The sequence below is a fragment of the Grampus griseus genome, assembly GCF_964374135.1.
Source record: "Grampus griseus genome assembly, chromosome: 13".
Classification (NCBI taxonomy): Eukaryota; Metazoa; Chordata; class Mammalia; order Artiodactyla; family Delphinidae; genus Grampus; species Grampus griseus.
This window is the reverse complement of record NC_139007.1, coordinates 31,315,570-31,387,658: the sequence shown is the minus strand read 5'-3', so window position 1 is coordinate 31,387,658 and position 72,089 is coordinate 31,315,570. Positions and strand designations below refer to the sequence as shown.

At 40.0% G+C, this 72,089-nt stretch overlaps 1 protein-coding gene across 1 annotated transcript; it reads left to right on the top strand.

Moving 5' to 3' along the window:
• Nucleotides 1–24,602: 24,602 nt before the first annotated feature.
• On the top strand, nucleotides 24,603–38,813 carry MCHR2 (melanin concentrating hormone receptor 2; the record flags this gene model as incomplete). Its single annotated transcript, XM_082668697.1, is given in 6 exon segments — nucleotides 24,603–24,780; nucleotides 28,766–28,976; nucleotides 33,421–33,575; nucleotides 33,578–33,603; nucleotides 35,828–35,946; nucleotides 38,510–38,813. Coding segments are annotated over 6 exon segments (993 nt in total).
• Between the last annotated feature and the right edge of the window lie 33,276 nt (nucleotides 38,814–72,089).

Here is a 72,089-nt window from a genome sequence, read left to right as displayed (position 1 = left end):
ACAGTGGATTATGACTCTCAAAGAAGGAGTGAGGGAGTTATATAGTATACAGTGTGTCCCAAACTCTTTTGACCATTATACTAGTTATCTATGTCCACAATAATTCTGGATGATAAGCCATTCCAAACTCAGTGGCTTAAAATAACCATCACTTGTTCTCACAGATCAGCAGTTTGACTGAAGCTCTGCTTCAAGCTGCAGGTCTGTGGATCAGGGTCTTCCACACTCCTCTTGCTCTTCTCAGCCTGGCAGGCTAGCCAAAAACATGTTCTTCTCAGACAATGGCAGAAGTACAAAAGGGGCAGTGAAAATACATGCTACCTCTTAAATCCAAGTCTTAGAATTGTCACACTGTCTCTCTAACCCACATTCAACTGGACAAAGCAAGTCACATGACCAAAGTAAAGGAGTGATAAAATATGCTCTGTCCATAATGATGTCATTTCAAGGAAGTAGATCCAAGGAGGAGTAAAAGAACTGAAACCAATAATCCAACCTCTCATAACCATAGAACCCTTTGTTTATAGATCATCTCATGGCACTAGGGTTCTATGGAACACACTTTCAGAAACATTGCTATACCTCACTGGTGTTTGTGCAATGTTCATATTAGTGGGAACAAAATAACATTAAACAGCAACATCCTGAGATGCAGCAGTCTGAGAGATGTTTTTAAAACTCACAATCTAAATGGGCATCCGCTAGATTCCTAACAGAAAAAAATCTTCCACCTAACGGGACTTTAAATCCCTCCTATTGTCACAGCTCACTAGGAACTCAACCCCTAGAGTGAATATGAACACAATGCACTACCAAACGTAAAATAGATAGCTAGTGGGAAGCAGCCGCATAGCACAGGGAGATCAGCTCGGTACTTTGTGACCACCTAGAGGGGTGGGATAGGGAGGGTGGGAGGGAGACGCAAGAGGGAAGAGATATGGGAACATATGTATATGTATAACTGATTCACTTTGTTATAAAGCAGAAACTAACATACCATTGTAAAGTAATTATACTCCAATAAAGATGTAAAAAAAAAAATGCATTCAGTTTGGAAAGAAAGCACTTCTCGACAGCCCCAGCCAGAACATTATAAAGCCTTTCGGAGGGAGGCAGATCCTTCTATAGGAGTGGGTGATTACGACTCAGTTCTCAGAAGCTGTGCTTGAGCAAGTATAGAGCCAAAGACCAAGTTGACAGCAGGTGGATCTGGGAGAGGAGTGACATACCAACCCAGGCTAGGGTCCTGAGAAGAAAGCCACACAAGGTCAGCATGGAGATGTTCCCGAATAGTCCTTTAATATAGAGGAATAGACACCAGGATCCCTTGTGTGCCCTTGCAATCCATGTATGCACATGTGTAGAACAAATTGAACCTCATTCGAATCAGCATGTGTGGTCCATCATCTCATTCATTCTTTTTGTTATTTTTACAAGACCAGAATCAATGAATCCCTTCAAAAATTCTTGAACCAGATGAAAGTTTATCTGATAAGCATAGTCAGAAGTCTGTGTCCAGAGTGGGATAAGCCAGGTCAGCAGCAGCTCCCACAGACACCACCAGCCCAGTTTCCAGCTTAGAAGAAAAGGCACTAATGTTTCGGGGCGAGGTTTTAACTCTGAATTCCAGCTCCCCTGGTGCTCTCTAAAGCAGGTGACGTCATCAAAAGAACTCACAGTTTAGGGTGAGAAATGAATGGGATTCTATTCTACTTCACTGCCTATTGTCTACTTTAACTTTTACCTCACTTTCTTTATTAGTAAAAATGAGATAACACCCATTCTGTGTACCTTCCAGAGTTGTTACAAAAATAAATATGTAATGACACTTCAAAATATATATATATATATAAATGCCACCATAATGTAAGATGAGGCCACACATCCATCATCAACATCTACGGATACTGTCAAACATAAGCAAGGGTGCAATTAAGCGGTCTCACGCGCAAGCGTTCTAGCTACCAACACCTAGTAAAACACAATGCAACATACTGAGCTATTAACAAAAAATGGTTCCTTCGCTTTTACAATACGGCAACAACAAAAAGGATTTCTTCATCCCTCATTTAGAGTATGCAATTAGAATTTGATTGTCATCATCATTATCAGTCCCTGGAACAAAGAATTGGAGCGGCAAATATTATTATTGCAGAGACCTCTTCTTTTTTAAGATAGATGCCTCCACGTAAGAACTACAAGACAAGCTACCCTTATGTGGGAAAGACTCAAAATCTTGTCAGGGACAGAAAACTTGAACAGAGAAATAAACTTCAAGAATTTAACTTGGAGAAAAGGTAAGGTTTATGAACTCATAGCGGACTACATTTCTATATTATCAGAGAAACAGAAAATGCTTTTCAACAAGGGTTTGTGGCAGAAGTTTCGATAACAGACGAGAATCAACCTAAGGCATGAATCAGCTGGTTGGTTTCTTTTCTCTTTCCTCAAAGGTGTCACGATGAAATCTCACTTGTCACACTTACTAACAATCCTCACACGCTTCTAGGATCTTGGCCACTAAGTCTCCCACTTCACACTCTCTTTAAGTTCTTTTTCCCGTATTCATTCCCTTGGTTTTTCTATGAGAGATTTTAGAGCACGTACTCATTTAAAGGCAATATCTTTTTGCATACACCGATAACTCTACGGCAACTTCAGTTCTAAATGTATAATCAGTGATAGTACACGTGTTTTTAAAAAGGCTGATCTGCGGAATTTCTGAGCCAATTTCTCCAATCTTTCAAGTTTTTCTGATTTTTCTAATTTAAGGTACAAACACATGACATTTCACCACGCCACTCTGGCCACCCAGATTAGAGAAGGAGGAAAGATTTTAAAAGGTGCTGTAATTGCCATTATCATAACACTTATTGAGCACTTACTACAAGCCAGGTCTGGTTCAAATGCTTTTGCATATGTCATCCCAAGGAAGCTTTCCAGCATCCATGGGAGGGAATTATTACAATCCTCAGTTTACAGAAGGGGCAACTGAGGATTAGAGACATTAAGGAACCTGCTCAAGGAAACTGCCTAAGAGTAAATGACAACGCTGGGATGGCATCAGGGCTGCCTATCTTCGAAACCCCACGAGGCTCCCTTGGGCAAGAAGAAGTGATCCAGCTCCAGCTCCATAAATGTCACCTTATTTGCTAACTAGCAACTGAGGCCAGCCGATTTGATCAAGGAGAAAACATGAAGCTCAACGTCATTATCGAGCAGTTTTTCTGGGCTGAATTAATAGTTTTGTTTTGTTTTTTGTTTTTGTTTTTGTTTTTTTTTGGGAATACAAAAGAGATTTAAACAGGCTAAGCCAAAGTTTCTAAAAAGAAACTAGTTCCTTGGTGGTATTATAAGTTTCTTCTTCCCTCCCTCCCTTCTTTCCTTTAAATCCTTGGAACGTGAATAAACATTTGTTGAAATAAAAAGAAGCTCGAATATCTATTCCTTCACTCCTTAGCTGAAAACACCTACAAATGTTCATAGGAACTTATGTGACTATCAGTGACTTTAAAAAAAAAACAAGCTCCGCGAGAGCAGAGATGTTTTAACATTTTATTCGCTACAGCCTTCCAAGCTCCTAGAAGGGCTCCTGGCACACAGCCGGCGCTCAATAAGGATGTGCTGATTGGATGAAGCCTGCTTTAAGTGGCAAGGGCTAGCCGGCCCTCTGGGCCTCTGGCCGCTTCTTGGTCCCGACACTCCCTTTGGAAATGGAGATAGGGTGGGCTTCCCACCTGTCTTAGACCGCGGACCGGGATCCAGACCCTCCCACTCCTCCCCACCTCCCCGCAGCTGGAAGCAGCTGCGCGCGGTTTTGCCACCAGGGCTTCTCTACTAGGACTCCAGTCGTGCGGAGAAGGGCGCTCGGACCGCTGGCCGCCGTGTCCCTCACTCCACGGGGGGAAGACACAGGTGACGTTTCCGGGGGCCGGAACTCGAGGGCCGGGGGGCCGACACTGGGTCCTCCTGGGGTCCGGGGACCGCGCGGGGGACCGTCGGGTGCCAGCTCCACCCGCCGCTCCTCCCAGAGGGCGGGTCCACCGACAGGTGTCCCATCGCTGTGAGCATCTTCTCTCCAGCCCCGGAAGGTACACAGCGGGCTTCTGCGGAGGCGCCGGAGGGACGGAGCGGGGCGGGTGGCCGGCGGGTTTCATACTTAGTAAAGAAAATGGAAACATAGGTGGGAAAAGCAAGGCAGGATGGCTTTCAGGGAAGCAGCAGCCTCGTCTCAGAAAGCTGGAGCGCGCAGAGCTCACGCATCCCGCGTTTTTCCAGGAGGAAAAATGCTTAAATAGAGTGGCGAAGGCGAGGCATGGATCACTGGGTTATGTTTTCCTAATCAGGGGTTCCGGGTGCCTTTTCTGAACTAGAAAAGCCAAATACGGTTCCTCACACAAGTTGATGCCCCTCTCCCCCTCAGCCCACATCCCGTGTTCGCGCCTTTGGGCACTTGGTTAACCTTATATTACTCATCTGTCACATGGTGGGTGCAACGTCGTCTGAACTCTGCCGATGCCCTTAGGAAGTTAGCAGCTGTCAGGCAACTGGGGAGAGCGGGGAGAAGGGAGCGTGGGCTTTTGCACATCAGCCCGGGGCTTCTCAGAGCCTTTGGGAAACTCTTTCTAAAAGTTCTTTCTTTAGCAATGAGAGAGAAATCAGTTCTCTTATACTTCTTAATAAGGTTTTGTTCCAAAGTCTGATATCTTTATTTGTAGTGGAATCTTCTTATTAAAATGCCCCTGAATCTACTACTAAAGAAACAGGCATAAACATGCAACTGTTTTCATTTCCTGTATGCACAGAAGTTTCACTGAACTTAGCTCAGTGCAAATTTGGGGGCCAGGTGTTTTCAGTGAATGTTTCCTAACATTTTAATATTGCATTTTCTACTTAACCTGTTTGTTACTATAACTTAGTGGGTAGAGATGTGGAGAGGGGGTGCCGACTGGCTGGATATGACTGGATTGGTAGCCCACCATTTGTTTTTCACTCGGATCATGACATCTGTTTCATGTCACAATGGAATTGGCCTCTTGCCGAGCAGACATGCCCTCACCTATTGTCTCGTGGTTGTGATAAGATAATTACGAGGACAATATTGTTTGACGCCTAGCCTAGCACAGGCTGTTAAACTGAACAAAGCAATCCAATTCCAAGAAAATAGTCTTTCTAGCCTGGGGAATAAAGTACATCAATGCACAGGCCACCTAATGTTTCTGAAATATTAATGTTGATTGTTAAACAGAGATTGAGTAGGGAAGGGAAACCACCAGGCAGTTTAAAGAGGAGCCAGGAATAGTCCTATGGGTCCAACATGCTATGAGGGAACCAACTTCATGTTTAGCGTCAGTCTGCTTTCCTCAAACACCAGAAATGGATTTGGGGGTAGGATGACTGCAATATAGTGATAAGTCCAGTATCTATTTTGAGAGTTGAGCCTGTACCTCTTAACACAAGTGATAGGCTAAATGTGCAAGGTGCAGCAGTTGTCCTACCAGGCACCCCAAACTCCCCGGTTAACTAGGTTGGTCCCAGGCTAGGATATGGGGCTTCCCTCTACAGAACCTCTGAAAGCCCACTAGACCCAACGGTCAAGGCAGTGGCTGGTCAGGGGCCCTAGCTGCCCTGGGAAGGAGAGTCACAGCCCCCACTCCGCAAAAGACCAAGGATGGGAAATGCTCCCTTACCCTGAAGACACCGGGATGCTTCTGCCTGTCACCAGGACACCCCCTGCTGCAACCCACCTGGAGGGAACCAAGGCTATCACTTACCTTATGTCTCAGACTTACTCACCCCCAACCCCCTGTGCAATTATTTTTAACATTCTGATCCTCAGAAGTGAAATGAAACAAATACAGGTGGGGGAAATTGAAGAAAGCTGGAAATGGGGAAGGAAAAGGGGGAAGCCTTCTTCATGCCTCAGCTGAAGGAAAGAAAAGAAAAACTTTTGTCAAGAGCCTACTCTGCTTTACACAAGGTTTGAGTGCTTCATTTCATCAAACCCTCACAAGCACTATGTAAAGTAGACAGTATTATTGCCACTTCACCCATGGGGAAAACATGGGTGGGAAAAATGAGGCTCAGAGAGGTCAGTGACTACTTGAAGTCACACAGCTAGAAAGTGACAGGGCTCAGATTAGGCCCTAAGCTGTCTGATTCCTCCAGGAAGGTGGTGTGCTTGACCTGTGAGGACGGGTGAGGAAAGCCCATGTGCCTCTGTTCTCTCTGTCTGTCTAGCTCCCAGCTTTCCTGAGGAGGGGGGGCTTGGAATAAAACTGCCAGAAGCTGTGCCCCAGGGTAGTACAGACACCTGGGGTCTCTTATAGAGGTGCTGGACCCCAGAGACGGCTCTGCTGCCCCCCTTTCCGCATCCTCTATCTCCATTCCTGCATTCTCTCACCCCAAACTACCAAATGCTAGGGTTCCAGAACCATTGGCGTATATCCTTTCTCTCCCTGGTGTACCACCCTTTTGCCCCATACCTGGGTTTCTTCTTTCTATCCCACACTAACACAATTGGGGATGTTATAAAGATCCCTCAGAATAAAGCAGGAGGTGCACATCTAAGGGCCCAGACTAAGTGTGGCTTCAAGGTCTACAGAATCCAGGACCTGGTGCTTCCAAGGAGCTGGATCCCCTGCTGAGGGTGGGAATGGCGAGCGGGGGCATGACTGGGAATGCTTAGCCAGACTCAGGGGTCCCACTGTCTTTGGAAAGGGAAGGAACAAATGGAAAGGAAGGAGACAGAGACAGAGAGGGAGAGAGAGAATGGTTCTTACGCAGGGAAAACTTTATGATTATAGAGAAGTTTTGAAAAATTAGATTTGACTGTGTAAAAATTAATGCTGACAAAAATGACAGTCTTCTTAAAATTTCCTGTGACTTATAGCTAATTACCATACAGCACAGTAACAATTGTGTTACTTCATTAAATTTCAGAATAACTTTGGTATGTTTTATTTAATTAAAATAATAAAACTCTCAACTCTGTATACTCAAGTCTAATAGAGTGGCTCATGGATCCCAGTATCTGGCATGATTACTCATTGCAATAAACACACACACACAGACACACACACACACACACACACACACACACACACAGAGTAAATAGTGTGTTTGTCCTGCGACATTCTGAGAGACCTGGATGGAAACCATACTTCATAAGAAGGAATTTTATCCTTGAGGATGTATATTAAGCATGTAAAACATTGGCAGAGCTTTTGCCACACTGAACTCTAGTCTCATACATGTAGCAGCGCATTACCCCAATTTCAAAGTAAGTTAATTACCACTGGGTTGCAAAGCACTGAAAACACTAAAGTCTCATCACCTGGGTCCCACACTGTCCTAAGTAAACCTGACATCCCACACCGTCTAAATAATTGGGCTACTCATTTTACAATACTCTGATCATTCAGTTTCACTAAGATGGAACTTAGTTTTGGAGTTTTTTTAAGCCTATGAACTTCCAAATATACTTGCATGAAAAATGTCCTACAATCTTGAAACTGTAAAGAAAATATGTATTGCCATTCTTTATAAAGTCTAGGTGACTCTTTCCTCCAACAAAATTCTTCAGAAATTTAAGAGAAGCTGCTCTCTTTGGTGGTGATTATTTCATAGAACACATATAAAAACATTTTTTCAAATAGAAATAGTATAAAATTATATACTATTAAAGCACTTCATTGCATAAATTCCACCTAAAATGTTTTATATTTTCAAGATCTAGAAGGGGAATTTATACAGTTTGTTCTTTATAGAGAGCTTCTACATGTGATTTTGCCAAAATATGTCTAGATTCTTTTCAAGCAACAATGATAGTCTATTAACACAAAGTCCAAGCAGCTCTTAGGAGCAGTTTGGGCCCCTAAAGAGAGAGGAAACATTTCAGGGAGACCGTGTGTGATTGTTTCCACCATCTTTTCAGGGTAGAGGTCAAAGGTCAACCATACAGACTTGGAGATAGACAGAACTAGGTTTAATTTTTGTCCTACCACTCACTAACAGGGTGACCTGAGCCATGGCCTCATACTCTTAGCTTCAGTGTCCCCATCTGCAAAATGAAGATAATAGTAATATCTGCTTATGAATGTTATGTGTGAATTAAATGAGATAACATACATAAGGAGCTGAGTTCAGTGTCTGGCACGTTAAGAGTATTCTACGAATTTTGTTTATTATGATAATTGACACTCTACTTGTCTGTGTTGGGTTTTGGCTTCCCTTTTTTCATGAAAATCTAGGCAGTCATTTCAAATGTAGGGCGTACTTCTGTACATATAATCCTGGACCCTCTTCGACCATTGGAAATGCTTGTTTTTAACACGTGTTTTATGTTTGTTTTTCTCACTGGGAGTCACAGGTGTGTTTGTGTGACTGCTTATGTGTGTATGTGTGAATACCATCTAGCTTATGGAGACATTAAGCCTGATTTCTTCATTGACTCATAAATACCTTGAAAATTTAACATTAGCCAAAGGCAAATATTTATTATGGCTGTTCTTGAAGAGGTACCCAGTGTGTTATTCGTTAGATGGGAAAGACTATATACCTAATGGTACCAACTCGTGCCCCAATCAGCTGTTACAAGATATGTGCAAAAAAATGGACTTGTGTCTTCATCCTGATCCTCACTGGCATTTAAAAGTCAAAAGTGAGAGGCAGGGCTGGTCCAGAGTAAAGGGTGAAGTATTTCTGTTCTGTCTCCATCTATGACAAGAGCTGTTGGTTGATTATTCCCTTCTCCTGGCATCGGGCTTGGGTGGCTGTGTGCCTCAGGGGACAATGTATCCAACCCCAGCCCCAGGGTGGGCAGGGGCGAATCTAGATTATTTTAGACCAATCGCTGAATTGCAATTAGTACTCCTTTTAGCATTGATTGGTTTAACAATGAGCATGTAGCACTTCCAGCCATCAGTACTTGAGGGGAGTCTGCAGGAAAGGCTGCTCAGAAAGGATTGCACATTCTTTAAAATGTCTACAAAAAAAGAATGGTTTCTTTTCTGGCCTTTGTTGTGGGTATGTAAGGATGTGGTGTTTAAGGCTGCTGTCTTGTGGTTATGTAAGGATGTGGTGTTTAAAGCTGCTGTCCCCATTTTGTATCCCTGAGGGGACCAGCCTTGGAAAATGCTTACCTGACAAGGGTGGCTGCAGTGGAGACAGATGGAAAGGACCTGGAGCCCGATGTCACCACTAGGCCACTGAAATGAACAGTCTTGGAACCACCACCCTATCTCTGGACTTCTCTGTTAGGGTTAAGCTATTTAGGGTTGGTTCTTCTCAAACTGGAAGTTAAAAGCATCTCAAATGATTTTCCACATCAGCCAAACGAAACCAAACCAGAAATCTCTTGTAAGAAACCTACCCTTGAGAGATCACATGGGTTCAATATTCTGCTGGGGTTTATAGCTGCCTTTGTTCAAGGAATGCAGATGAACTCTAATGATTTTTACCCTAATCTGTTGTCTATTTTAATGCCTTTTTGAAAAAAAAGATTAACTCTCTCTAGGCTTGTTAAACTCTTACTTCATTTTATATATTATTGGCTTACAAATATAAAGAAATATATCATCTTTTGTACCCACGTAAAAATGTTAAATGATTTTTACTTTTGCATATTTTATGCCAGTGAAGTGACTTTCAGTCTCGTTCACATATTTATCCATTTATTTCTATTTTATTATGTTTCTTTTTTTACCTCTTTTTATATTTGTGCTTACTTTTTCCATGTACTGTCTTGATCTCTTTTGCTTTCGGTATAGGTTATCTTTTAAGTATGGGTGTGTGTATTTCTACTTTCAAGAGGCATGATGTAGAGGTAAAAACATGAAATTTTGTACAAAACTTTGGCTTAAATACTGGCTCTACCACCTACTTTTTGTGTAGCTTTTGGAAAATTCCTTAACCTAAAGCAAAAGGAAGAGTGGTGAGCATGGCATGTATTTCACTGTAGAGCCAATCCCAAAACAAGTGTAGAGGGTAGGATGGCATGTTATATGCCCTGAACATTTTTAACTACACACCTATCAAAAATTAGAAGAGAAAGAGGGAAAGAAGGTAGGAGGTAGAGTAAATTCACTTATGGCCTCATGTGTCATCTATGTGGGTCGAACGGTACATTATTCAAGCTGACAAAACCAGTATATAAAATATAAGAACATTGGGCTTCCCTGGTGGTGCAGTGGTTAAGAATCCGTCTGCCAATGCAGGGGACTCAGGTTTGATCCCTGGTCTGGGAAGATCCCACATGCCGTGGAGCAACTAAGCCCATGTGCCACAACTACTGAGCCTGCATGCCACAACTACTGAGCCCGCGTACCTCAACTACTGAGCCTGTGCGCCACAACTACTGAAGCCTGAGCACCTAGAGCCCGTGCTCTGCAACAAGAGAAGCCACCGCAATGAGAAGCGAAGCTGCGCACCACAATGAAGAGTAGCCCCTGCTCGCCACAACTAGAGAAAGCCCGCAGGCAGCAAGGAAGACTCAATGCAGCCAAAAGATAAAATACAATAAAAAAAATAATCCTAAAGACTATGGGCATAGAAGTGTGAGGCACTGTAGAATTAAGTAGTAGTTATTATTTATGAGCACTTACTATATGTCTGGCACAATGCTTTACATGCATTATTTCATTCAATCCTCAAAACAACCCTTATGAGGGTAGGTACTGTTATCCCCCATTTTTCAAATGAATATTCCAAGGCACAGAAAAATGAAGTGACCTGCCCGAGGTCACAGCTAATGTCAGAGCCAGGATTTAGTCTTAGGCATTCAGACTCCAGAGCCTACACTCTTAATCATGACATAAACCTCTAAGTCCTCTTAATTCCTTTGTGATTTTTTTAATATGTTAGTGGTTTAAGGAATATTTTCTGGGCTATGGCTGGGTTCGTATCAAACATTCTTTCCCACAAACACTCCTGATCAGGGGGCACCATTCAATTCACTCTAGAGAGAGAAAGGTCAAGTACTAAGAAGTCTGGGATGAAAACCAAGTATGGGCTCAAAACAAACAAAAAAAGACAAAACACAAACATGAGTCACTATGTTCATATAAGACTACTTAAATACTGCTAGCAGATTTTCAGCAACAAGCAACTTTTTTTTTTCTTTCCAGGATGGGCGCTCAAGTGCCTAGGGTGGAAGTGTTCAGATGCCCATGATTTTTTAAAAAATAAAACATCTTTGTTTTTGGCTTCAATATAGAATACTAAGTAATAGATACATGCATTGCTAATTTTTTTATTTGGACCACAGCTTAGGACAATCTGTACTTAGAATATTAAAAATAATATTGATGATAGTAAATAAGGAAATGAAGTATTATCTTTGATGACTAAGTTAAGGATTAGCAGCTAGGAAGACCACTGTTTTCACTGTAGTGGATTGCTGATTGTCAAACTAAAATGTCTCTTATTTTATGAGCATTTGACCTATCTGTGAGAAGCGTTAAGTTATCTAAGGTTTTCCTTTGACATCCACTCAAATACGTAATGACTTTTTATCATAAAACCTGCAGCATAAATGAATACTAGTTTTTCATGCATCCCTTCTGGGTTTGTACCATCTGAATTAATATTGAATTGATATATCTTTTCTTTGATGTTTTGGAAATTAGTTTTATGTAATCAGTACCTGTCAGTGGAACACTGAATATTGACAAATGAAGAATTTTTCCACATTCTCATTGCTATTATATACCTAACTACCAATTTTTAGGTCAGCCAGGGTTTGATTCATCCCTGAAAATCCCAATGTAGATGGTATGTTATTGGTGGTACTGTCTAGTCTTTGGGAATCTTATATCAGAAAATTCCCTTTCTCTTTCCCTCTCCCTCTCTCTCTCTCTCTCTCTCTCTCTCTCTCTCTCTCTCTCTCTCACACACACACACACACACACACACACACACACAAACATACCCACACACTTCCATACAAAAGCAGCCTCAGTTTCAGCGTGCTCTGCCCTGCCCTGGCAACCAGATGTTCCCAGGTAAAGTGATCTCTCCTTATCATGGGAACGGTCCAGATTCAATGGAGTATGATGGAGTATATTGACCTGCCTTTGGTCCGTCTTACTCATCCGCATGGGAGAGTCTGTGGTGCCAGGAAAAGTCACCTGGAAACAAGTATGTCACAAAGCTCCACAGTTGGTTGAGTAAAGCCTGCCAGTGTGCTTTTAGAATGTTTTCTTTCTCATTAATTTACAGATAAACTGCAAAACAGAATAATCAGTATGTAAATTGAAATGATCAAATTAATCAAAATCTATATCAAACATAAGCCACTATGTTCATATGAGACTACTTAAATAACACTAGCAGATTTTCAGCAACAAACTCTCTTCTCTAAATAAAAGCTTATGGATCAACTGGGTGAAATGCCAAGTCATAAAAAAATTATTCTTTTTTAAATTTAACTGTCTTTGCCAAGAAGGAACATAAATTTTTCAGAAATTTTCTTCTTTAATCCTATTTAGGATTATACCCCATATAATTCTTAAAACAGATATGAGGTAGATAAGAATTATATTAATTAAAAGGCATTAAATGAATAACAATGTAAATAACTATTGTATAAATTATCAAGGACATTTTCTCTAATCAGCCTTCTAAGGCAGCTCTGTCCAACAGAAAAATGAGCCACCAAGGCAAGCCACATATGTATTTCCTAGTAGCCACATTTAAGAAGTAAAAAGGAACAGGTAAGATTAACTTTAATAATATATTTTATTTAACCCATTATATAAAAATTATCATTTCCATTTGTAATCAAGATAAACTTGTAATTAAGGCACTATTTTATATTTTTTATACTTAGTCTTCAAAATCTGGTGTATATTTTATACTTACAGTGCATCTCAATTCAGACAAGCCATATTTCAAGTGCTCAGTAAGTCACATGTGGCTTGTGGTTGTGTGGTGCTAGGGAAAGGTCAATTTCACATGCATACTGTGCTACTATATTAGGTGATAGGAAAAAATGATGAATAAAACATGAGGGCAAAATGCAGGAATTCTTTTGAGCTAGGGACCTTCCTAGTGGGTCCAGGACTACTAGCCTATTTGTACCTTTCTGCAAATTAGAGATTCTCTCCTTCCCCAAGTGCCTTGACTCCCATCTGTCAGAAAATGGACATAATATGCCAATTTTATTAAAACAAGATAATCTACTACCATCTGCCAGAAAAATGTTTTAATAAATATCTAAACCTATGATGCCTACAAAGTAAATGAACAACCCTCCCTTAGATGCAGCACCTTTGATCAGTGCATAACCTGTACAATTGTCCTAGAAGCCCTGCTGGTTCCCTTAACCTAATTCTGGCCATGGCACTTCTCCTCTTCCCAATTCCATCCCTGCCTGCATTCCAACCAACATCAGAAAAACAGGACTTTGTAATACTACTTCACAAATTCCATTGCGTGATGCTAGCACAAATTGTGAAGAAGGTACATGTTTTTGTATTCTGGCCTCCTTTATCTGTATTCCACACATAACCCCCCAACGTGCTACCTTCCTCCTTCAAGAAAGGCCAATGGATAACCTATACTTCTAATGAATTACCTTGACCTCCCATAGCCTCCCGTAGATTCTAAAAGCTAGGCAGAATCAGGACATTCCCCCTTAACACAACCTGCTTTCAGAGAAGGTTCAGATGGCAGTCTTGAATTCTGCATCACACATTTAATACAATACTTCATTTTCTAAGGGGTTTTCACATTATAAGCACCATTCATACCATGCGATAAAAGTCTACATTCTCAGTTAAATTAATTTCAAGCATCATCAAGCAAGTAAGAGGAGGGGCATCTTCCTGTCCTGTCATGGCTGAAATGTTGTTAATGAAGTGGAAACCTACCTTGCCTTGGTCATGACCCTGCCAGACAGGGCTATCAGCTGTGATTTTTTTTCACATTTCTCCATACCTCTGCCATATAACATTGAAATCTCTGCTCAAGTTGATTCTTCAAGTGTTCTTGAAGAATCAAGAACAGAATAGGTTCCCTGCCTATTCAATTTGTGGGTGTAATCCTTGAGTTTACCACATATTGCAAGTATTTACATTGTTTACATTTATTTCCAGGAAAGTAATGCTATGGCCTCTGATTTAAGATTGGCATGATAAATGGTACTTATCAACCAGTAAACTTCAAGTGTTTTAATTAACCGGTAATAGCCTTGTTTTTAAATGAGTCCTTCTTCATTCCAAAGCTTAGGAAATAGTATGAAATTTTGGGTTTTTGATTCAATACTTTGCTGTATTTTTTTTACTTGTCAGGGTATGTGAAACTGACTTATCCATTAGGCAAAGAAGCCACAGCACCCAGGGCCCACAATAGTTTTAGTGGCCAATGAAAATGTTTTAATTTCTTTTAAATTGAGGAGGAAAAATAAATATAATCTAAGCTAGATTACATTCAACTTTATACCAATACAATTGTAAAACATAATTTTTAATATTTTTTTATGGAGGAATTGGCTCATGAAAGTAAAAGTTAACTAAGACCCATGAAACTAATGATGCAGCCCTTCTCTGGACAATACCACAACTCCCAGAAACTGTCTCACAGATACATTGTTCTTCCTAAGCAAAGAGTATATTTCCTTCAGGATTTCTTTCCAACTATTGTAAAAAAAAACTTTTTTAGCAAGATGATAAGCTGGAGTTTTCCTAAGACTCTAAAGAATCATAGATAAGGAATGCCTAGAATGTGAGATCTAGGCTGTCTAACCTGCTTTCAAATCCACAAAGAAAATGCCCTCCAGCTAATATAGTTCAAGGTCAAAGGAGATTTCAAATGTGCTAATTAAAATGAGAGATATTGCTTGAGCAGAGGAAAACTAATTTTTGTTCACACATTATGAGAGTGATTCATGAATAAGTGGGATAACGTGTCAGACTGTATCCCAGACCTTAGTTGCTTATCAGAAGTTAAGCATTTGCTCAAAACTACAATGAGATATCATCTCACACTGGTCAGAATGGCCATCATCAAAAAATCTGGAAACAATAAATGCTGGAGAGGGTGTGGAGAAAAGGGAACACTCTTGCACTGTTGGTAGGAATGTAAATTGATACAGCCACTATGGAGAACAGTATTGAGATTCCTTAAAAAACTAAAAATAGAACAACCATACGACCCAGCAATCCCACTACTGGGCATATACCCTGAGAAAACCATAATTCAAAAACAGTCATGTACCAAAATATTCATTGCAGCTGTATTTACAATAGCCAGGACATGGAAGCAACCTAAGTGTCCATCAACAGATGAATGGATAAAGAAGATGTGGCACAAATATACAATGGAATATTACTCAGCCATAAAAAGAAACGAAATTGAGTTATTCGTAGTGAGGTGGATGGACCCAGAGTCTGTCCAATAAAGATGCTTTAAAAAAAGGCAAAAATAAAATAAAATAAAATGAATGACTAATAAGAACCTGCTGTATAAAAAATAAATAAAATTTGGAAAAAAAAAAGAAGTTAAGCATCTGCCTACATCAAACCAAATCACCAAAATATAATCTCATAATAAAAGTGAAATTGAAGTCAAAAGGAGGGGCTCTCCTGGTGGTGCAGTGGTTAAGAATCCACCTGCCAAAGCAGGGGACACGGGTTTGAGCCCTGGTCCGGGAAGATCCCACATGCCGTGGAGCAACTAAGCCCATGCACCACAACTATTGAGCCCGCGAGCCACAATTACTGAAGCCCGTGCGCCTAGAGCCCATGCTCCGCAACAAGAGAAGCCACTGCAATGAGAAGCCTGTGCACCGCAATGAAGAGTAGCCCCCGCTCGCCACAACTGGAGAAAGCCCATGCAGCAATGAACACCCAACGCAGCCAAAAATAAAATTAATTAATTAAAAGAAAAAAAGAATGATTCAAAAAAGTCAAAAGGAAATCAATGTCAGGTAAGCATCAGCACTATGGATTCTATAAGCCTAAGATCGCTTTGGATGTGGTGGAATGTGTGAGCTGCTAACAAAGAAATGTGTGTGGCAAGGAGCCAGCAAATGTCGGAGGCAAGAAGGAGGCACATCTCTTAAAAGCAAAACTGGAATTTGAGCAACATGCCCTGATCCCAGCCAGCACCTCTTACCTTAGCAAGGCTTGAGGAGTCCATGTGCAGAGACTGGAAGGTGCTGGTGTAAAAGAAACTGCCAGAAGGTGAGCTGAAGTAAGACACAGGGGCCTGAAAACACCTGGAGGTCAGGTGGGTGCGTCGGCAAACATGACGTAGCTGGGGAGCGCTGTCAGAAAGCCACAGGTGAGCCTTCCTTAAAGCTGACAGATTTGGCCCGTTAGCAGCAGCCACTCTGCGGTAGCGTTTTTTGAACAAGGGCCTGGGTAGGCGGTGGTTTGAAGGACTGAGCTGCAGGGCAGCCCTGTTTACACAAGCAGAGCCTGGAGCAGCCCTGCCCCTTCACCCCATCAATCACCAGCAGTGGCTTCATCTCCTAGGGCACTAATGCCATTTGTTGATGCCCCAAAACCACACAGAGTAGGCGTCCACCAGATTATAACTTGTTTTCATATAGGGTGAAAATACTCAGACATAAAAAGATTGAGACTTGTGAAAAATCACATGGTTTCCTAAGGCTATAGATTCTCAACTCGGAGAATAGATGATATATTATAAGCATCGTCATTTGAAGAGATAATTAAATTTATGCTACCAAAACACGCAGAAGAAGAGTATTTTAGAAGTTTGTTAGGAAATGAATTAAAAAATCACATTATTTTCCTGGATTTTCTGTTTGGGGTATTTTTAGCTATTTAAAATTTATAATGTGCTATCCTGTCTTTTCTCATTCTAAATAAATATTTGCAGTCGTTTGTAACTTTGTGTTTTTCTTAAAGAGCATCTCCGCCATCATATAGACTTAAGGACCTACAGATCTCCTGCCTCAGCTCCGGACTGTCTACCCACCCCACCAAATGTAAGATCCAATTCCTGCATTCGTTCAGTGGAGAAAAACTTCTCTCTGCTTAGTTAGCAAAGGAATTTAAGTGAAGGATGCTGTGAATGTTTGGGATTAAAAGTGAAATGGCTTTGTATCAAAGGTGAGCATAAAGTTCAGTTGTTTAGGCTACATCGGTTACAGTGTTCAGCTACTACTTATCCTAAGGAAATAGGTGAGCAGCAGAAATAAACTGATGGGTATGTTTAAAACACACTGCCAGTTTGTTTTCTGTATCTGTGAGTCTGTTTCTGTTTTGTTATATTTGTTCATTTGTTTCATTTTTTAGATTCTACGTATAAGTGAAAACATACATTATTTGTCTTTCTCTGTCTGACTTATTCCACTAAGCATAATACACTCTAGATCCATCCATGTTGTTACAAATGGCAAATTTTTTTCATGGCTGAGTAATATTCCATTGTATATATATACCACATCTTCTTTATTCATTCATCTGTTGATGGGCACTTAGGTTGCTTCCATATCTTTGCTATTGTAAATAGTGCTGCTATGAACATTGGGATGCATGTATCCTTTCGAATTAGTGTTTTCATTTGTACAAATACTCAAGAGTGCAATTGCAGGGTCATGTGGTACAGAGAGCAAACTAGCAGAGAGGGGTTGAGGGAGGGGCAAGGTAGGTGAAGGGGATTAAGATGCACAGAATACTAGGTATAAAATAAAGTTACAAGGATGTAATGTACAGCACAGGGAATGTAGCCAATATTTTATAACTTTATATGGAGTACAATCCATAAAAATAGCAAATCAATTCACTATGTTGTACCCTTGAAACTAATATAATATCACAAGTCAACTGTACTTTAATTAAAAAACAAAAAACCACTCTCCCAGCCAATTTGATCGTATTTTTGCATCATCAAATCATGATGTTTTCATCAAGACAAACTTCACTAGTCTCTTCTCTCCAACTTCTCCTTTTCACTCAGAGGTATATTGAAAACTGTGAAGTGAGAGGTAGAGTGATCCCCAGGAAGTTTTCTTTCTACCTGTGAGAGGTGACCAAGCCTGGTTTTCCCATGTCTACATCAGGTTATTGTAGCTGCTGTCTAGACAGTCAATAGATAGATATGGGGTCATGAGAGTGATCCTCCTTCTTCCGGTCCTCTCGACTCTCTGAGGTGTTTTGAGCTAAAAGATGGTAGTATTTTTTGTTAAAGTAATCAAACAAGGAGGTGGCTCTAATGCCGTGGTAGCCTACATAAGCAGACCAAAAACGAAGCCAGAGTTAATGCACTGGAATCCAAGAAAATGAAACAACCAGCCACAAAGAGCCAACTGGGCTTTTCCAAATAAGGCAATCGCTTCAGCTATAGTCAATCAAATCATTTCCTTGCTTTGCTTCTGCATCTTCTCTATTTAAAAAAATCCCTAGCTCCTGTCAATGGAGCACTCCTAACCACTGTCAGTTTGGTGCTGCCTGATTTGAATCGATGTTTGCTCAAATAAATTCTTGAAAAAAAAATGTTAATATGCCTCAGTTTACCTGTTAAGTTTCTAAACCCACTCACTGTAGATTAAAGATTGAAAGTGGCAGCCTCAGCCCTGTCTTGGTTCACAACTCATATTCCTACAACTTTTCCCACTCTATCCCCATCCCAGTGTCCTATACCCCAGAAAGCAAACTCTCCTGCACGGTGATGATGATGATGATGATGATGTCTGATATTAATTGAACACTTACTAGAACACATTATTCTTAGCACTTGTTCATATTATCCCATTAATCATCACAACCATACTTGGAGATATGTACTGTTCTTATTACTGTTTTACCAATGGGGAAACTGAGACTTAGATTCCTTAACCAAAGTCACAGATTGCAAGTGGCAGAGTGCGGTACACTTACGTAACCATAAACCCTTAAATATTAGAATGTAACTCCAGGAGGTGGAAATCTTGTTGGTTTTGTTCTTTGCTATAGACACTATAATGTTTGTTGAGTGAATGAATGACTTAAAGTAGAGCATGCCTAGAGATCATTAAGATAGAGATTCCCCAGAGAGGTTTGGTAGAATGGAAGGAGATGGGTGGATCAGGTGAAAAACAATGAGATCCTCCAGTTAGTTGGGCTATAACTTGGAGAGCAAATCTATACAACTGGGACTCATAGGTGTGTGTGGATATATGGGCAGGGGTGAAGGCAGGTATACATAATTGTTATATTTTGTGCTTTGTGGCTATTGAAACATCCTTAATGACTTTACTAGTTATTAGCAGCAGGCTTTTTTCCCCAGATGATTTTTTTTTTTGATATTTAACTTGAAAATAGTAATAAGTAACCCTAAAGCTGGCTCATTTAATTCCATCATCATGGCTATGGTTACTGAAAAGTAGTTGAGGATTATTATTTTAGGATTTATTTCTTAAAATATCAAAATTGTGTGATATTATCACTCTGATGTAAATACACTCATCATCTGTTAGTTCTTTTGATTTATTCTCTACATCATGCTCCTCTTTGCCATATACGTTTTCTTATCACTTTTCGGACTTCTTAACACTTTCTTTTTTCTTAAAAAAAAATCTAATTTCCTTGAAATTCATTTTTCCTTTTTCTTGTCCTAGTCATCATGAATAAATTGTGTATGTATGAAGGCGCCAGTGTATATAAACGATGGGAAGCAGAATACATTAAACTGACACTGTCAGTCTTCTTTCAACACCAACCTCACAAGCATAAATTTCCTTTTTTTAAGAAAAAAACCCTTCCACAAAAAGGCATTCTCAACTATTTAAGACCAGTTTTCTGGGGTTATATTCCAAATAAGTGCCAAAACTTACAATTTAATAAGTGAGAAATAGTTTTATACCCAGAAAATTTCAAGGGAAAATATTTATTACCTGGGTGGATGGGTTCACTCCGGAGGAACCAGCTGAAGACAGACAGAGATAGCACAGGGGGTTTCCTGCAAAAGAGTATTTATTGTTAGTCTTATTTAAGCATTGGCTTTTGTTGTAAAGTTAGAGGGCAGTTGACCTGGATGAAAATGGCCCTTAGATATAATGAAATCATACTTAACAATTGAGACATTCTTTATCTAAAAGATTCTTAAAAATAACCTTCTGAGTAAATATTAGTAACATTTAAAATATGAACAATTTAATAATAATGCTTGAAACTTTTCAACAGCTATATATAGCAGCCATCAGTGAATTAATATTTTGTTCCTATATATTTAACTAATGAGTAGTGTCTATTAAGGACAGAAATATAGGTATATAGTACTTTGTCAACCTGGTGAAACACCAAATATTGTTGGACACTAGCTTTTCATGTTTAGGAGTCATATACCTGGAGGGCAAGCAGGCCACTACCTGCCACAGCTGACAAGACAAGATGAAGAACGAGGAGATTATTTTCCTTGACATGGATTTATTATTCAACTGATTAATTTCTCAAGTCTGAAATTAAGTGAACTGATAAAATAAGAAATTTCTTATAAATATGACAGAGGGATTCACAAAATTTTACTTAGACAGAATTTTCATAGATGCATCAATTTGTCTTTGCTTCTAATTCTAACATTTACAGCAGATGCTAAGCATGAGGTTTTGATTGATACCAGGAAAAACAGTCACAGCCAAGGTAACAGGGCTCTTACTCTGTCAGGTTTTTAGTGACATGAGTAAAGGTTTTAGATTAAAGGTTACAGCTTACTTTCAGAGCTCTTTCCACACATAGTATTATTTTACAGATAACTTCCTTTCCCACTCTCTGAAGTTCCCATCTTCCTCAGAGAAGTTGAGAGCCGGGAGACAAATAAAGCAAGAGACACAGAGAGATGGAAGGGTGAGGCTGAAAAGATTTGGGTTGAGATTCAAACAGCCAAGGAGTCGTCAATAACATTTTTAACATTTGTTAAATGTTAAAAAAAATTAACATATAGCCATATAATAGATTATACTCCCAAATCTTAGATGTGAGGCTGTTAGTCTTAGAAACACACAGAGGAATGTTGGCTAAACCTTGGGGAGTTATATTCCTGTAGATTATATTTGGAGAAGAGATACTGAAATACATAAATGATTTGGGAGATAATGGATTGCTATACGTAATTCACTGGAAAAAGTTTGCCTATATCTTAAACTTAAATCATCATTTCCAAAAGTGCATGTGTTCGCCAAACCTGTTAATTTGAATATATAATCCATATTTTCTTTTTGAAAATTGTGGAAATGCTAAAAAACAGTTGTCATAAAAGTTAAATTTTCACCTCTTGAATACTAGATTTTGTGTATCCCCCCAAATTAGTCTTAAACATCATGGTTTTTCATGATCTAAATAACAGAATGAAGACTGAAATAAACTAATCATCTTGACTTTTTCAAATAGCCGCGTTTGTTTTTTATAAAACAACATGAGGTGGGATGAATTGGGAGACTGGGATTGACATATATACACTAATATGTATTAAATGGATAACTAATAAGAACCTGCTGTATAAAAAACTAAATAAAATAAAATTCAAAAATAAAAAAAACAACATGAGGTCACTGACTGTAATTGTTTTTCTGTATGAAATTCTTCAGTGAGTTCAACCCGTCAGTCACGTATAGCTGTTTTGCCTGAAAATAACTCTCTTGCTAATTTTTTACATACATTTTGGCATCAAATTTCAGCATAACAAAAACACAAAGTTAACATTTATATTAGCTGATTTTTAAGGTTTGAAGTAACTGAATAGAAAAGTAAAAGAGAACAGAAAATTAAGAGGAAGATAAGTATTAATAAAAAAGAAAGAGCAGAAATTTAGATTATTGCCTTGAAACCGCATGGTCAGATGTTAGACTATTTATTTATTTGTTTATTTATTTATTTACTTTTAAGATTAGGGAAGATGTTTTATGGCCACTAGCTATTCATTGTGTGGATTGTCATTTAGATGCAATTTTGCTTATTCAAGTAGCAATGTCCTGCTTTACAGTACACACACCTGAGCTCATCATAATTAGTCTCACACACACCATTCATAAAATTGTATTAGACTGCTTTTTTTTTTGTTTTTTTTTTTTTGTTTTTTTTTTGCGGTACGCAGTCCTCTCACTGTTGTGGCCTCTCCCATTGCGGAGCACATGTTCCGGACGCGTAGGCTCAGCGGCCATGGCTCACGGGCCTAGCCGCTGCACCGCATGTGGGATCCTCCTGGACCGGGGCACAAACCCACGTCCCCTGCATCGGCAGGCGGACTCCCAACAACTGCGCCACCAGGGAAGCCCTAGACTGCTTTTTAAAAGCTATTTTTCTATTAATATAACCTGCAGAGCCATCCGCAGAACCCTCTGTTTAGAGGTGACCATCAGTCTGACGTTTCCAGTTATCAATTCTTTGTTTTTCTTTATATTTTTATCATTATTATATGTATCCCTAATAACATAGATTAGTTTTGCCTGTGTTTTAAAATTCTTTCTAAATGGAATCATACTTCATGAACTTTTGCTTTTTGCCCAACCTTAAGTTATCAGATTCATCCATGTTACTGTGTGTCTTTATAGTCTATTCTCTTCTAGTGCTGTGCAGTATTTCATTGTATCAATATATCACAGTCTAGTTATCCATCCCATTGTTAATGGGCATTTTTATTATTTTCAGTTTAAGACTTTTTTTTTTTTTTTTTTTTTTTTTTTTGCGGTACGCGGACCTCTCACTGTCGTGGCGTCTGCCGTTGCGGAGCGCAGGCTCCAGACACGCAGGCTCCGGACCCGCAGGCTCAGCGGCCATGGCTCACAGGCCCAGCCGCTCCACGGCATGTGGGATGTTCCGGACTGGGGCACGAACCCGTGTCCCCTGCATCAGCAGGCGGAAATAAGGAGAACTAGATGCATTTAAAGAAGATTTAGGACTTTCCCATTTATGATAAATACTTGTATCAAAAGAGAATGAATAGAACAATAGTAAGATCATTAGTGATGCTGGAAAGCAAGAAATGAACTAACTTCTGACTTTGCCAAAGGAAGACTACAAAAATGTATGAAAGAATAGATTTACGGAAGGTGGAGCTTCCAGAATAAGGTGTCCTATGTGACTTTTTTTTTTTTTAAGAATCGATTTGTGCATTAGGAGGGTGACTATAAAGTAGTGAAGCCAGATATTACTACTCAGTCATACTTTAAATTCACAGCAGGTCTAAAGGAAGCCAGATTTTAAAATGTAGGAGGAAAACTGGGCCAATTAAAATGTAAAATTTTCCCCTTTTGCTCTTGGGAGAGAGACTTATGAACTCAGCCCCATTACTCAACTATTGTCCATGGCCACAGTGGGTCCTGGGAAACTCCTTCAATAAAGGCGATGATGTTTCTCTCCGTCAGTCCCCCACCCCCATGTTTTGGACATATCTTTCTCCTGTCTACTGACAGACGGCTTTGAGTGGGCAGAGGCTCTCTAAAGGATGCCTTGTCTCCCTATAAACAAAACGTTCCCATTCTTTCATTCCCTGCCCTCAACTGGCTGTCAAGGCAACTAATTTACACTAAATCATGAATTACTGAAACATCTTATTTTTTAACCCCTCCCCATGGTGTCTACATTTTATACAGAGATTACAGGAAGAAGAGTGAGTGTTCCTGAAGGAATACTAATGGTCTAATGATGGAATACCAGTTGCTAAGACAGAGATGGGAAATGCTTAGAACAAGGCCTCTTCTTTTTTCCTAGTCAGCTTAGTGCTCCCTCTGACCCAGCCCTATACCATTCTCAGGGTGCCAGCTGGAGTTGGAGTTGACCCACACCCTTGCTGTACACATACCCTATGCTTTAGATGCTACAAAACCTCCCAGTCACATCTGTTCAAATGAACTGGAAAGTTGATTGGAGACCCTTGTTGCTATGGTCCAATGCACCAAGACAGCTCTGGAGTAGAAAGGGGTTGAATGTCTTCCCCAAGGACACAATAAGTGAGGGCACAGAAATGAAACTAGAATTTCCAATTAGGTTCTCTTTATATATCTTACACTGTGTATCTAGAGCAGGGTTGGCAAATACGTCACTCTACTCTAAACTCTCCCACCCTTGGCAGTCATGTCTAATCACACAGATCTGTCCTTTAGTAGCGCCTGTGTGATGACTCACAATACTTCTCAGCACAGTGCTTTATGAAATCACTACTAATCCATTGGTGTTGCCTCATGCTGACCTTAAACAAATGAACTACCAGTTATTTCTGAAGCATAAATTAGTTTACTCAAGATCAGCAAAGTATTGCAATTGGGGATCTGCAACTATGGCAAGCCACATGCAAGTGCCAACCAACAGAGAGAGGAGGATTCTTTTACAGAGGGGGAAAAAGAAGTTGAGAGGGCTGTAGTAAACAGAGTCCATTGGAGAAATTGAGAGTTCAAAATATAGTGGCTTGTCACTGGCTGAGTGGTGACAGTCTCTCATTGGCTAAGCTCCTGCCAGGCAAGAAGTCTGTCTTCTGTTGATCTCTGCTATCATAGGGCATGAGAGCTCCCCGCTTCTGGCCTCCTGACTCCATTTTAATTGAGGTTTCTGTTTATTAATTTTTACACTCACAATAGGAATATAATTTAACTAGAGTTAAATGCCAAACAAGGACTCATGAGGCAACCCAGAGATAAACAAAATTAGGAAGGTACTACCATGTCCTACCACCATTCTCTGCCCCAACACCACCACCCTTCTCCTGGCCCTGAGCTGAATGGAGGGAAAAAAAGTGGTTTTACAGATCTTGGAAGTTTGGGCTGCCTGGTGGGAGCTGTAGCCACAGTGGGATCTGGGACCATGGAGCGGGAACTGCAGGAGGAAGGTGGAGCCATGGGTGGGATGCAGCCACCGCCAGAGATGCCAACAGCAGAGAGGGGAAGGAAATACCCTGGCCTCTTCTCTCATCTTACCCTCCAATTTCCCTCCAATAGTGCTTCCTATTGGCCAAAACAAAACAAAAGCCAGTTGGCAAGAAGACCTAGGAACAAAGTGCAGAAGGGTGAAAAGTGGGCTTGAGAGTAGGCTGATCAGCAAGGAATCATCCTGCTTGTGTGGGGTTATATATATATTTTTAGTTTTATTTAACCCATTGCATATATCGCTGTTTCTGATTGCAAAAGGTAAACATGTTTTTAATAGAATCTTTTTAAACATTAAAAAATACAAAGAATAAAGTCACAATCAGTCATACTACTACTACCAAGTGGATAATCACTGGGATTACTGTGACATATTATTTCAGCATGTTTTTAGACAAATGTCTAAATAAATTTGGGGTCATACTACGTACATAGTTGATTTTTTTTTTTTTTACTTAATAAGTACTTTCCCATTTGATTAAATATTCTTCCAAAGTATGATTTGTAACAACTCTATCATTTATTGTATGGGATTGTGGTATACCTTAATTTATCATAGCATTTAGATATGGCCATATTAACCATATGAAAAACACGTTAGCTGAAATGATCACTGATTTACATATTTTTTTTAGTGTTTGGTTCATGAGAGACAGAAATCTAATGAAGTCTGGCAACATGAAATCTGAAGATAAATTAGACCTAAGAAAAGAATGCAAGTGGTATAGTTAGAAATTTTACCATTTCTATTTAATTATTTTTAATTTCTATGCAGTCACTTTCAGTTTAAAAAAGTAATAATAAATATAATGTGTTAGTTTTATTACCCTAGTACCTTATGCCCAGATAAATATATCATTGGCTTCAGAATTCTCTTTTGCTATACAGAGTATCATGTAGAAACACTTTTATTTTATTCTTTTGTATTTCCAGTTAATGGCATGCACTGTCCTCAACAAAGGAATTTCCATAATTCATTATCAGTAAATGATGGGTGCCTACCTGGAGGAGAGCAAGGGCCATGGATCTAATTGCTGCAGTTAGGACCTAAGCAACCACTTGTGGTTTATACCCCAATTCAAATGGAAATAACATCTACTTAATAGGCAAAGATTTATAGGGTTTTTTATTATTGTGTTTTTGCTTTGTGTTTTTTAATTTATTTTTATTTATTTATTTTTGGTTGTGCTGGGTCTTTGTTGTCATGCACTGGCTTTCTCTAGCTCTGGTGAACAGGGGTTACTCTTCATTGCAGTGAGCGGGTTTCTCATTGCAGTGGCTTCTCTTGTTGTGGAGCATGGGCTCTAGGCACACAGGCTTTGGTAGTTGTGGCTCACGGGCTCAGTAGTTGTGGCGCACGGACTTAGTTGTTTCACGGCATGTGGGATCTTCCCGGACCAGGGCTCGAACCTGTGTCCCCTGCATTGGCAGGCGGATTCTTAACCACTGCACCACCAGGGAAGTCCCTTTGCTTCTGTTTTTGTTTTTTAGCGTGGAACTCCTTCCAGCTGACCTCTAATATCAGTTCCTCTCCCCTGAGCCCTCTCCATCTCCTACTCCCAATGGTCTGGTGAGGACGAGGATTAGAGACCAAGGACAGTCATTTAGCATCTCTTTTGGTTGACATGTTTTTTTTCTCAAGTCTCTTCTCCTTCTTGGTCTTTCTGATATGAGCCACCAACGTCCTGGGGACAAGGAACCAACCTGCTGTATTAGTGGCATCAACAATGCCCAAAGTGTGGTTGCTGAATAAGGACTCACAACAGTAACTCCCCCATCTAGTGTGTGCTGCCATGGCCTGGGTAAAATATCCTGGCCCTGACTGACGCCTCACATGAGCCTTTGATGCCTTAAATATTAAGTTCACAGGCTGTAGAATTTGCAGTCCCTGAATAATGAAGACACACACTAGCTTCCAAACAACAGAGCAATAGACCTGGATCCAGGGTGAACTAATAATTGTGGCACAATCTTAGGGCTAAGTCTTATGTGCTACTTAAATTCTTATCTGTCCTCAATACAGATGTCACTTCTGCCAAGAAATCTGCCTCGACTGCCCCCAGAGGAGGGGGTAGAGGCCCATTTGTATGCGCTCTTTGTGCTTTCTCTAGCTTTCTTTCATCACGTTATAATGTGATCATTTATTACACATCTAGACTATAAGCTCCTTGATGTTAGACTTTCTAGGTGATTTAGCTTTGCAGCCCAAAGCACAATATTATGCCTGACATATAATTGGTGCTCAATAAAATGTTTGTTGAATTAATAAATAGCATCTCCCAGATAAAGATGATACCTGTTTATTACTGAATGCCCCAACTCTTTGAAGATAGGGAGTAACTGAATTTTAAATTCAGTTTCTGCTCTCAGAAAATTATTTTGCCTTCACTTCCCCCAACATTTGACAGGAGATGTTTCTCAGTGCCCTCCACCAATTCACTCGTTTCAGATTTCTACTCCACACTCTGGATTTCAGGGTCTTAATTAATAGTCTTTTCTATTGAGTTAAATTTTATTGGAATATTTCTAAGTAATGGTCGAAAATTGTTTTAACAATGGCCTCAGTTAGGATTTGAACTTACAGCTTCAGTGGGGGAAAAAAAACATTGCAAGATGGAAACATTTATTTTCCCTATTCAGCTATATTTGGTGCTAGGGCTAGGTAAAGACAAAGTCTTTTGCCTGAGTGAGTTTAGAGTTGGTATAATTTGTTGCTATGTAGAAATTACTTCAGAACTTAGTGACTTAAAACAATCAACATTTGTTATCTCACACAGTTTTTTGTTTGTTTTTTTAATTTTTATTTATTTATTTTTGGCTGCATTGGGTCTTCGCTGCGGCACGCGGGCCCTCCCCAGTTGCAGCGAGTGAGGCCACTCTTCGCTGCGGTGCACGGGCCTCTCATCGTGGCGGCCCCCCTTTGTTGCGGTGCACAGGCTCCAGGTGTGCAGGCTCAGTAGTTGTGGTGCACGGGCTCAGCTGCTCTGCGGCATGTAGGATCTTCCTGGACCAGGGCTCGAACCCGTGTCCCCTGCATTGGTAGGTGGACTCCCAACCACTGTGCCACCAGGGAAGTCCCTCTCACACAGTTTTGAGGGTCAGGAATCCAAGAGCAGCTTAGCTGGGTTGTTCTGGCTCAGGGTCTCTCAAAAGGTTGCAGTCAAGCTGTCTGTCCATCTTTAGAGGACTATCTAAAGGCTTGGCTAGGTCTGGAGCATCTACTGCAAGGGAGCTCACTCACAGGTCTGGCAGGTTGGTACTGGTTGTTGGCAGGAGGCCTCAGTTCCTTTCCACATGGACCTCTTCACGGTGCTGTTGAGTAACCTCACAAGATGGCACCTGGCTTCCCCCGGAGAAAGTGATACATGAGAGAGCAAGGAGAAAACTCCACCATTCCTTTATGTCCAAATTGTGAATGTCACACTGTCAATTCCACCACATCCTATTTGTTAGTAGTGAGTTACTAAGTTCAACCCACACTCAAAGGGAGGGAATTAGGCCCCCGCTCTTTTTTTTTTTTTTTTTTTTTGCAGTACACGGGCCTATCACTGTTGTGGCCTCTCCTGTTGCGGAGCACAGGCTCGGGACGCGCAGGCTCAGCGGCCATGGCTCACGGGCCCAGCTGCTCCGCGGCATGTGGGATCTTCCCGGACCGGAGCACAAATCCGTGTCCCCTGCATCGGCAGGCGGACTCTCAACCGCTGCGCCACCAGGGAAGCCCTAGGCCCCCGCTCTTGAAAGCAATATCAAAGAAGTTGTGGACATATTTTTAAACCACTGCAGTTAGTTATCAAATAGTTCAAAACGTCTGAATATACACAAGCATTCATATGTGCAGTTGTGACGGTTTCCTTTTAACTTTTAAAATAATGTTAGCAATTGAAAATCTGTAAGAGATGGCATAAATTAAAGGCGTGTACTTTCAATGTCAATCCTCGGGTTTCCCTCCATTTCTTTCAGGTCCAGGAAAAAAAACAATTCCTGACATTTATATCTGCAACCTGGCTGTGGCTGATCTGGTCCACATCATGGGAATGCCTTTTATTATTCACCAGTGGGCCCGGGGAGGAGAGTGGGTGTTTGGAGGGCCTCTCTGCACCAACATCACATCCCTGGATACCTGCAACCAGTTTGCCTGTAGTGCCATCATGACTGTAATGAGTGTGGACAGGTAAGTGAAGAGACTATGAAATATATTAACATAATTCAGAGATGCCTGTGCTTCCCCAAGGTCATCCCAACTTAAGCAACATCAGTGCTGGTTTGTAATAGCAAAGTTCCTCTTCCTTTGTTTGTTTCATTGTAGGACAGATCAGGTAATATTTTTCCAACTTTCACAGAGGTCAATTTTTTCATGGAAAACTTAAAACACTAAACATCTCCTTTTTCCCAATCATTTTTTATATCTCAGTTTTATTTACAGTTGACTGCAAGAAAAAAAAAGACCATAGACCGCCTGGAGGGGTGGGATAGGGAGGGTGGGAGGGAGGGAGACGCAAGAGGGAAGAGATATGGGAACATATGTATATGTATAACTGATTCACTTTGTTATAAAGCAGAAACTAACACACCATTGTAAAGCAATTATACTCCAATAAAGATGTAAAAAAAAAAAGACCATAAAATCATGAAATATTGGAGACCAGAATGAATGCCCCACCACCACCCATCATTCTTGCAAGAAGGAAGCAGAGGTCCTGAGAAGCGAGGGGGTTTGCTAAAGGCACATAGAGAGTCAGTGGCAGAGCTGAGAACTGGAGTAGGTCTCCTCACTCCTTGTCTAGGGCTCTTTCTGGTAAGTTCAATGTCTCACACACCCTTGTTATCACCTAGCAGCTTAAAGGAATCAGTGGAGTAGTGGGCTCTTAAACAGCTATGAAGAGAAGTCAGAATACCAGGAGGACCATCCTTTATACTCATCATTATGATTGGTTAATGCAAATACTGCCATTTACATCGTTAGAACTTTGTTGGACCGTATCCCAGAACATGCCAAAGCCAGATTCTCCACCCATGTAAGCTAATGTTATTCAAGGAGATAATGGTGATGGCCAGAGCCTGTGGAGCCAGTGAGTGATGGAGCCCAGTTCAGAGGCAGGCTGTCCAGCTCTGGAGATGGCAGGTAGCTGGCAACTACCTCACCACCTGGTTTCTTTAGGAAGCATGCAAGCTAGGATGTGCCCTGCATCACCCAGATGGCAGGACCTCCACACCAGCTCTTAGCAGCATTCCCCAAACAGAAACAAGCCCTGAAGACAACAGTAGAAAGCACAACAGAGCAACCCACTTGAAATCTCTATCCACCTTTTTCCCACCCCAAGCCCAACCCAGCACACTTGGTCCCCCTTGCTCTGATCTACTTTTTCTTTCTCCCTTGCTTCGAATATATTACATATGTTAATCTATTTCGTGTACAAAGATATGCATGTGTGTTGTTTTTGTCTAGCCTTCCCTGATCATCAAATGTAAACTCCACAAAGGCAGGGTCTTTGGTCACCTCACTAGTGTCTGTGTAACAGTGCCTGGCACACGGGTGCTCAAAAACTACTGATGAATGAATGAGTGAATGTCAGTCTTGAGGGCTGTGTTAAATTTCCCTGAGTCCATCAAGGACTCTTTCCTGAGCTCTGCCTCTCTTACCCTTCCAAGTGGGCCTTTGGGGTCGGGAAGGGATGAGCAGTTCTTCAGATGGATAAACAAAGGAATAGCGGGGTCCATACACATCCTTCCCTGGATCATTATTATTCAGACGTGAATAATGATGGTAACGTTTAATGCAGTTTTTATATCCTGCTGCTTTTCTACAAAAGTATTATCAAAATATGTATACTTCTCAACTTATACTTAGCTTCACATTTTTTAATCTGCGTGCCGGGTAGGTCGATCTGGTTAGTTCAGCTGATGCCACCAATGCTGATGGTGTGTGGAGTAAAGCCTGGTGAGCTTGCCAGGGTTCCAACACCAGAGCCCTGCGCGGGGCAGGAACCGCTGCAGAAAAGCAACCTAAAGTATAGTCCTCACCATCGTGATCCCATTCTCAGAAGGAGAAAAGCTTCTTCATACCATGTACATACCACGAAGGCAGGAGAGTATCGGCTTTTTCTTTAAAGAGGGGAAACTGTACCCCTTCGGTAAACCTCTTACTGCAAATAAAGTGAAAGCACATTGTCTGCCTTAGAACAGACCACAGAACATTTCCTAATGTTCACAGGTTTTTTCTGAGTGTGTGTGTGTGTGTGTGTGTGTGTATCTTACACAACTGAATAGTGTGTATTTTTCTTTTAATCTTATGGACACAGAATGCTAAAATTTTACTTTCAAATTAAGACATTCAGGCCTTTATCCTTCTCCCTGCCCTCACTTTAGAGGATCACGTGGCCAGAGACAAATAAAGATTTTGTAAAACTGAACCTTTCCCCCAGCCCCTGGCATTTCTTGCAGTTCTAACTCTACTAAATTCACAAAAATTCAACAAAATCTATAATTCTGTAAAACAGAAATGAAGTTTTCTCTGTAATGCCAGCACTTAATGTCAGTGCCACCAGTATGCCTTATTGTTTATACATTTATTTGAATTGTCAATTTAATGGATCATAAAACTCAAGTGTTTCCCATAACTCTTTCATTTTTCTTTCTCTGATTAATTAATAACTGCAAGTGTGTGGAATATTTTAAGAGAGGGCTCCTACCTTTAAAGCAATACCAAAAAATTCTATAAACATCCAAAATATGAAAAATATTTGCCTCTAGGTGAAAGCTACCTAGACTTTCATTAGTGGTTACTTTCTTTAGTAAATTTTCTAGAACAACAACAAAGTCAGTAAGTAGGAGCCAAAATTCCCCATTCATTCATTTACCAAATATTTACTGAGCACAGACCGTATGACAGGAACGATGCCAGACACAGGAGGTACAGCAGCATTAAACTAATAGCCAAGGCTCCTGCCTTCATGGGGCTTCCATTCCAGAGGTGTAGACAGACATTACACACGGGTAAATGTGTATTTCCACACAATGATACCTACTAGAAGGAAAAGTAGAGTTGCCCCACAATCCGCATTTATAGTCATGGGCCCTCGTATAGAGCGAGTGGTCAGGGGAAGCTTCTCTGAGAGGGAGACCTAAATGGGGACTCAGAGTAGAAGCAGGAGGAAGGAGAGGCACGTCCTGCCAGGCGGGTAGAACAGCATGTACCTGACGCTGAAAGAGACAGAGTTTGAAGGAAGGCCAGGGAGAGACTGGCACAAACTTCAGCCTGAGTGACAGGGAGGGCCGGAGGGAGAAAGACATCAAGGGTCATGGTGAGAATTCTGAATTTTATCTAAAAGACAAAGAAAGGCCATTGAAGGGTTTTCAGTTGGGGAGATGATGAGAGAAGATTCCCTAACCGATTGATGCCATGACTCCATCATCTTTAATCCCAGACAGAATGATGGCAGGGTTGCTGTACAATCACTACTTCATTCCCTTCCTCAGCAGGAAGGGAAGGGAGCTTTCCCTCCTTGGCGACAGGTAACGCAGGTGCAGTGTGGGGAAGGAGGGGTGGCTGAGGCACCCGGGGTCACAAGCCTGTCCCTGCATGGCAAGGGGTCCCCTAAGTGAGTGCAAAACGTCCTACCTCTTGTGCAAAATTGAAAGAACAAGGAGACGGAGAATTTTCCATTTTCATAAATCTTCCTTAAGTAGCTCTACAAAATCTTGGAGAAAATTAAAGGACCATTGACCACATTTGACATTTGTTTAATGTCTACTAATGCTGCTTTCCTACACCCCTGACTGCCAGCAAAACTGTGCTTTCTCAAATACCTCCTCTGGATCTGAGCTCTCTTTTTCATGTTTTAGCTTTCAGCTGTGTCTGAAAAATTATTCTTGGATTTGCTGGAGGACCAAATATGTTTGATATATCAGGATTTCAAGGTTGATTAATGATTATCCTTTTTTCTGGATCAAAATAGAAAAAAAGAAAAGAGAGAACCCCTTCCCCATGAAATTAGTCCACAACCCCCCTCCAGCCTACGTTTCCTGAGGAATTTGTATTGTCTGCTAGTCACGTTTGTTAATTCTCACTGTGATTTCTGTGAACTAAGCCCCCAAGAGCCTGGGGAACTAACTCTAAAGCCATGTGAGCAAGACGTCTGTCCCAGGTGCCTGAATCTCATGCTGCTGGGGATTCTCCCACCAGCCAACACACTTTCCTCCTTCCTGTCCTACATCAGCCACTGTCCCTCCTGTCCCACATTGGTACACCCTCCCTCCTGTCCTGCCTTCCTGGAGGAAATCCCCATTCAGAGACAAAGTTTTCCAGAGCCTCTTGTGCAAGGGAAGCACCTCTGTAAAGAAAAAGTTTGCACAGCAGAATCTTACCATTTTCAGGGTCTTCATGTAAGTGACAGCTGTGTATCAGTGAGTGGTTTATTCAGACTTACGGGGTCAAGAATTGTTTTCTCTACAGGTACCAGCCAGCTCTTAAAAAATATAACTTTCTTTCACCCTGATAGCGGTGTGCTTCAGGGAGGATAATAATACTAATAATTTACTCTGGTCATGAACCTTTCATCCTTGGAGCTCAGTGCTTTTATTGATTGTTCCCAAACCCTTCTTAACCGGCTTTGCAGGTACTTGGCTCTCGTCCAACCGAGACTGACGAGTTGGAGAACAAGGTACAAGACAAGCTGCATCAATCTGGGCCTTTGGGCAGCTTCCTTTATTCTTGCGTTGCCTGACTGGGTCTACTCGAAGGTCATCAGATTTAATGACAGCGTTGAGAGTTGTGCTTTGATTTAACATCCCCTGACGATGTACTCTGGTAGGTTGTTAAAACTGAAGAAGAATAGACTTGAATTAAATCTTGACGTGCTTCATCCTCCTTGTCAACACGTGAGCAACCGCGAAGAGTGTCCTTGGGGATCCTCTTCGGGCCGGTCTCCCCACTTAGTTCTCTGCTTCCCACCAGCAAGTTGATAGTTTGATTTTAAGGAGAGGGTAACCTTTCAAAGAAGATTCTGAGTTTAATCATGTAACCTCAGTGGGTGCAAATATATTTAAATGTGGATTTTAAAGATCCATGGCAGCCAGATTCACTAGGAGCACAGCAACCAAGGGAGGGGCAGACTTTCCAAAAGGGTCTAGGAGTTATGAGACTCACACCTTATCAATATGCAGCTGGAGTTTAGTTGAGTCGCGTCCCTCGAAAAGATATATCCAAGGTCTAACTCTCAATGCTTGTGAATACGATCTCATTTACAAATAGTCTTTGCAGATATAATCAAGTTGAGAAGAGGTCTTACTGGATTAGGGTGGGCCCTAAATCCGATGATTGGTTCCTGATAAGGAGAGGGAGATTTGAAGAGACAAAGAGAGGATGCATGTGAAGAGAGAGGCAAAGACTGGAGTGACGTGTCTATAAGCCAAGGAACACCAAGGATTGCCAGAAGCCACCAGAGGCTAGGAGAAAAGTCCTGGAGCCCATACTCCCTCCCCAAAACCCCAAAAAGGAACCAACCCTGCCAACACCTTGATTTCAGACTTCCAGCTTCCAGAACTGTGAGACAGTAAATTTCTGTTGTTTTAAGCCATCCAGTGTGTGGTAATTTGTTACAGCAGCTCTAGGAAACTAATACAGCAACCAACACAGTCATTTATTACATTTTAATTTGAAAAGAAAAATTAAGTCGAAATTTTTCTGATTGAAATTTTGAACACAGCATTAGAATCTCTGACTAAGATTTTTCCATCACCTGCTAAGGGCCAGGTACTGTGCTAGGTGCTTTTTACATACATTATGGCAAGTCAGTCTGGCAGATCCCTTTTTCCCAGTCTACCACTTGTCAAATAGATGAGTCATTTCTGCATCACATAGACACAGTCTGAGAGGGATGGAGGTAGAGGCCCAGCAAGGCTATGAATCCAGCAACAAAAAAATCTCCAGAGGAGTGCAACGTCGATACCATGATTGTTTATTCGTTATTTCTCACAACAGCAGTGGCTCCACTCACAGACAGAAAGTGTCAGCTCATCTAAAGGTGAAATGATAGTTAATCACCGCGGGCTGATAAATTAACCCGGCCGCACCCAGTCTGAAAGGAGAGCAGGACCTGAAGCTCACTATATGACTACATGACTTTGGCCTGTGTCACATAAGCAGAGACTATATTGCAGCGACAGCTGTTTCTGCTCTTTTCGGTTGGTTATGGTAAGGGATATTCTGAGGTTCTGGCCTCTGTTGTTCCTGCCAGAATTAAGTCCTTACGGTGAACGGAGATGGGACTAGTGTGCTACGTTCAGAGGCCCTCTGGCTCCGGAGCGCTCTCTGCCACCCAGTCCACACCCACCCAATGCCAGCTGCCTTCTTCCACACAAGGGTTTTGCCCCGGAAGGAGGATACCCGGTGTCTGGGCAGAAACAGAGTTGGCCCACCCAAGGGTTCCCCCCGGTGGAGCACTGAGAAAATGACCGGCTGATTTGACAACAGGTCCTCTTCTGTGCCCTTTGAGAGACCATCTGGAGTCTCAGTTACAAGCGTGAGCTCTGGAGCTGGCCTGAGTATCTGGGTTCAAATCTCACCTCTGCCACCTACTAGCTGAGTAACCTTGGGCAAGCCGCTCAACCCCTCTGTGCCTTAGTTTTCTCCTCCGTAACATGAAGATGCTAATGGCATTGTACTCCTGGGGATGCACAGATTCAATGGGTTAAAATATGTAGAGCACCCTCAATAGTGCCTACTACATAACAAATGCCACCTGTTGCCTGTTGTTGTTAATAACACTAAATATAATGATAATACGCACCTTCACCCACTCTGCAGTACTCAGTAGCATTGGCTACTGAGAAGAGCTGGCTAGAGAAGAGTCGTTGTCTATGAATAATGAAAAGCAGACCTTCTGTATGTGAAAGTACCCAGAGAGCCTTAACTTTTCCCCCAAGCACTTTTATTCTGGGCCCTGAAAAATCACAGAATCATAAACTGTAGAAGTCCCTAGCGTTGTGAATGTAACAGTCATGTCTTCTCTCTCATTTTACAAGTATACTCTGTATTTGACGATAACAACTTTCTTTTTCCCTTTGCCCTTGATTTTGGTGTGCTATATTTTAATTTTATGCTATACCTGGGAGATGTATCAACAGAATAAGGTTGCCAGATGGTAAGTGTATGCCTTATTTTGTTTTATTTGTTAAAAGAACAATTCAGAGATCTAAGATGTCTACAATAGAAGCTTAAGCATTAGTCACTTGAAACATGCCAAGCTCAGACATATGGGCATTAATGTCTATATAAGGCATTTTCTGAAAATAAGTCATGTTCTGAAGCAGCTATTTGAGGATCTCTCAGTGATAAATATTGTAATCACTGATGTGATGGTTTCATAAAAATGTAAACAGAACTCAAGACTCTGTTTAAAGAATAATTTTGTATTTGTCATCAGCATTGTTATTTAAATGTTTTATTTGTACATTTTGCAGAGTTGTGTACATATGTAAATATCCTAGATGTTGTGTATATTTTATAACCTTTTAATTTTTGTGGGGTTTTTTTAGTGTGGGGAGGAGGATCTCATTAATATTTGAATACTTAGAACACGGTTAATTAGGACTAAATAAAACCAAAGACTTACCTAAAGACAATAAAGTTAGGAAGGACCTTTAATGATACTTGTCTCTAAAACTATATGAATAAATCTAAATTATTTTCCACTTGAAATTGTACATATCAGGTTGTTCAAATGAGTCAGTGATTATACAACATGTTAGGTTAAAAAATCATTATTAAAATTTGTCTTTAGAATAAATTACTGCATTTTTTTGAGAAGACAAGATTGCGGGGTTTCCCCACACACCATATGTAACACTGTGAAGATTTAAAAAAAAAGAATATGTGAAAAATGTAACCACCATTAGTCAAAATTTGTGGCAAACCCTGGTACCAAAGGTTTAGGTGTTCTATTGGCCCATGACATTTTTTCTGATTTCTTTAAATTCTTTGGAATTATTACATTATTAAAGAGTGGTCTAGGGCTTCCCTGGTGGCGCAGTGGTTGAGAATCTGCCTGCCAATGCAGGGGACATGGGTTCGAGCCCTGGTCTGGGAAGATCCCATATGCCGCGGAGCAACTGAGCCCGTGAGCCACAATTACTGAGCCTGCGCGTCTGGAGCCTGTGCTCCGCAACAAGAGAGGCCGCGATAGTGAGAGGCCTGCGCACCGCGATGAAGAGTGGCCCCCGCTTGCCACAACTAGAGAAAGCCCTCGCATGGAAACGAAGACCCAACACAGCCATAAATAAATAAATAAAGCAAACTGTCAACAAGTAAAAATAAATAAACACTATTATATTTTTTTAAAAAAAAGAGTGGTCTATTTAGAATGGGAAAGAGAAGCAACCACAGTTATAGACAAAAATTAGCTTCTAAATGTATCACGGGTGAGAAGGTTGAAATGGAATCATATGGAATATTACGACATCGACAGCTGGAGAGGACGCTTGAACCCTTTTAAAACAGTTTAAAACAGTTCTCCAAATCAGATCACTTTGCTCCCAACACCTTTCTCAGAAATGCTAAGAGCATCTTATAAAACAAAGTTCATATGGTCCAGTTATCCCTAAAAATGCAATAAGTTAGAGGAATGATGGTGCCTACTCTGATGAACTGCAGAAGAATCATTATCTTAGAGTGATTTTCAGCTGCCATTTCCCAGGCTTGTTCATCTGCTTGTCATGTCCCAGAGAAATTTCTAGTAAATGTCTAAATATGACATAACATGATGAAATTTGGGAAATTTAAGAATTTTTTATTTTAGAAAAATTTTAAATTTACATCAAACTTGCATAAGTAGTACAGAGAGTTTCCATATACTCCTCACGCCAGTTTCCCCATTAACATCTTACCGTGTTGCATTTGTCAAAACAAAGATAATGGCATTAGTACACCACTATTAACTAAACTCTACCCTATATTGGATTTCACTGGTTTTTCCATTAAAGCCCTCTTTCTGCTCCAGGATTCAATCCAGGGGACCACACTGCATTTAGTTGACACATCGCCATAGTCTCCTCTGGTCTGTGACAGTTTCTCTCACTCTTTCCTTGTTTTTCATAACCTTGTAGTCTTAAGTACTGTACTTAAGGAGTACTGGTCAGGTACCCTGTAGAATGTCCCCCAGTCTCGGTTTGTCTGATAACATATCACAATGAGACTCTAAGGTTAAGGTAGTGTTTACGAGGTTTCTTCACTTCAAAATGACTACTTATCCCTTTCTCTATTCCATTATTTGGAAACGAGTCATTAAGTATAGCCCACCCTCAAGAGGGAAAGGAGGGTGAGAATTAAGCTGTGTCTCCTGGAAAGGGGAGTATCTACATATATTATTTGGAATTTTTCTGTAAAGAAGGTTTGTCGCTTCTCTCCCATGTTATTCAATCATTTATATCAGTACAGATTCATATATCTTTATTTGATACTTTGGATTATAATTCACTGCTATGTAATTTATTTTGTTTCTCGAAATGTTCCAGCTTTGGAAAATTCAGGCAATTTTTCACAGGGCTGAAAAAGAGTATTTTCACAGCGCTCCAAATAAGTAAGAAGAAAAATGAGCTTCACGTTTCACTACATAGCCATTCTGAACTGTCCAGAAAGTTCTGGGACATTGTTGTCCCATAATTTCTATGGTTGTTTGTGTCCTATCTCTCCAAATGTTTCCGCTACAGCTACAATCCCAATGTTCCAAGGCAGAGAGCGATGAAGCTGACGAAGACGGTGCTGGTGCTGGTGGCGGTCTTTATCCTGAGTGCTGCCCCCTATCACATGATACAACTGGTGAACTTACAGACAGAGCAGCCCACGCTGGCTTTCTCTATGGGCTATTACCTCTCCATCTGTCTCAGCTATGCCGGCAGCAGCATCAACCCTTTCCTCTACATCCTGCTGAGTGGAAATTTCCAGAAACGCCTGCCTCAAGGGCAAAGGAGAGTGACAGAAGGAATCAACAATATGGAAAGCACCTTGAAATAGAGCTTTAAGGAGAGTACATGGATCATCAAAAGTCTAGACAGGCTTGCCTATGTTATTGATGTTATTAAAAAGGGTGGGCAAAACAGTGTGCTGGTGTCCATTCTTGTTGTGCCCTTGTGACTCTAGAACAGTGCTGTAACCATTCAAATGCAGTGAGTTTAACATGCTAACTTAGGTGGAACATAAAATATTTGTCTGTGTAGGCAGTAGGCAGTGGGATAGCTGAAGAGACCCGAGCTCCATGGTTGTGGATGTTATTTCAGCATCTTATAAACTAGTCACTGATGAATATGGCCATCCCTGACCATCGACTGAAACTCACCAAGGAATTTGACCTTGCCGTCTACACTGTGACCCCACTGTAACAGTGTCCTTGAGGCTCCTAAGAGGGGACCACCTTACAATGAGATCTGAAGTATGGCCATTTTTTAATCTACAAAAATGTCAGTTTCATAGGGTCTAATTTAATGCCTTCAACAATCAACTCCATCTGTTAGCATGACCATTAGCATGTACTGAACACATACCACATGTAAGATTACATGTAACAAACCTTCGAGGTAAGCATTACCCCAGTTTACTAAGGCTCAGAAAGGTTAAGTGATAAGCTTAACACTGCACAGCTACATAAGAGCTGGGCTGAAATCCAGGTCTGCCTGTTTCTGTCTTTTTACTACAGCCCCTTGGCAACCTGTACCTATCATACTGAAAAGGGCCAATAATTGGGTTTTGTTGTTGTTGGTTCTTTTGCTTTCTCCTACACTCCTACAGGAAAAGAACTAAAGTCTGAAAGAAATGAGTTCATATTCTTAAAGAAATAAGTTTATGCATATTCTTTTGCATTTAGCTTTGTTCTCATACCTACAAATGATAGAAACCAGCATCTGCATTTTAATAGTATAATAGTATTCTTCAGGACGTCAAGTACACTCAGACACATTCTCTTTAGGATACAGTGGATGTTTAGTCAAGGCTGCAGAAAGTAATTTGCTTTTAATTTCACAGATGTTCATTATGTGTTTTCCTTTTGTGGCTTGTATAAAACATTCACTTTGATATAGTAAGGAAAAATGCTTTTAGAGTCTATATTCTCAACAAGGTAAATATTTTATTTTGTTTGGGGATGAATCTGTATACCCACCTCCCTCATCTAAATATATAAAACTGCTTGCTTCATGGGCATATAAAACTGATTTTTCATCAGCCCTTTATATAAAAGAGTCACAGAGACCAGGTTTCTAATAACCTGATCTCCATTTTTATATCTCAGTTGTCAAGACAAATGACTTTTAACCCAATGCATTTGGTTCTAGATCTTTTAGAGACCATTTTGGAACACGGTAATATCAAAATTCGTATCTGGATGAAAGGTTGTGTAAACAGCATGAGAACTACAAACTGAGACAGGGCACATCTGAGATATTTCAGTTCTGTAACTGAGGTCTGCAGAGCTACACACAGAGGCTGTATGCTCCTTTATAGTTTCCATCAAAAGCTGTGCCATGGCTATAATTCCAGGGGCCTTCATTCTCGCTACTCTAAGGTACAACAGTCAGGGTTCAGTGAATAACCCTGACATCTGAAGACCCAACACGATGGGTCATAAACAGAAGTTATTATTTGATAATTGAAGAGAAATTGAAGGGTTTATCTCCTTTGTCTTTTTTAATACGGAAAATATTATGATTTTAAAATTTTAAATGGTTTTAAAGCAACAGACATTTTTAAAATAACATTTCCAATAGGCCTCAAACAATTCCAGTATATAAATTGGTCAGTGAATTATTTTAATTAATATTTATTAAGAGTTGTAAAAAAAGTTAGCTTTTAATCAAAGTATAAAAGAAAAAGGGTGACTATTAAGTTTATTTTAGTGCCTTTATATAGCTTTTCTATGCATAAGCATATATATGCAGATTTGCAGAGGTGGTTTGTCAGAGATTCTCTATGTGTTTTGTATTTTTGCTCATGATATGTATACATGTTTACTTTCAAGAGAAGTTAACGATCAGTTTCATATATCTAATTAATACTTGAGTATTTTTCATTACGTAAACTCATAACTGTATCCCTCCTCTATGCTTATTCAATTTTAGGTGACTCATTTAAATTTTGATTGATTAATATAAATCAATGAATAAAAATTGCTTGTATATTAATTTATTTCTAGCTTGTAGCGTCTATTCTTTTTTTTTTTTTTTTTTTTTTTGAGGTACGCGGGCCTCTCACTGTTGTGGCCTCTCCCATTGCGGAGCACAGGCTCCGGACGCGCAGGCTCAGCAGCCATGGCTCACGGGCCCAGCCGCTCTGCGGCATGTGGGATCTTCCCGGACCGGGTCACGAACCCGTGTCCCCTGCATCGGCAGGCGGACTCTCAACCACTGCGCCACCAGGGAAGCCCCTGTAGCTTCTATTCTTAAGGTTTTCTTATATAATACTATTTCATATTTCCTTAATATATTTTCTCCTGAACAAAGACTAAAGATCTAAGAATTAGTAAAGGGGGAGCAGAATCAAGATGGCGTACCAGGAGGATGCAGAATTCGCATCTCCTCACAACTAGGGCACCTACCAGGTACCTGTGGGGGACCACAAACACCTAGGGATGGGAGGAACACCCAGTGACCGGGTAGGACGTGGGTCATGTGGGGAGTAAAAGGGGAGGAAAAGTGGAGGTGGGATGCGACTGACGTCCCTGAGGGGCGACTAGGGGAAGGGAAGGGATTCCATGCCTGGTGGGAGAAATTGGGGAACCACTGGGAGGGCAGAGGATCAAAAGGGAGCGTGGCCAGGATTCCCCTGCCCACTTGGACCCCCAGGAACCTGCTGAGATCCCAGGCCTGACCCTCTGCCCACCGAGGCCCCCTCCAGCCACGCGGGTCCTGAAGGAGCGGGAGGGAGGGAAGGGGGAGCAAAAGTAAAGGCCGGACCTCTGTGACTAGCACCCCTGAGGGGCTGCTGGGGGAGGGGAGGCGCTCCTACACCCAGTGGGACCCACCCATGGTTAGGTGTTCAACGGGGCGGGGGAGACCCTGGGGGAGACAGTGGGGGAGGGGTGTGAAGTAAGGGAATGGGGCCAGTGTTTTCCCTGTCCACATAGGCACCGGGGAGCCTGCTGGGCTCCGGGGCTTAATCTCTGCCCTCAGAGTCTCCCTTCTGCCGTGCAGAACCCAAGCCCCATGCCTACAACCCCACTCAGGGCCCCACCTTTACACATGGAGACCCCCTCCAACACACGGGGCCTAAACCCCACCCACACACCCTCACTCAGGGCCCTACCTCCAAACGCTGGAACTCCACACTCCAGACGCCCTCCTTTCCACACACTGCCTCTCCCTTTCTGTGCAGATCCTAAGCAGAGGCCCCACCCCACGCTTGAACGTCGCCCCACCTAGGCCCCGCCCCCAGGGCCTGTTCCGCTGTGTGGGTCCTGAACCCAGGCCCCCACCCCATGCTCAAACGTCACCCCCCAACCTGTGAAGGTCCCACCTCACCCTAAACCCTGACCCTGCCTAAGTTCCACCCCTGCCTACACTCCGCCCCCATAGGCAAGACTTTTTTTTTCTTTTCTTTTTTCCTCTTTTAGATTGGGGTTTTGTTTTACCTTGTTGATTCATTGTTGTTGATTCTTTTATTTTCTTTTTTCCTAATAAATCTTTTATTTTTCTAATTTTATTTTATTCTTTATACTTTGTTAGTGATCTCTCCTTTGGGCTGTTCCCCCCACCTTTTTTTTTTTTTCTTCTTTTTTCTGTTGTGGTTTTATTTTACCTTGTTGCAGTTGTTTCAATTATAGTTTTATTTTTCCTAATATATTTTTTATGTTTCTATTTTATTTTTTATTCTTTGATATTGTACTGTTCCTTGTTTTCTTTCTTTCTTCCTTTTTTTTTTATTTTGACCGCACCACGAAGCTTGCAGGATCTTGTTTCCCAGGCTTGAGGTCAGGCCCAAGATCCTGTGGTGGGAGCTCTGAATCCAAACCGCTGGACTAACAGAGAACCTCAGACCCCAGAGAATATCAATTGGAATGAGGCCTCCCGAGGTCCTCATCTCAGCACCAAGACCCAGCTCTATCTAAGTGCCTGCACACTCCAGTGCTGCACATCTCAGGCCAAACAACCAGTAAGACAGGAATACAGCACCAACCATCAAAAAAAAAAAAAAAAAGAAATGACAAAAAAATATGTTGCAGATGAAGGAGGAGGTAAAAACCTACAAGACCAAATAAATGAATATCAAATAGGCAACCTACCTAAAAAAGAATTCAGACTAATGATAGTAAAGATGATCCAAAATCTCAGAAACAGAATGGAGCAAATACAAGAAACATATAACAAGGATCTAGAAGAACTAAAGAGCAAACAAAAAGTGATGAACAACACAATTACTGAACTTAAAAACACTCTAGAAGGAATAAATAACAGAATAACTGAGGCAGAAGAAGGGATAAGTGAGCTGGAAGATAAAATGGTAGAAATAACTGCCAGGGAGCAAAATAAAGAAAAAAGAATGAAAAGAATTGAGGAGAGTTTCAGAGACCTCTAGGACAACATCAAACGCACCAACATTCGAATTATAGGAGTCCCAGAAGAGGAAGAGAAAAAGAAAGTGTCTGAGAAAATATTTGAAGAGATTATAGTCAAAAACTTCTCTAACATGGGAAAAGAAACAGTCATCAAGTCCAGGAAGCACAGAGAGTCCCATACAGGATAAACCCAAAGAGAAACACGCCGAGACACATATGAATCAAGCAATCAAAAATTAAATACAAAGAAAAAATATTAAAAACAGCAAAGGAAAAGCAACAAATAACATAAAAGAGAATCCCCATGAGGTTAACAGCTGATTTTTCAGCAGAAACTCTGCAAGCCAGAAGGGAGTGGCAGGACATATTTAAAGTGATGAAAGGGAAAAACCTACAACCAAGATGACTCTACCCAGCAAGAATCTCATTCAGATTTGATGGAGAAATTAAAACCTTTACAGATAAGCAACGGTTAAGAGAATTCAGCACCACCAAACCAGCTTTACAACAAATGCTAAAGGAACTTCTCCAGGCAGGAAGCACAAGAGAAGGAAAAGACCAACAATAACAAACCCAAAACAATTAAGAAGATGGTAATAGGAACATATATATTGATAACTACCTTAAATGTCAATGAATTAAATGCTCAACCAAAAGATATAGACTGGCTGAATGGATACAAAAACAAGACCCATATATATGCTGTCTACAGGAGATCCACTTCAGACCTAGGGACACATACAGACTGAAAGTGAGGGGATGGAAGAAGATATTCCATGCAAATGGAAATCAAAAGAAAGCTGGAGTAGCAATTCTCATATCAGAAAAAATAGACTTTAAAATAAAGACTATTACAAGAGACAAAGATGGTCACTACATAATGATCAAGGGAACAACCCAAGAAGAAGATATAATAATTGTAAATATTTATGCACGCAACATAGGAGCACTTCAATACATAAGGCAAATGCTAACAACCATAAAAGGGGAAATCGACAGTAATACAATCATAGTAGGGGACTTTAACAACCCACTTTCACCAAGGGACAGATCATCCAAAATGAAAATGAATAAGGAAACACAAGCTTTAAATGACACATTAAACAGGATGAACTTAATTGATATTTATAGGACATACCATCCAAAAACAACAGAATACACTTTCTTCTCAAGTGCACATGGAACATTCTCCAGGATAGACCAAATCAAGCCTTGGTAAATTTAAGAAAATTGAAATCATATCAAGTATCTTTTCCGACTACAACGCTATGAGACTACATATCAATTACAGGAAAAAAAACTGTAAAAAATACAAATACATGGAGGTTAAACAATACACTACTAAATAACCAAGAGATCACTGAAGAAATCAAAGAGGAAATAAAAAAATACCTAGAAACAAATGACAATGAAAACAAGATGACCCAAAACCTATGGGATGCAGCAAAAGCAGTTCTAAGAGGGAATTTTATGGCAATACAATCCTACCTCAAGAAACAAGAAAAACCTCAAATAAACAACCTAACCTTACACCTAAAGCAATTAGAGGAAGAAGAAGAAAAAAAAAAACCCAAGTTAGCAGAAGGAAAGAAATCATAAAGATCAGATCAGAAAAAAATGAAAAAGACATGAAGGAAAGGATAGCAAAGATCAATAAAAATAAAAGCTGGTGGTTCTTTGAGAAGATAAACAAAATTGATAAACCATTAGCCAGACTCAACAAGAAAAAAAGGGAGAACACTCAAATCAACAGAATTAGAAATGAAAAAGGAGAAGTAACAACTGACACTGCAGAAATACAAAGGATCATGAGAGATTACTACAAGCAACTATATGCCAATAAAATGGACAACCTGGAAGAAATTAACAAATTCTTAGAAAAGCACAATCTTCCAAGACTGAACCAGGAAAAAATAGAAAATATAAACAAACCAATCACAAGCACTGAAATTGAAACTGTGATTAAAAATCATTCAACAAACAAAAGCCCAGGACCAGATGGCTTCATAGCCAAATTCTATCAAACATTTACAGAAGAGCTAACACCTTTCCTTCTCAAACTCTTCCAAAATATGGCAGAGGGAGGAACATTCCCAAACTCATTCTATGAGGCCACCATCACCCTGATACCAAATCCAGACAAAGATGTCTCAAAAAAAGAAAACTACAGGGCAATATCTCTCATGAACACAGATGCAAAACTCCTCCACAAAATACTAGCAAACAGAATCCAACAGCACATTAAAAGGATCATACACCATGATCAAGTGGGGTTTATCCCAGGAATGCAAGGATTCTTCAACATATTCAAATCAATCAATGTGATACACCATATTAACAAATTGAAGGATAAAAACCATATGATCATCTCAATAGATGCAGAAAAACCTTTTGACAAAATTCAACACCCATTTACGATAAACATTCTCCAGAAAGTAGGCATAGAAGGAACCTAACTCAACATAATAAAGGCCATATATGACAAACCCAGCGCCAACATCGTTCTCAATGGTGAAAAACTGAAACCATTTCCTCTAAGATCAGGAACAAGACAAGGTTGTCCACTCCCACTACTCTTATTCAACATAGTTTTGGAAGTTTTAGCCACAGCAATCAGAGAAGAAAAAGAAATAAAAGGAATCAAAATCGGAAAAGAAGAAGTAAAACTGTCACTGTTTGCAGATGACATGATACTCTACATAGAGAATCCTAAAGATGCTACCAGAAAACTACTAGAGCTAATCAATGAATCTGGTAGAGTAGCAGGAAACAAAATTAATGCACAGAAATCTCTTGCATTACTATACACTAATGATGAAAAATCTGAAAGAGAATTTAAGGAAACACTCTCATTTAGCACTGCAACAAAAAGAATAAAATACCTAAGAATAAACCTACCTAAGGAGACAAAAGACCTGTATGCAGAAAACTATAAGACACCGATGAAAGAAATTAAAGATGATACAAACAGATGGAGAGATATACTATGTTCTTGGATAGGAAGAATCAACATTGTGAAAATGACTATACTACCCAAAGCAATCTACAGATTCAATGCAATCCTTATCAAATTACCAATGGCATCTTTCACAGAACTAGAACAAAAAAGTTCACAATTTGTAGGAAACACAAAAGACCCCAAATAGTCAAAGCAATTTTGAGAAGGAAAAACAGAGATGGAGGAACCAGGCTCCCTGACTTCAGACTATACTACAAAGCTACAGTAATCAAGACAGTATGATACTGGCACAAAAACAGAAATATAGATCAATGGAAAAAGATAGAAAACCCAGAGATAAACTCACGCACATATGGTCACCTTATCTTTGATAAAGGAGGCAAGAATATACAATGGAGAAAATACAGCCTCTTCAATAAGAGGTGCTGGGAAAACTGGACAGCTACATGTAAAAGAATGAAATTAGAACACTTCCTAACACCATATACAAAAAATAAACTCAAAATGGATTAAAGACCTAAATGTAAGGCCAGACACTATAAAACGCTTAGAGGAAAACATAGGTAGAACACTCTATGACCTAAATCACAGTAAGATCCTTTTGACCCACCTCCTAATGAAATGGAAATAAAAACAAAAATAAACAAATGGACATAATGAAACTTAAAAGCTTTTGCACAGCAAAGGAAACCATAAACAAGACCAAAAGACAACCCTCAGAATGGGAGAAAATATTTGCAAATGAAGCAACCGACAAAGGATTAATCTCCAAAATATACAACAGCTCATGCAGCTCAACATTAAAAAAAAAACAACCCAATCCAAAACTGGGCATAAGACCTAAATAGACATTTCTTCAAAGACATACAGATTGCCAACAAACACTTGAAAAGAGGCTCAACATCACTAATTATTAGAGAAATGCAAATCAGAACTACAATGAGGTATCACCTCACACCAGCCAGAATGGCCATCATGAAAAAATCTACAAACAATAAATGCTGGAGAAGGTGTGGAGAAAAGGGAACCCTCTGGCACTGTTGGTGGGAATATGAATTGATACAGCCACTATGGAGAACAGTATGGAGGTTCCTTAAAAACCTAAAAGTAGAACTACCATATGACCCAGCAATCCCACTACTGGTCATATACCCTGAGAAAACCATAATTCAAAAAGAGTCATGTACCACAATGTTCATTGCAGCACTATTTACCATAGCCAGGACATGGAAGCAACCTAAGTGTCCATCGACAGATGAATGGATAAAGAAGATGTGGCACATATATACAATGCAATATTACTCAGCCATAAAAAGAAACGAAATTGAGTTATTTGTAGTGAGGTGGCCTGGACCTTGAGTCTGTCATACAGAGTGAAGTAAGTCAGAAAGAGGAAAACAAATACTGTATGCTAACACATATATATGGAATCTAAAAAAAAAAAAAAAAAAAAAAAAAATGGTTCTGATGGACCTAGGTGCAAGACAGGAATAAAGACACAGACGTAGAGAATGGACTTGAGGACACGGGGAGGGGGAAGAGTCAGCTGGGATGAAGTGAGAGAGTGGCATGGACATATATCCACTACCAAATGTAAAATAGATAGCTAGTGGGAAGCAGCTGCATGGCACAGGGAGATCAGCTTGGTGCTTTGCGACCACCTAGGGGGTGGGATGAGGAGGGTGGGAGGGAGATACAAGAGGGAGGGGGTATGGGGATATTCGTATGCATATAGCTGATTAATTTTGTTATACAGCAGAAACTAACACAACACTGTAAAGCAATTATACTCCAATAAAGATGTTAAATTTAAAAAAAAAGAATTAGTAAAGGGACTTCCCTGGTGGTGAGATGGTTAAGAATCCGTCTGCCAATGCAGGGGACACGGGTTCGAGGCCTGGTTCGGGAAGATCCCACATGCCGTAGAGCAACTTAGCCTGTGTGCCACAACTACCGAGCCTGCACTGTAGAGCCTGAGAGCCACAACTACTGAGCCTGCATGCCACAACTACTGAAGCCCGTCCACCTAGAGCCCATGCTCCGCACCAAGAGAAGCCACTACAATGAGAAGCCCACGCACCGCAACGAAGAATAGCCCCTGCTCACTGCAACTAGAGAAAGCCGCCCACAGCAACGAAGACCCAACACAGCCAAAAATAAATTAAAAATTTTTTTTAATATTATAAATTAAAAAAGAATTAGTAGGGGCTTCCCTGGTGGCACAGTGGTTGAGAGTCTGCCTGCCGATGCAGGGGACACGGCTTCGTGCCCCGGTCAGGGAAGATCCCACATGCCGCGGAGCGGCTGGGCCCGTGAGCCATGGCCACTGAGCCTGCGCGTCCGGAGCCTGTGCTCCGCAACGGGAGAGGCCCGCGTACCACAAAAAAAAAAAAAAAAAAAAAAAAAAGAATTAGTAAAATATGTCCTAAATAAGGCTAATCATCTGAAGGCACTCATCACACCAGATTCTCAGAAATCTAGCCACTTGTATTACACCTGAAGTCCCAGGAATTACCACTTTTAAAAGGTATGATGCCACAGGGATCATGGAACCTTGGACCTGAAAGACATTTTAGAGATTATAAAATGAACCCCAGTTAGATCAAATTATTTTTAACACAGTCCAATGTGTGTCCGGAGACCTGTACCTAATGCGAGGAGCAAGAAACTGGCCTTGAGTTTTTCTTACAACTTGTAAGAAAATTAATGTTGATACTGAATAGCCTTAACAAATTGCTGAGACTTTAGTGAGTAAATCGAGATTGGATTGAACTATGTTTTCAAAGTTGTAGACTTTAAAAAAAATAACTGATTCTTCCTAATTGCCTTGGACTTCTTGTCAGGATGGCAGAGATTAATTTTCCATTCACTTCAAAGAGTTCAATGGAATGAGCCCAAAGCAAAATGTAGAACTTAACAACATTTTCTTTTACTCTCCCCAGTTTTTTGTTGACATCTCTCTATGCGAAGAATTTAGAATTTAGTTTCTTCTAGCCTAACGTTAGGAACAGCCTACAGATATGACTTCACCCAACAGGGATAGTAGCAAATGTTTCCTTTGCCCTTTCAGCAATTAGCTCAGACACAGCTATAGTCCATTCAAAACACTAAGCTAAAATGGTATTGTGATTTCTGGTGTTTGTAAATTTGTCATTTAATATGCTTTTACAGCACAATTTACCCCCCATGCTGAGCTCCACTGAAATTTTTTCTTAATTGCCTAAGACATCACCCAGTCTCAAGAACTGAATATCCAGTGTCTCCTGTGTTTCCTGTAGATCAGCTCTACCTTCTTGGGTGAACCAGAGAAAAATCTACAGTGATTCTTCAACTCTAAAATACAATTGATTGTAAAGTGCACCATTGATTTAACAACTGCCTATGGGAAACTAAAATACAGCATTAAACACTCACATTACTAGTAAGATGTACCCTAATTTCAGAAACAGTAACGTGGGAAAATGCACATCACAGAATTGAGCAAAAAGACAATATTGACAATTCGTTGATGCATTTTCTTCTAAGATTAAATGTACTCATCTCTATCACGCAATGAAAGCATTCACCACCAAATGATTTCCTCGCTACTAATAAACGCCCAATCCAAACACATAAATGAATCATATAAAAGGATCAAAATTGATTAAACATCTCACAAAATGTTTTACTTTTTTTCAGGCACAGAAAAAACTGTGAATAATTTTGAAATAAATTGTATTTCTATAGCAACAAAGCCACAAGTACGTGCTACCTTAACACCTGAAAACCTTGACATTGCATCCTAAAAATGAAGCTTTGCATTTCTCGAGGATGCAAAGCTATCCTGGGCTTCATCATACTATTATTGGGAATGTAATTCTGGGATACAGCTTTAAAGGTATTCTTTTCTATCAGAAACCTATTGAAAAGTGTAAAGTCTCTCCCTAATCAAAAGCAAAAAAAATTTCTAAAATACTGCCTGATTTTTACTGAGAATACAGTTGTTTCTGTACCACCTTAAATAAAATGTGTTGTTTTTCTTAATTTACAAAACTGAATACATTTGCTATTTCTCTGAAAAAACATTCAAAGCAAATATCTATCTTTTGCTAATAAATTTAAGTATACTGGGTACTTCATTTCTTTTGGATATATACTCAGAAGTGGGATTGATGAATCATATGGCAGTTCTATTTTTAATACTTTGAAGAATCACCATACTGCTTTCCATAATGTCTGGACCAATTTACATTCCCACCAACAGTGCACAAGGGTTCCCTTTTCTCCGCATTCTTGCCAACACATCTTTTGCCTTTTCAATAACAGCCATTCTAACAAGTTTGAAGTGATATCTCATTGTGATTTTGATTCGCATTTCCCTGACGACTAATGATGATGAGCAACTTTTCCTTTCTCTTGGTTTTTTGTAAGTCTTCTTTGGAGAAATGTCTATTAAGGTCCTTTGTTTGTTTTTTAATTGGGTTATTTGAGTTGTCTGAGTTCCTTATATATTTTGGACATTAATCCCTCATTAGATACATGGTTTGAAAATATTTTCTCTCATTTAATAGGTTGTTTCTTCTCTCTATTGACTGTTTTGGGGGTGGGGGGTTGTTTTTATTTGCTTTGCAGAAGCATTTTAATTTTATGAAACCCAAATTGTCTGTTTTTGCTTTGATTACCTGTGCTTTTGATGTCATATCCATGAACGTAATGCCAAGGCCAATGTCAAGATAACTTTCCCATATGTTTCCTTCTTGTAGCTTTACAGTTTCAGGTCTTACGTTTAAATCTATAATCCATTTTGAGTTGATTTTTGTATATGGTGTGAGATAAGAGCCCAATTACATTCTTCTGCATGTGGTCATCCAGTTTTTCCAGTACTATTTATTGAAGAGGCTCTCCTTTCCCCATTGTGTGTTCTTGGTGCCTTGTCAAAAATCAGTTGACCATAAATGCATGGATTTATTTCTGGGTTCTCTATTCTGTTTCATTGGTCTATGCATCTGTCTTTATACAAGTACCAGACTGTTTTGAATACTGTAGCTTTTCATATATTTTGAAATCAGTAATTATGATGCCTCCAGCTTTGTTCTTCTTGTTCAAGATTGCCTTAGCTATTTGGGATCCTCTGTATTTCCATATGAATTTCAAGATTGTTTTTTCTATTTCTGTGAAGAATGTCATTGGGATTTTGACAGGGATTGCATTGAATATATAGATCACATTGGTAGTATGGACATTTTAACACTATTACTCTTTTCAATCCGTGAACATAGGATATGTTTCCATTTATCTGTGTTTCCTTTAATATCCTTCATCAATGTTTTATGATTTTCAGTATACAAGCCTTTTACCTCTTTGGTTAAATTTATTCTTATTTTATTCTTTTAGTTGGTATTGTAAATGGGATTGTTTTCTTCAGATAGTTTGTTGTTAGTGCATAGAAATTTCACTGATTCTTGTATGTTGATTTTGTATCCTGAGACTACTGAATTCATTTAACAGTTCTAATGGTTTTTTGTTGAGTCTTTAGGATTTTCTACATATATGATCATGTCATCTGTCAAAAGAAATAATTTTACTCCTCCCTTTCCGATTTGGTTGCCTTTTATTTCTTTATCTTGCCTAATTGCTCTGGCTAGGACTTTCAGTACTACATTGAACAGAACTGGCAAGAGTGGGCATCGTTGCCTTGTACTGAATCTTAGAGGAAAAACTTTCCAAAGTCTAGACCTCAAGAGGCCTTGAAGCTTCCACCATTGCCCTCTTGGAATCCTGCACTGTGTAAGGAAGCCAGTCCAGCTTAGTGGAGGATGAGAGGTCACCTGGAGGAGAACTGAGGCACTCCAGCTGGTAGCCAACACCAACTGCCAGAAGCGAGCGAGACCATCTTGGACCTAACAGCCCAGATGACTATCCAGCATTTATAGTTACATGAGTGACCCAGGTGAAAACAACAGAGAAATCACCCAATCAATCCACAGAATTGTGGAAAATAATAAATCGTTGATGTTTTAAACCATTAGCTTTGGGGCGATTTGGTCTGCAGCAACAGGTAACTGAAATGGCATCCAAGAAAGTAAAAATTAATAAACTGGTCCTTGGTGATAAAAACAATTGTGAGTCTCTGAAGTGTTACAGTTATTATGAATCTTGATTCCTTCCTTTCTTCCTTCATTCTATAAATATTTATTGAGCATGTAGCATATTCCAAGTAATATACTAAGTTTCAGATATAGATTGACAAACAAAACATTTTCCTGCCCTTGCAAAGTTTACGATCCAGCTAGCATTAAAAATGCTAACACTTTCGTCAATGCTTAGACACAGAGCAGCTGTGAAATAATTTCTCTCCCATTGATTTTATTCTAAAGAAACAGTTATTGCATTGAACTCAAAAGGTTTAAAGTATGAGGAAACTGTTGTTCTATCTCTTTTTTACTTAAAAGAGTAGATATAAATAAATTGTCTACAGAGATGAAGAAAACAGATGGATTTGAAAATTCAAGCTCACACTGAATATAATTAACTTGGAAAGAGAGAGAAGCCAAGGAAGCCTGAGATCTTAGGTGCCCGGGAGACAGGCAAAGGGCTAACTTATTTTTAACATCATAGTAGTCTCAGCAGTAAGGAAAATTCAAACTCCATTAGTCTCTGAAGAGGTGAAAGAGCAAATGAGGAGAGAAAAAAAAAAAACGTGGCTATTGGGGAGTAATTAACATTTTGACCCAGTTGCCAGCCTGAGTAGGTGTTCGCTGCCACTGCCGCTGCCGATTAGCAGAGCTTGGGTTTCCTAGGGCATTGCAAAGGCAAAGGTCTTATCAAGCACTCTGGGTATTGTTTACTATTTGATTCTGAGTGAAGTACACCTGAAGAGACAAATGGGCTTCTTCAGCAGGAATGGAGGGTTGCCTTCTGCACCAGAGGGGCCTTATTTGCATACCTAAACAGAATACTCTGGGATAACTGATCAGGCAGATAACAAGATGACCTCTGGCCTTGAAGGGCTTGATAATGGTCATGGTCCCAGGTCACTGAGACTGAGACTTTAAATAGAGCCTGGGGTACAAGGCCCTTCAACATCGAACCCCAGCAGCCATTCCCCGCTTGGAATTCATTTGATCAGTCCTACACATGGAGTAGACATTCACAAATCCATGCTTTTTTATGTGTATGGATTCCTTCTACCTAGAAACCATTTTCCCTTCCACCTCACAAACTTCCACTCTTTAGACCCAATTTAAATGTTATTTCTTTATACATTCACCCCGAAGCAAGCCAAATTTTTAAAATTATATCTCAATATAGCTGTTTTTATTTATTTATTTTCTATATCGTCCTTCTTTTATTCCTGCTACCTTCTTAAATTTTAAAAGAGATTAAGTGCCTGATTGGCTAACATTTATTTTGGGCCCTTTACAAAGAGAAACAAATAGAAATAGTCTGTGTACCTTAGTTGATCATAATCTCTTATTTTTGAATCCGAAGTTATTTTTATTTCCTGATTATAAAAGTAATACACACTCATCATAAAAATTCAGATAATGTAAGAATTTGTTCTATCATAAAGGAACTTCACTGGGACCCAAAAACAAAACAATTAAAATATTCTCCAATGCAAAATAAATTAATTATATATAAATAGCTAGTAATTTTTTTATAACAAAAAGAAATGAAAGCATAAAAGCAACAGTGCTATTTTGTTTTTGTTTTTAGAGTATCTAACAATTTACACTTTTAAATACTTAAACATACAGAGTTAGGTTACTTCTCCTGTCGCGATATTCTTTTTTTATCTTTTAACATCTTTATTGGAGTATAATTGCTTTACAATGGTGTGTTAGTTTCTGCTTTATAACAAAGTGAATCAGCTATATGTATACATATATCCCCATATCCCCTCCCTCTTGCGTCTCCCTCCCACCCTCCCTATCCCACCCCTCTAGGTGGTCACAGAGCACCGAGCTGATCTCCCTGTGCTATGCGGCTGCTTCCCACTAGCTATCTATTTTACATTTGGTAGTGTATATATGTCCATGCCACTCTCTTCATCCCAGCCTAGCCTTCCCCCTCCCCGTGTCCTCAAGTCCATTCTCTACGTCTGCGTCTTTATTCCTGTCCTGCCTCTAGGTTCCTCAGAACCATTTTTTTTTTTAGATTCCATATATATGTGTTAGCATACGGTATTTGCTTTTTTCTTTCTGACTTACTTCACTCTGTATGACAGACTGTAGGTCCATCCACCTCACTACAGATAACTCAATTTCATTTCTTTTTATGGGTGAGAAATATTCCATTGTATATATGTGCCACATCTTCTTTATCCATTCATCTGTCGATGGACACCTAGGTTGCTTCCATGTCCTGGCTATGTAAATAGACTTACAGTGAACATTGTGGTACATGACTCTTTTTGAATTATGGTTTTCTCAGGGTATATGCCCAGTAGTGGGATTGCTGGGTCACATGGTAGCTCTATTTTTAGTTTTTTAAGGAACCTCCATACAGTTCTCCATAGTGGCTGTATCAATTTACATTCCCACCAACAGTGCAAGAGGGTTCCCTTTTCTCCACACCCTCTCCAGCATTTATTGCTTGTAGATTTTTTCATGATGGCCATTCTGACTGGTGTGAGGTGATACCTCATTGTAGTTTTGGTTTGCATTTCTCTAATGATTAGTGATGTTGAGCATCCTTTCATGTGTTTGTCAAAGCAAGCCAAATTAATCATCCCTGTGTTGGTACTTACTACTCTGTGGCTCCTTTACTATAGCATAACCAGCAATAGCATTTGTGTATTTGTCTCACCCACTACTTTGTGAGCTCCTCAGACACTGTAAGCCCCTTAGATGTGTCTGACTCATCTTGGTACTGGTGGTGCTTAAGTATATATCACATTACAGGTATTTAAGAAACATTCAATTGATGGAATAAATAAATGAAGTAATTTATGAGAAAGGAGAATACTTGAAGGAATGTAGGGTATGTGTGTATGTGTGTGTCTGTACGTGTATCTGTGTGCATGTGTTATGTGTATATATATTTGTATTTATATCCATAGTCATAGTGTGGAAAGATACATATCTAGAGGTTAACAAATAGGAAGGTTTCTCAAATAAACTATAAGAAGATTTTTGTGATTGAGATGGCTTACAAATCGCTTTAAACCTCTTCATTTCTTTTTATGATTATAGTTTTATTATAATGAAAGGATCCAAATTAGAACTAAAGGAAGAGATACGTATGGCAGAATTTAGAACTGAGAGGGTTCCAAATGCAAACTTTTGTGTCCTCAAGAATGTGTTTCCCTCCTGGCATCAATGTGTGATAATACACAGAATATTGCCAACCCAAGAAGCTCATCCACATGCTTTGTATATTCAAGAAAAAGCAAGAATTCATTTCTTTATTTGAATGTAGTAATAAAGCACTGGCACATCACTTGTGTGTTAAGGTACTTGCAGACATTTTATGTTTAGTTAGGTCTTAGCAAGGTTTTTCTAAAAGGTAACTGATTTGCACTCCTCAAGATTTAATGTGAAAAATATTTTTAAAAAAGAGATTAAAAGATTTAATGTTGTTTCAAATGCCTTACTGTGAATCTATGAGAATGATATTTAATAAGAATACAAGTACTTAACTTAAAGCTTGCACCCCGTAAACCAATTTCTAAACTTCAAAAATGCCTATTACATTTTAAGATCATTTGAAGGTTCAAAGTATAACCTTTTCAGAATTATACAATTACATCAGGTATCAAGTGGAAAATACTCAGTTCTGTCTTTTTTTTTTTTCAATAAATCAAAATCCCATAAATGTTGTCAAGCAAATAATCACAGTTTCTAAAGACAGCTGGTTCTACCTGGTATCTTCTGTACATAAATAAGTTCTTTCTTGCTTCCCTAGAATTATGATAATTTGATAATTTGATGATTTAAATACATTCTTGCAGTCAAGATGTGTTTTCAAATATTATTTAGTTTTTCTCTAAGTTTATAAGAGATATAAAAATGCTCATTGTAGAGATTTTGAAAAACAAGTAATTTTCTTTAGAAGAAAATAAAAATGATCCCAAATTCAGTAGTCCAAGATAATTATCACTGATATTTTATTATAATAACATTAGAAAAATAATATAAGTAGAAAATTTAGAAATGATGAAACAAAAAATAAAGTAAAATATAATTTTTCTATATTAGTTTTTTCTATGTATGTATGTTATCTTACAATTTGGACAGTAGTATATATTTTAAAATAGAATTTAGGTTACTCTCAGTTTTTTGAGATTGTAATTAATACTGCAATGGACTTTGTATGTATTTGTCTGAATTTTTAACTACTTTTTTTGGAACACATGTGTAGAAGAAAACAAATAGATCAAAAAAGTTTACTTACTTTTGAAAACTCTTAACACGTGCTACAAAGATACTTTCCGAAAACTTGCCACCATGAAACCTCCTACCTGCAATAGGTAAGAGCATCTATCTGTTTCCCATCTCCTTCATAATATTCAGTAATATTATTTTTGTCTCTGCTAATATGACAGGCCAAAGTTGTTTCTGAATGGTTTTGTGATTTTTTTGATTATGAAGTGAAGTTAGGCATTTTTCACATGTTAATTGCCCATTTGTTTTTCATTTATTGTGAATTGAGCTCCTTGAGGACAGAGGTGTTTGTCCCAAGATCCCCCATGTCTGCTGCATTATAATCACTCAACAACTGCTGTAGAAAGAATGGTATTTTCATATACTTTGACCTTTCGTTACATTGGTTTTTAATGTTTTTCTTGCTGACTTCTAAAAGCCATTTACATCCTAAATGTTTATTGCAATTATTTTCCCCTAATTTCTCATTTTCCTTTTAATCTTGTTTATGGTGTTCTTTGGTGAACCATCTTTCACTTTTATGTAGTCACCCATTGGCCTTTTTACTTTCTTTTATTCTATTTCTATTTACACTTCTGTAAGTGATTTCTTCTGTTGCTTTTATGCTTTATGAACTCCTTTTCAACTCTGAGATGATTTTCAGTGTAAACATAATTCACCCCTATTGTTGGGTGGGGAAGAGTATTTATTACTTCCCTTAATGTGTTCTTTTTAAGTGGTAGAGGCTTTTTTAAAAAATTTTCTTTTATTTGAGTATAGTTGATTTTAAATGTTGTGTTGTGAAACTATTATAATAGTTTCAGGTATACAGCAAAGTGGATCAGTTATACATATACATATATCCACTCTTTTTTAGATTATTTTCCCATATAGGTCATTACAGAGTATTGAGTAGAGTTCCCTGTGCTATACAGTAGGTCCTTATTAGTTATCTATTTTACATCTGTTAATATGCTTAATTTCCACAAAGAGATTCAGTGCCTCATAAGAATAACTTGAAGACTAACTGGTGTGTTCTGCCAGTCCCTAAGATGTGAGAATGTGAGACTTTGGAGAGGATACATTTTTTCTTACAAGGATGCTTAATTTGGGGGTAATCCTCTGAGCCTATAAGATTTAGTGTGCACTTTTCTGGGTAGGATCTGTGATTCCAGAATGCTTAAGAATCGTTAGAAGTTCTTCAAAGAATGTTCGTGTCTGAGACCAACAGGATTCCCCAATCTTTAAACTTTAATAACTTTTCTTCAAATCCAGAGTTTGACATTCCATGAAAAGGAAGAATAGGCTAAAGCAGCACTCCCCAACCTTTTTAGCACCAGGGACCAGTTTCATGGAAGACAATTTTTCCACGGACCGACGGCCAGGGGGATGGTTTTGGGATGATTCAAGCACATCACATTTATTGTGCACTTTATTTCTATTATTATTACATTGTAATATATAATAAAATAATTATACAACTCATCATAATGCAGAATCAGTGGGAGCCCTGAGCTTGTTTTCACTTGCCACTCACTGTTAGGGTTTTGATACGTCTGCAAGCAATTGATTGTGATCTCTGTGCAGTCAAACCTCTCTGCTAATGATAATCTGTATTTGCAGCCGCTCCCCAGTGCTAGCATCACTGCCTCAGCTCCACCTCAGATCATCAGGCATTAGATTCTCATAAGGAGAGTGCAAACTAGATCCCTCACATGAGCAGTTCACAGTAGGGGTTGCGCTCCTATGAGAATTTAATGCCGCCACTGACCTGACAGGAGGTGGAGCTCAGGCGGTAACGCGAGCGATGGGGAGCGGCTGTAAGTACAGATGAAGCTTCACTTGCTCGCTCCCCACTCACCTCCTGCTGTGCAGCCGGGTTCCTAACAGGCCATGGACCGCTACTGGTCCGTGGCCCAGGGGCTGGGGACCCCTGGGCTAAAGAATAGTGACTGAAGATCTTAAGCTGAAGAATAATTTCGGCACAAACTTTTCTGAAGTTGCTGTCAGGATGGACCCAAACTTTACCAGTGATAACTTAGAACATTGGGGGCCAGCCTTACATGGATGCCAGCCCATGTGAATGTCATTGAAAATTCAATAGATCCTATGTCTGTCTTGTCACATAATCTAGACTTTGAAAATTTCTCAACTGGACAAGACCTTACAAGCATATAAACCTTTCAGCCCTACATCAGCATCCTCTCCAAAATATCTCTCCAACAGCAACCACCAAGTCTATGATTAAACTTTTCTAGGGAGGGGGAACTCTGCTTCTTAAGACAATTCATTGCACAATTTCTCCCTCCAGCCCTTATTTCATGAAGATCTGAGTTTTCCATTTATCTTACTGAAACAATAGAGAACAAGGTAATCAGATACACCTACAGGAAATCCGCTGAAACAACTTTTCAGCCTTCTTAAATGGATGAGCTGAGACATAATCAAAACAGCATGTCACTGCTCTTACAGATTCTTGCTGAAAGGTTTGTGAAACAGTGTGAGATTTTGAATACAGAGCGCTCCTGAAAAATGAAGGCAGAATTTAAGTTACAAAAAGCATGTAGTAAAGTATGAGCTGCACGAGTGTTTAGACCCCCTAACTTGGGGAAATTAGTAGCTAGTTTCTGTGTAGGTGACCCCTAAGGTATAAGATAACGCTATTTCCACAAATCTGGCTAGTCATTTTAACAAAGCTGAGCAAATAGGCAGAGAGATTCCCTTTTTTGACTTGGGGAAATGTCCCATTGCCAACACAAGCAAATGTCTAAATACTCCCAAGACCGTGACTGAGAAAAAAGACCGTCGTCTAAATTCCTAGAGAGCAATGGAAGGGGGTGGGGCATGCAGAACTGAGTGTGTGGTTATCTTCTAGTACAAACGTGCATGTGGATGCAAAAACACATACGAAATAACTTCAGTCTCTTTAAATACTTATTTTAAAATAATCTCCTTGTTGTTTGTCAAAAAATAACATAGAGACTAGATACAGGAATTAGGCTGTTAATTTCTACGTCACTCACAGCAATAAAGAGAGGACAATTCAATCAGAAACCTCATAGAGGAGGCAGTGTTGAATTAGGGTGAACTTACTACCATCTCTGGGTCCCTACAGAAAAGAACTCTGCTCTAGTTAAACACTTCTCTGAGTCTTGTGCTTTGCTTTAAAGTATTTTTATAAAGGGTTTTGGTGTACAGACTTTTTAATGCTTACTTGTTTATTTAGGATATGTACTAATAGTGTTTTTCAAGCTACAGGTCACACATAACCAGAGAGCCATGAAACCAGGTCAGCAGCTCTTGACCAGTTGCTTTTCCTCTTTTTTTCCCCTTGGTTACTAGAAAACAGCACAGTTGTATATACATGTGTGTGTGCTGTGCCCACATGCATACAGCAGTGTGTGATATAAAATGTATTTCTTATTCTAGGCCAAAAGGAAATATATTTGAAAGACATTCTTTTATAGATTAAATAGTTAAGAGAATAGATAGATTGATGATAGATAATGATAGATTCTCATTTATTTAAGAAAAGATTTTGTCCCTATCACCAAAACCCAATGTATTATACTTTTTTTTTTTTTTTTTTTGCTTGTTGACTTGTCTCCTGGTTCAACATGATGCTTTTTCTTTTTTCGCTAAAATGTCTTCCTTCATTAAGAGAGGTTATCAGTTTCCAAATCCTAGGATGTGTATTTGTACCTGAGCTCTGTGTTGTGCTGTGAAAGCCTATACATTGTCTTTTGTTCTTGGCATATTGTCATATGTCCATTGATAGGCATCCAAAGTTCTATGGAAAATGTGGGTTCAACTTTGAGGACCTTGGCCTCTTTCTCCTCCAACGTAGTATGTTTCAAAATAAGAAACCAACTCTTGGAGCAAGTCATCGTCATCTGTCAGCTTCAGTGAAGCCATTAATAACGTCACTAACTTGAACAAATGCTAACTCATTTCAACCAGTTGAAACCAAACTGTCAAACCAAAAACTGTCAACGGTTATTTTATCTTCCACGGCAAAACTGACTTACAGCCAATTAGTTATGTGGCAACAATGTTTGCAGCAAAGATGTCTAAAACAAAGCTGCTTACAGCAAAAATACAGGACCTGAAGCCCTGCACCTCCCCTCCCTATCTTCTTTGTGTAATACCACATACTGTGTCAACAATAAATCCCAGCCTATCACTGCCATGCATCTGATTGTGCAGTCTCATGGTAAGTTACGAACTTTATTGAATAACTGTAAGACTCATCAAGTACAGCTAACTCCATCCTGCGGACTAGTCCAAATGAAGCTGGAAGTTTTCCTCAAATCACATAGACACTCTGACAATTCCTAAGAGACTTGTGGGGGCGGACAGAATGTGATCATTTGACTGTATGGTAGTATGCTTATGGAACACAATTAAACACACACAGCATTTTTCCATAATTCCTTCAATTGTGATGGACCTTAAAGGCTACAACCAACCCCACTAACTGCACAAAAGAAAGAGCTTATTAATTGGGTGTCATGGGAATAGGATTGCTCCTACTTCCTATAGTGGTAGACCCAAAGTCCTGTTCCCCCACCACCAAAGTAATGAGGAACAGATCTAGGTGCTCATAGATAGGCCCTGCAGATAAGCACTCAATACAACTGTAGAGCCAGGCAAAAACAGAAGGAAGACACAGACATTATGGGGGGCAAATACTGGGAAAAGATTGCACTTAGAAGAGTTGATAAGAAGTGAAAAATAAGCGAAGGGTATAAAGAAAATGTAGGTACCAATGACCTGCGTTTCAAGCCAGTCCCTAGATCTTGGATGACTCTTTGGAAAAATATTAAGCTCTGCTGGTTATCTTCTCGGACAAAGCAAATTGTTTCCAAACCAGTTTCCAGTAATTCACTGGTTATGATAAAAAGACTTTTCAAGTAACAAATGGGGAGAATAAAGTTATGTGTTGCAGTGGCCATTTTTACTTAATTTATCATTCAGTTCTGTCAAATATCTGGTCAATTTAGTCAAAGGTAAAATAAACAAGTAGTTATTTGGCTTAACTAATTAGTCAGGCCAGTTTAAATGGCTGATTCCTTTGTTCTACATAGAGCTGCCTTTCAGCCTCCTCCAAAAAATACGAAAGGACGCCGATGTATTAGGTCCAGTTCTACCAGAGTGGGAGCAGGGATATGTGGTGTTTGCCCAATTTTTTCAGGACCAATATATGGGATAAAACAGAAAAAGAAATAGTCCAGAAAGGAGAGATTTCCATAGAAAACAGTACTAGAGGCAGAAGGGACCAACAGGCAGGGCTGCCCAGTCAGTTATGAGGACTTCAAAGATGTGTTTGTTGGTCTCCAAGGATGCGTTGGAGTTTCTTCTCTCCTGAACCGTTGCAGCAGATGAATAAGAAGGACTAATTCATAAACCAGTGAGTCATGTCACGCTTTGAATCATATAAAAAGAGAAACTCCAAGAAAAGATTAGACTTTGGGTACGTGAGAGGGCTTGCATTTTGTAACTAAAGGAAATATAACTATTCCACGATGGTGAAACAGAACATCCTGATTACCATATCCAAATCTATTTCCCAAATTCTTGAGGTGGCCAACATCCTTGATTCAACACCTCTGGGTAAAAATGTATTATGTCTCAGTCACCATTAAGTCTACCTCCTTGAGCACTTCTCATCTACAAGAAATACAGAGCCGTCCTGCCCTAGTCCATCATCAGAGCACTCTTCCAACCCACTGCTCACACGCCTCACCCGTGGATCTTTGGATGCTCAACCAGGATGCCTCATCTCTTCTTACCTCCCGGTAGTAAGTATCTCTGGAATTAGCAGCAGCAGTTCAGCATCGGGGTTCCAACAGCAGCAGCTGCAGTAGCAGTAACAGGGGCAGCAGCTGATCTCTGGGTAACATGCTCTTTTCTGATTTGCTTCTCCATCCTTCTAACTTGGAATTGTAGCCAACTCCCTGAATTAATTCCTTTCTACTTGAAGTACCTAAAGTGGTTTCTGTTTTCCTGACTGGACCTAATTAATACAGGCAATATTTACCCTCATTGCTCATCTTCCCCCATTTATTCCTCATATTTTATTAATTTACAAAGTAAATGTTTAGTTCAAATTCATAGGACTTCTATGAAATTTTTATAGAATCAGGGACAGGCACATTTCCTTAAGCCTGCCCTTACTATATCACTTCCCAATCCTTTCTCTGAGGAAAATTTGGCATCCGAGTACAAGTGTTCATATTTCCCATTATATGCAATAGTATGACAGGAGGAACTTGCTGGTGGCAAATTAATGAATTATTCTTCATGCTAACTTTTTTCCACTAAAAGAAAGATATTCAATCACTTCAAAGGAGCCACTTAGAGTGCCATTAAGATCTTGAACATTTTTTCCACATGACATAGCATGGTAGTTCTGACTAAAGAAAGAGAAAAGAGAAGAATACCCATGCTGAATGCTTAATGCTAAGCATCTCCTACTCATGATGATTTAGAAGGATTCTTTTTCCAGCAGAGCAAAACTTTATCTTACAAATGTATCTAAACACACCATGCTGATTACATAGCCTGTCTTAAATACTATAAGAAACAATCATTTTTACAAGAAACTTTAACCAAATAAATTATTCCTTAGTTTTATAACTCTCAGATAGCTATCATATTGCACATTTATACCAAAGTAGATTCAATTGATGGATCTGAAAATTGACTAGTCTGTTTTGATCTTCTGATGATAGGATAACCACTTAACAAAGTATGACCTTTATGTTTTACCAACCCAATATCTTCCAAAGAACCTACAAAGCGACCAGCTGGCAGAAAGAGGCAAGAGTGTTTGAAGATTAATTCTTCTGAATCAATTTAGAACGCTAACTTGGAAGTGTGGCAAAATCAGACCGTGTGAGCGAACATTAAATGAAATATGGTATTAAGTTATCTCTGAGACACATGTGGGCCCTGAAACTATTGAAACCAAGCCTAAATGTGTTTGGAGTTGAGCATGAAACGTTCAGTTGGTAAATCTAATACTACAAAAAAATTTTTTTTTTAATTTGATAAAAATGACAGTGCTACATTTTCCAAAGACATCTTTTTGCCCGCCTCGTTTTAAAATACAGCAACGCACAGTACTGTTGCCTGAGGAATCAGAGATTACGTTATGACTTTGAGAACCAATTAATGCCTTCCTTTGAACTGTCAGATATATTTGAAAGCAATCCGTTAGAGCATGGTGACAGAATCATCGTCTCATTCTCTGTAAGCGCCAGTTAGTTGCACTGTTTCATGGCAGTGGGCTGCTCTCAACCCCCAAACAACCATGCTGCAAATATATTCTATCAGTCCGAAGAAAAGGAAAGAATCAATGAATTATGGCATTTTAGAACTTCATTGGGCCTCAGAAATCTCTTCAAGATATTACAATATTTATCCAAAGGTTTATCCAAAGGTTTACCCACATTGATGAGTTGAGCAGTCAGGACCAGAACCCAAAAGTCCCGACTCAGTTCATTCTGCCTCAGGTATGTGGATAAAGATCTTGGGAACGTGCTAACACACACAGAAAACTCTCTCAGAGCATATTCTGCTCAGGAGTCAGTTGATCACACACCCTAGTCATGCACCCTTCCTAGGTCTTTGGAATCTACCCTGACAACAAATTCTGAGTTGTGATTGAAAGTCAGTCTGAAAGACACTGGATTTTACTTGTGAATTCATTTTCAAGGGGAATAAATGCCTTCAGCTCTCTGCCTGTTTTTAAGAGAATTATCACAGGGCTTTTATCCAGGTAGAGTTTATCAAAGCTAGTAATGCCACAGTAAATTAATAAATAGCAAAGGTGATGAATAAAACCCAAGTGAACACAATTTTATATAACAATGTTCTAGTAAATGTCGTTTCTTATAACAAACATTCTAGTCTAAAGGTTATATGTCAACAGTTTGGAGAACTATTTAAAAATCTTTGTTACAAGAAAGCTCTTTCGTCTGATTATAAAAGAAGTTTAGAGAGAAATATAACTTTATAGTGATGGGATACAAATAAATATTGACCACATTTAAACTTTTTAGTGACAAGTGTGCAAAAATCACTAATATTGTTCTTATCTGACAATATATTATGGCTAGCTGTGTGCTTGTTCTCCCAAGAAGCCCACAGTCTCATTTGTCTGAGGTTCTTCATTTACAGCCATTAACTAAGGATCTTCGTTTCTGCTCTAATATATTTTCTAGACAAGGCTGGGGTAAAGTATACGAGGCTTATAATTTTATATTTCCACATCTCTTTTTTTTTTTTTTTGCGGTACGCGGGCCTCTCACCGCTGTGGCCTCTCCCATTGCGGAGCACAGGCTCCAGACGCGCAGGCCCAGCGGCCATGGCCCATGGGCCCAGCCGCTCCACGGCACGCGGAATCCTCCCGGACTGGGGCACGAACCCGTGTCCCCTGCATCGGCAGGCGGACTCCCAACCACTGCGCCACCAGGGAAGCCCTCCACATCTCTTTTTTTCCATTTTCACTTTTCCAGATCATCATCAGCCCATGACGTGGACATGGGAAAGAGGCTGTAGGAACAAACTCCCTCGAGCATCTCCCCACTCTGGAGCATAACCTGCTCCAGAAGGAAAAATCTATTCTCCCACCGCACTCAGGTTAATCCTCAAAAGCCACATCACAGCCCCACTCACCCCTTTGGTCTTTTCACTTGTCCAAATTCTGCCTTTCTCTCCAGAATGAGTCAGTGAAGTCTGTCTTTACTCCTCGGTGATAACTCCCTCCACTGACTTTTCCCATCATTTATTGTCTGTATGGCTTGCATAACTTTTGTATGGCACTTTGGGTTATTTGTCATCACTCATATTCATATTCCCAGAATCTTATTTTATACTTTGACACTTGCACAGTGCCTTGCTCATAGTGGGCAATTAATAAATTACTTGCTGATTTCGGCAGTCGGTTGGTAAAAACATGAGCTTTGGGGTCAGGTGGATTGTTATAAACCCTAGCTCTACCCTTCTGAGTCACAGTTCTCCTCTATAAAATGGAAGTAATAATACCTACCCTGACAGTTTCTATAAAAAAAAAAAAAGAGAGAGAAATATTAAAGTGACTACAACAATAGCTGACTTACACTTAGTGTTCAATAGCCGTAGCTCTTATAATTAACAAAAAGGGGAGTAACATTATTAATCACCATATTGTTACAAACATTATCAATTACTCATTAGTAACAATAAAACAGAGCTTGAATCTCTCTAACTCTATTTCCACTATCTAATGTTTAAGTCCTTGTCAAAACAAAATGTTGAACTTTTCAAGCTTGATCAGCCAATATCTGTATTTATGTACTGTATGAAACCTATAAAACAAGGATTTTTAATATTTTTATTTACCATGCTACATTTGTTTGATTCTTCCATTTATCATGGGCTTACTTTATTTTTCTGCAGCAAAGTGACATGTGACTATAGCTTAACAATTGTTCTACCTTTGATATGCCAAGTTGTAGTAGGGGCATTTTTAATCGTGGTCTTAACACCTACATGACATTTCAGTAAGGCAAGAGAAGGTCATCGATTTTTCAAGATGGAATTTTATTTTGCCTTCAAAAGTTGGCAGATCAAGTGATCTATTGCCAGTGACCTTTATAAATGAAAAATAAAAATTAGACAACTTCTGGAATCTTTTGATCCAGAAAAATGGCAGATAGACCTTATGACAACTGAGGCATTCAAAAAGCAATTGGTCTATCAGCAAAGCTCCCAAGCACATGTTTCCTACAGGGACAAAATACATGTTAAAGACACTTCCACTTATCAGGTTTCCAAACACCTCAAATCAGTTGCTGTGACTGTGGAAATCTTAGTAAACCCACCGGCTCACATGCAGGATCTCACCATAGCCCTAACCACTCTCCTTGACTGCCTTCCAGCCATTCATGGCATGAACATCTCTCCACTCAGGATGTCCTCCCTGACCTCACTGTCCTCTCTTAACACTCATCCCAAGTGAGCCCATCATTCAGCACTCCTCTCCCCCAGTCTAATAGCTCTGCATTTGGTTATAGAGCACCAGACTATACATTGAACTTCAGAGTGTCCCAAGATTTCCCAACCAAGTACCATCTGGGTAGTAGATAAATAAATAGTAGGTAGGAAGGTAGATGGATAGATAGATAGATAGACAGATAGATTCCCAGGACGTTTTCTTCAAGATTCTGGTTTAGAAGTCCTGGGGATAGCCCTGGGACTCTTGCATTTAACCAGACCTCAGGTAATATTTATGATCATATGCCTGATTTAAGGGCATCGTCTTAGTTTGCAAATCCCAAACTCCCAGACTGTGGGTTATAGCCCACAAGGTGGTTTTCGAAAGTTTGAACCGACCGTCTTTAAGTAGGACACACACTCACCGGTTCCCTCAGAGCTCACCCCTTGCTTGTATTATTCCTTGGGGCTTCACCTTTGTAAGTCACATATCTGTCATCTGAAGGCATCTGAGTTTGTGAATTCTGCTTTAGTTATTATCTATAGTGATGTTTCCTCTTTTGCATAAAATTTTTCTTTAAGAATACATAGAATAGAAAAAATAGAATCTTCTCTTTTTGCAGTACATTCAGAATTCAAGGAGGTTTTTGGCTTTGTTTTGCTCTATTTGGGGTTTTGTTCTATTGTTGTTGTTGTTGTTGTTTAAAGATTAACCCTCCCTAAACAGACTATGCGAGACTTTGGGGAACATTGAAGGCAGGCTGACAGACACAGGACTCTGATTTCACCTTGACTGGGGGCTAGAGCAAGCTGATCTTCAGCTCTACAATGTGAAGTCCCACTGGCTTGAACTATACAGGCATTGTTCTCTGAAAGCAAAGAAGATGACACTGCAGCTATGCCGAAGAGTTAGCATCCTGCTGAGACATTTCACCTCTGCACTCATTTGGAGTATTTACTCTGGGAAAAAGTGCTCTCCACTTTCTCTACCTTAGTGGACCTTCTGGATAATCCCCTTGCCCTGCACAGGCCTCAGACGATTGGCCCCAGGGTTACACACAGCCATTTCTCTGACAAGAGAGTTACAGGATCATGCTCACTTTTTTTTTTCTCCCCTTAACAATGCTATTTTATAGGGCTCAAAAAAGAATAAGCAAAAAAAGAGGAAGAAGCTCCAGGAGGAATATACTGAGGTTGGAATATATGTTCCACTCCAGCATGAGAGATTTTAGTTAATCAGAGAAAAGTTGCCAGCTGAAAGTAAATGGCTTCACAATTTCTCCTCTCCCAGAACTCTCCAAAAGAAAGGCAAAGTGCCCTAGGTTTCAGTTGTTTCAGACTTTTCTCTACCCCAAAGGAGCAGCAGAATGGAGAAACTGTGTACTGAGTAGTCCTGAGTACTTCCAACAAACATGCCCTGAGTCTTGACTCCATGGCAAGGACCGTTCTAAGCACTGGAATCCAAAGATTAATAAGTCACTGCTTTCAAAGTCAAAAGGGGACATAAAAATCAGTCAATCGATTCATCAGCCAGTGCACTGGAGATAAATTCAAGGTGATTTGGGCCACAGAAGATAAATTCTACTTCTACCTGAGGGTAAGAACAGAAAAGTCATCAGCAAAGACTGCAATATTTCAACTAGCATTTGAGAATTCACCATAGCTCCTCTCCTCAGCTCAGTGCAGTGCAAATGGGCAGGGAAAAAAACCCAGAGAAACAAAAACAGCTCCCAGCTTCTCCATGGGGAGGGAATTCAGGTAACATTCCAACTTTTCCAAGGGTTGCAGAAAAGACTGGCTTCTTTCTCTTCTGTCTCAGAGCACTTTCGAGACCCAACATACTCTAGACTCCTGGGGGCTACTAAGAATAAGGATGGTAGTTTATACCAAGACACATCATAACCAAATTGTCAAAAGTCAAAGAACAAGGGAGAATTTTGAAATCACCAAGAGAAAAGCTCCTACACAAAGGAATCCTCATAAGATTATCAGTGGAGTTTTCAAAAGAAACCTTTCAGGCTATAAATTTTGAAGATTTCACAGAGGGAGGGAGCTGCTAGGTCAGCTGTGGTCACAGATCCAGGCCATTTTGTGAGTGTATTTGCCAGGACCAGATGAGCCCCTGAACCAGGCCACCTCTACACAGCTCTAGGCCTTCAGGTTAAAGGTGTCCATATTAACTTACACTGATCTAGGTCATATAGTAGCTCAGTTGTAGAAAGCAGACCCAGGACCCCCGCAGGATGGTTAGAGGCAAAGATATACGTTCAGAAGGTTTTAAATAAGAATTCCAGGATGTAGATGATGTGGAAATGGAACCATGTGAATAACAGTGGTTTCTGCATCTGTCACTCAGTTTCTTGGGAGTATATGCTAGGACTTAAGGGCCCAATTAAATAACAGCCTTTTGTCAAATTTGGAACTAACTGAGAAAAAAGAACCAAGAGACAGACAGATGGAAATTAAAATGTCAGTTTTACTTCTAGTAAAGCTGATTGCAGACCATGGCTTTAAATCAGTGGTCTTCACGACTATCCTGATATTACCTTCAGAAACATTCTTACCTATCCCATCATAGGTTGAACTGGAAACCGCAGGCCACCCTTTCTATGCCAAACTGGCCCAGTAATCTTTCCACATCCCCAGGACAAGCCCAAATATAACCTCTATGCAGGCCAGTAGTTTTGAGGGCACTCAGGAGGTCTGAAGGGAGCAATTTCCATTTCTTCCCCTGGACTCACCAATCAGATAAGTCACTGGCCCTGCTGCAGAAAGGAGCAGCTGAGGGTGCTGTCATGGAAGCTCCTTGTGGCAATGGAGTGTCAGTGACCACTCCTCTGTTGACTGCTGTGGGGGAAGGTGGATGGGAGGGCATGTTTCCTACAATATGCAACAGGGAGTCGTGCCAGGCCTTCATGGCCAGGATTTGGCTCTCTCGACCTAATCAGATGGATCCCATTTTACCAAGAATAAGCACAGGCAAATGGCTGGCCAACTGAGAAAGCTTCTTAAGACGGAGAGGAACCTATGGTTATATCAATGCATTAGTCTGTATCATAAATGGGTATTTGGCTTAGAGAACACCAGAAGTGGAGCCAAAGGGAAGTGGGATTTGTGATATAAAAGGTCTTCTAGGGCTTCCCTGGTGGCACAGTGGTTGAGAGTCCGCCTGCCGATGCAGGGGACACGGCTTCGTGCCCCGGTCAGGGAAGATCCCACATGCCGCGGAGCAGTGGCTGGGCCCGTGAGCCATGGCCGCTGGGCCTGCGCGTCCAGAGCCTGTGCTCCACAACGGGAGAGGCCACAACAGTGAGAGGCCCATGTACCGCAAAAAAAAAAGGTCTTCTAGACAACCACAGGCCACTGGAACAGCTGATACTTCATCAGTAGGTCCACAGAGGGAACATCTGAGAAGAGAATGGAGGAACCACAAGAAGCACTAAATGTCCTTTGTGTCCCCTGCCATCCCCACCTCAGCATAGCACCAACCAGGCATGAACTGCTGGGCTTTTTCACAGGGGGCTGAACTACCCTCCGACCCCTCCTCACTACATTGTCATTATGGGATGGTGTGTTTGTGTGAATGCCTGCTGAGGGTGGCAGTATTGCTGTGTGCTGGAAAGAAGCCTGTCCCCTCTGTGGGAGCCGGCTTTGTGCGAGGAGTTAGCCACAAATCGAGACAGAGCAAGAAAATTAACAGGGGAACAGTGCTAACAAAGTCCTTATCAGAAATCAAACATTAAAAGTTTGAACAATTTCTTGTTTCTACAAGAAATGTTTCTACACTTCTACTCACCGATCACCCATCAGCTCCCAGGAGGACTTAAACTGCAGCAAAAAATGAATTGGATGCAGGAGATTGCCCTCCGTGGATAATGCCGGTCATGGCCTGCCACTACTCTGTTTACTGTTGAGGCCGGTGGGCTGCCAGAAGTATCATATGTAGGGAATTCATCCAGCCCAGGTCCTGGGCCAGAGTGAAAGAAGACCCAGCTCACAAAGTTGTGGCTTGTCTTTTCCAATATCACTTGACCGCCAATAACTAACTTACTTTCCTCTTCAAGGAAGTTCTCACCTTTCCCCAGTAGAGGATCCTGTGTTGCACATATGGTCCACTTTTCTGCTTCCTCAGCATCAGTGAATCCTGAGCATGCTCCCAGCTGGGACTGGGCTTCCCATCAGCCGGGCCCAGGGCTTATGTCCACAAGGGTTTAATCCTCAGTCTTTGGGGAGGATTTCCAGCATACAGGAAGAATGGAGCGGCCACCAGCTATTTCAGCTTGCCCAAGACTAATACGGTTGGTCAAACATCTCTTTCAGAGAATCATCAGTTTTTATTTTGCAACTGCTAATTTTAGGATCAGGAATAGTCTCTGCCACTCTTATTACAGTAATTTCCATGGGTTCTCATGGCCTAGAACACAAACAGAAAAGAATCTTCTGTAGGGTTTCCAACTTTTTGTTTTGTTAAATAAGAACATATTTTTAAAATAGTTGCCATTCTCCTATCACTATATTTTGTGAAACAAACGACATTTAATCAAAATCACAGAATAATGGATACTTCTTAACACTGACTAAATTTAGCCTTATGGGAAAAAAATTCAATATTTTCTATAGTTGCTAAATTTTACTGAGAGTCAATGAAAACTTTGTTATAGTCTGTTTTGGGTTTTTTTTAGTGAACCACTGCTCAACATTAGGCTGCAGGCACACAGATAATACAGGATACAAATGATTATTTAAACATAGGAGAGGGCTTCCCTGGTCGCGCAGTGGTTGAGGGTCCGCCTGCCGATGCAGGGGACGCAGGTTCGTGCCCCGGTCCAAGAGGATCCCACATGCCGTGGAGCGGCTGGGCCCGTCAGCCATGGCCACTGAGCCTGCACGTCCGGAGCCTGTGCTCCACAACGAGAGAGGCCACAACAGTGAGAGGCCCGCGTACCGCCAAAAAAATAAACATAGGAGAGGGACTTCCCTGGTGGTCCAGTGGTTAAGACTCTGTGCTTCCAATGCAAGGGGTGTGGGTTCAATCCCTGGTCGGGGAACTAAGATCCCATATTCCATGCGGTGTGGCCAAAAAAGTATTAAAATAAATAAATAAAATAAAATAAACATAGGAGGAAGCCTGACTAGTACCGTACATTTTTACTCAGACAAGCTATTTACAAAACCTAGATTCATATCAAAATACTTATGAAGCAATTTCTTGTCCATTAGTGGCTTTCTCAGAAAACAAAATTGTGATTTTTATAAAAAAGAAAAATGGTATATGTACAAGAGTACAAATTCAAATAAAAGTTAAAAGCCAATTTTAATGCTGGGCATCAAGATAAACAGCATGCATAAAATCTAAAAGGCACAGTTGGCAAAAAATTGTTTTTCATTATAAAGGCAATGTTTTTCCAGTGGGTAGAACCAGGTTTTGGCTAGCAACATTTTCAGTAAATTAGAATATAGAA